Consider the following 72,089-nt stretch of genomic DNA (forward strand, 5'->3'; position numbering starts at 1 on the left):
TTATCAAACTAGAAGAATAGTAGGAAACTTCAATTTAGTAAATGGTATTCTACCAAAAAATAAAAATGGTAATGTTAATAAAACTAACATATACATATATATTTTGCTATAGTTGGAATATTTTGTCCTTCCAAATTCATATGTTGAAACCTAATGCCAATGTGATATATCAGGATATAGGGAATTTGGTAGGTGACTAGATCATGAGAGTGGAGCCCTTCTGAATTTTATTAATATTCTAATAAAAAAGACCACACAAAGCTCCCCAAACTCTAGCCCCTTCCTTCTGCCATTAAGATTACAGTTAGAAGGTTCAATCTATGAATTAGAAATATACTTTTCATCAGACACAAATCTGCTGGTGCCTTGATCTTAGACTTCTCAGCCTTCAGAAATGTAGGAAATATATTTCTATTACTTATAAGCCACCCAGTCTCTGGTATTTTGTTATAACAGCCAGAGTGAACTAAGACAGGTTAATGGTGAGAGACTATACATTGCCCCCCACATTTGGAATGTATCAGAGAAGCTTGTTTGTATTGTTTTTATTCAGTATTGTCCTTAAGGCCCTCAATGTTTCAATAGGACAGAAAAAGATTAAAAATGTATAAAGAAAGAAAATCATAAAATATCATTCTTTTTTTGCAGATTATGTGATTATCCATGTGGACAATCCCCCCAATAACTACAAAAAAATAAAAACTACCAAGCTAATGATACCGCAAATTTTATCTCAAAAATATTTCAATAAAAAAATGTAGTGTACTTTATTTATGGTAGCTTAAAATTGGAAATTAACCAAATTTTCATCACAAACATGGATGAATAAAATATGGTATAGCTTATTCTGGTTGTTATAACAAATTAGCAGAGTTTATATAACATAGCTTATGAGTAGTTTATACATAATAGAAATGTATTACTCACATAATTATTTGTTTTCCTAAACTTGCAACCTAATATGGATTATCTTTATTCTTATACACATTATATTAATTTATTTCCTTTTAATTTTAATCTTCAAGGGAACATAGGCCATTTTTATCTTATTCTTTACATATAAGGTATTCATGTAACACTGTTCGAGAAAAAATGACAACTTTTTTGCTTCATTGTTTTTAGAGCATTCACAATATGTTATGGAGTTTTCAGAGTGCAACATATTAAAGAAAGTATCTTTTGAGTCTTCTAGATATGGTTAAAGTATGTGTTTTCAAGAAATAGCTTTCAGTATAAGATGTCATGTTATGAGAGTTAGGAGGCCAGGATCTGGGATCAGATAATCTGGTTTTCAAAGGTGAATTTTCTATGTGTAGGTTGTGTGATCTTGGGAAAATTATGGCTAGTCTCTGTGCCTTTATTTCCCTATTCCTAAAATGGTTTTGATAGTATCTTCTCATAGTGAAGTTGTAAATATCGGGAATTTACAAAAATATATGCATATAAAATGCATAAATATCATATATACTATAATATAACATATTATGTAACAAATATAATATGTAACAAATATTACATATATGCACACGTACACTATATATAAAGTGTGTGTGTATGTGTGAATATATATAACATTTGAAACACTGCCTGATACATAATATGCCTTCTATTTACCTTTAACTTATTTTATTATTAATATTATTTTTCAAAAATATTAATGTTTATTAGAAATGAAGTAAGAAAAATTAAGTGATAGAATTTCAATGGTCAGGCAATATTAATTATGGTATCAATGTAAGACTTAATGAATTACATTAAATTATGAGGAATTGCACACTTACATCTAATTTCTCTTTTCCCTGAAATTCATTTAAAAGTACTTATCCCAGGGATGCAAGAATTCTTCAATATCCGCAAATCAATCAACATAATTCACCACATTAACAAATTGAAAAATAAAAGCCATATGATTATCGCAATAGATGCAGAGAAGGCCTTTGACAAAATTCAACATCCATTTATGATAAAAACTCTCCAGAAAGCAGGAATAGAAGGAACATACCTCAACATAATAAAAGCTATCTATGACAAACCCACAGCAAACATTATCCTCAATGGTGGAAAATTGAAAGCATTTCCCCTAAAATCAGGAACAAGACAAGGGTGCCCACTTTCACCGCTACTGTTCAACATAGTTCTGGAAGTTTTGGCCACAGCAATCAGAGCAGAAAAAGAAATAAAAGGAATCCAAATTGGAAAAGAAGAAGTGAAACTCTCACTGTTTGCAGATGACATGATCCTCTACATAGAAAACCCTAAAGACTCCACCAGAAAGTTACTAGAGTTAATCAATGAATATAGTAGAGTTGCAGGATATAAAATCAACACACAGAAGTCCCTTGCATTCATATACACTAATAATGAGAGAGTAGAAAAAGAAATTAAGGAAACAATTCCATTCACCATTGCAATGAAAATAATAAAATACTTGGGAATATATTTACCTAAAGAAACTAAAGACCTATATATCAGAAACTATAAAACAATAATGAAAGAAATCAAAGAGGACACTAATAGGTGGATAAATATACCATGTTCATTGATTGGAAGAATCAATATAGTGAATATGAGTATCCTACACAAAGCAATCTACAGATTCAATGCAATCCCTATCAAGCTACCAGTGGTATTTTTCACAGAGCTAGAACAAATAATTTCACAATTTGTATGGAAATACAGACAACCTCGAATAGCCAAAGCAATCTTGAGAAAGAAGAATGGAACTGGAAGAATCAACCTGCCTGACTTCAGGCTCTACTACAAAGCCATAGTCATTAAGACAGTATGGTACTGGCACAAAGACAGAAATATAGATCAATGGAACAAAATAGAAAGTCCAGAGATAAATCCACACACCTATGGACACCTTATCTTTGACAAAGGAGGCAAGAATATACAATGGATTAAAGACAATCTCTTTAGGACGTGGTGCTGGGAAAACTGGTCAACCACTTTCTAGAATGAAACTAGATCACTTTCTAACACCACTCACAAAAATAAACTCAAAATGAATTAAAGATCTAAACGTAAGACTAGAAACTATAAAACTCCTAAAGGAGAACATAGGCAAAACACTCTACGACATAAATCACAGCAGGATCCTCTATGACCCACCTCCCAGAATATTGGAAATAAAATCAAAAATAAACAAATGGGATCTAATTAAACTTAAAAGCTTCTGCACAACAAAGGAAACTATAAGCAAGGTGAAAAGACAGCCTTCAGAATGGGAGAAAATCATAGCAAATGAAGCAACTGACAAACAACTACTCTCAAAAATATACAAGCAACTTATGCAGCTCAATTCCAGAAAAATAAACGACCCAATCAAAAAATGGGCCAAAGAACTAAATAGACATTTCTCCAAAGAAGACATACAGATGGCTAACAAACACATGAAAAGATGCTGAACATCATCCATTATAAGAGAAATGCAAATCAAGACCACAATGAGGTACCATTTCACACCAGTCAGAATGGCTGTGATCCAAAAGTCTACAAGCAATAAATGCTGGAGAGGGTGTGGAGAAAAGGGTACCCTCTACACTGTTGGTGGGAATGCAAACTAGTACAGCTACTATGGACAACAGTGTGAAGATTCCTTAAAAATCTACAAATAGAACTGCCTAAAACAGGCAGGTCATGGTGGAGAGACCTGGAGAATGTGGTCCACTGGAGAAGGGAATGGGAAGCCATTTCAGTATTCCTGCCTTAAGAACCCCATGAACAGCATGAAAAGGCAAAATGATAGGATACTGAAAGAGGAACTCCCCAGGTCATTAGGTGCCCAATATGCTACTGGAGATCAGTGGATAAATAACTCCAGAAAGAATGAAGAGATGGAGCCAAAGCAGAAACAATACCCAGTTGTGGATGTGACTGGTGATAGAAGCAAGATCCAATGCTGTAAAGAGCAATATGTATAGGAACATGGAATGTCAGGTCCATGAATCAAGGCAAATTGGAAGTGGTCAAACAAGAGATGGCAAGGGTGAACGTTGACATTCTAGGAATCAGCAAACTAAAATGGGCTGAAATGGGTGAATTTAAATCAGATGACTGTTACATCTACTACTGCAGGCATGAATCCCTCAGAAAAATGGAGTAGCCATCATGGTCAACAAAAGAGTCTGAAATGCAATATGGATGCAGTCTCAAAAACAACAGAATGATCTCTCTTCATCTCCAAGGCAAAGCATTCAATATCACAGTTATCCAAGTATATGCCTCAACCAGTAACGCTGAAGAAGCTGAAGTTTAACGGTTTTATGAAGACCTACAAGACCTTTTAGAACTAATACCCAAAAAAGATGTCATTTTCATTATAGGGGACTGGAATGCAAAAGTAGGAAGTCAAGAAACACCTGGAGTAACAGGCAAATTTGGCCTTGGAATGCGGAATGAAGCAGGGCAAAGACTAATAGAGTTTTGCCAAGAAAATGCACTGGTCATAGCAAACACCCTCTTCGAACAACACAAGAGAAGACTCTACACATGGACATCACCAGATGGTCAACACCGAAATCAGATTGATTCTATTCTTTGTAGCCAAAGATGGAGAAGCTCTATACAGTCGACAAAAACAAGACCAGGAGCTGATTGTGGCTCAGATCATGAACTTACTGCCAGATTCAGACTTAAATTGAAGAAAGTAGGGAAAACTGCTCAACCATTCAGGTATGACCTAAGTCAAATCCCTTATGATTATACAATGGAAGTGAGAAATAGATTTAAGGGCCTAGATCTGATAGATAGAGTGCCTGATGAACTATGGAATGAGGTTCGTGACATTGTACAGGAGACAGGGATCAAGACCATCCCCATGGAAAAGAAATGCAAAAAAGCAAAATGGCTGTCGGGAGAGGCCTTACAAATAGCTGTGAAAAGAAGAGAGGCAAAAAGCAAAAGAGAAAAGGAAAGATATAAGCATCTGAATGTAGAGTTCCAAAGAATAGCAAGAAGAGATAAGAAAGCTTTCTTCAGCGATCAATGCAAAGAAATAGAGGAAAAGAACAGAATGGGAAAGACTAGAGATCTCTTCAAGAAAATTAGAAATACCAAGGGAACAATTCATGCCAAGATGGGCTCGATAAAGGACAGAAATGGTATGGACCTAACAGAAGTGGAAGATATTAAGAAGAGGTGGCAAGAATACACGGAAGAACTGTACAAAAAAGATCTTCATGACCCAGATAATCATGATGATGTGATCACTAATCTACAGCCAGACATCTTGGAATGTGAAGTCAAGCGGGCCTTAGAAAGCATCACTACGAACAAAGCTAGTGGAGGTGATGGAATTCCAGTTGAGCTGTTTCAAATCCTGAAAGATGATGCTGTGAAAGTGCTGCACTCAGTATGCCAGCAAGTTTGGAAAACTCAGCAGGGACTGGAAAAGGTCAGTTTTCATTCCAATTCCAAAGAAAGGCAATGCCAAAGAATGCTCAATCTACCCCACAATTGCAGTCATCTCACATGCTAGTAAAGTAATAATCAAAATTCTCCAAGCCAGGCTTCAGCAATACATGAACCGTGAACTCCCTGATGTTCAAGCTGGTTTTAGAAAAGGCAGAGGAACCAGAGATCAAATTGCCAACATCTGCTGATTCATGGAAAAAGCAAGAGAGTTCCAGAAAAACATCTATTTCTGCTTTATTGACTATGCCAAAGCCTTTGACTGTGTGGATCACAATAAACTGTGGAAAATTCTGAAAGAGATGGGAATACCAGACCACCAAACCAGCCTCTTGAGAAATCTGTATGCAGGTCAGGAAGCAACAGTTAGAACTGGACATGGAACAACAGACTGGTTCCAAATAGGAAAAGGAGTACGTCAAGGCTGTATATTGTCACCCTGCTTCTTTAACTTCTATGCAGAGTACATCATGAGAAACGCTGGGTTGGAAGAAACACAAGCTGGAATCAAGCTTGCTGGGAGAAATATCAATAACCTCAGATATGCATATGACACTACCCTTATGGTAGAAAGTGAAGAGGAGCTAAAAAGCCTCTTGATGAAAGTGAAAGAGGAGAGTGAACAAGTTGGCTTAAAGCTCAACATTCAGAAAACGAAGATCATGGCATCCGGTCCCATCACTTCATGGGAAGTAGATGGGGAAACCGGAGGAACAATGTCAGACTTTATTTTTCTGGGCTCCAAAATCACTGCAGATGGTGATTGCAGCCATGAAATTAAAAGACACTTACTCCTTGGAAGAAAAGTTATGACCAACCTAGACAGTATATTTAAAAGCAGAGACATTACTTTGCAACTAAGGTCCATCTTGTCAAGGCTATGGCTTTTCCTGTGGTCATGTATGGATGTGAGAGTTGCACTGTGAAGAAGACTGAGCACCAAAGAATTGATGCTTTTGAACTGTGGTGTTGGAGAAAATTCTTGAGAGTCCCTTAGACTGCAAGGAGATCCAACCAGTCCATTCTGAAGGAGATCAGCCCTGGGATTTCTTTGGAAGGAATGATGCTAAAGCTGAAGCTCCAGTACTTTGTCCACCTCATGCGAGAGTTGACTCATTGGAAAAGACTCTGACGCTGTGAGGGATTGGGGGCAGGAGGAGAAGGGGACGACCCAGGAGGCGATGGCTGGATGGCATTATGCACTCGATGGACATGAGTCTGAGTGATCTCAGGGAGATGGTGATGGACAGGGAGGCCTGGTGTGCTGCGATTCATGGGGTCGCAAAGAGTCAGACATGACTGAGCAACTAAACTGAACTGATCTGAAGTATGACCCAGCAGTGCCATCTCTGGGCATACACACTGAGGAAACCAGAATTGAAAGAGACATGTGTACCCCAAAGTTCATCGCAGCACTGTTTATAATAGCCAGGACATGGAAGCAACCTAGATGTCCATCAGCAGACGAATGGATAAGAAAGCTTGGTACATATACACTATGGAGTATTACTCAGCCATTAAAAAGAATACATTTGAATCAGTTCTAATGAGGTGTATGAAACTGGAGCCTATTATACAGAGTGAAGTAAATCAGAAAGAAAAACACCAATACAGTATACTAACACATATATATGGAATTTAGAAAGATAGTAATGATAACCCTATATGCGAGACAGCAAAAAAGACACAGATGTAAAGAACAGACTTTTGGACTCTGTGGGAGAGGGAAAGGGTTGGATGATTTGGGAGAATGGCATTGAAACACGTATAATATCATATAATAAACTAATCGCTAGTCCAGGTTTGATGCATGAACTTGGATTAGCCTGGCTTGGAGAATTTTGAGCTTTAATTTACTAGCATGTGAGATAAGTGCTATTGTGTGGTTGTTTGAGCATTCTTTGGCATTGCCTTTCTTTGGGATTGGAATGAAAAGTGACCTTTTGCATTCCTGGGGCCACTTCTGATTTTTCCAAATTTGTAGGCATATTGAATGCAGCACTTTCACAGCATCATCTTTCAGGACTTGAAAGAGCTCAACTGGAATTCCATCACCTCCACTAGCTTTGTTCGTAGTGATGCTTTCTAAGGCCCACTTGACTTCACATTACAGGATGTCTGGCTTTAGGTGAGTGATCACACCATCGTGATTATCTTGGTCATAAAGATCTTTTTTGTTCAGTTCTTCTGTGTATTCTCGCCACCTCTTCTTAATATCTTCCACTTCTGTTAGGTCCATACCATTTCTGTTCTTTATCAAGCCCGTCTTTGCATGAAATGTTCCCATGGTATCTCTAATTTTCTTGAAGAGACCTCTAGTCTTTCCCATCCTGTTGTTTGCCTCTATTTCTTTGCATTGATCACTGAGAAAGGCCTTCTTATCTCTTCTTGCTATTCTTTGGAACTCTGTATTCAGATGCTTATATCTTTTCTTTTCTCCTTCCTTTCGCTTCTCTTCTTTTCACAGCTTTTCACAGGTATGACCTAAATCAAGTCTCTTATGATTATACAGTGGAAGTGTGCAATAGATTTAAGGGACTAGATCTGATAGATAGAGTGCCTGATGAATTATGGACAGAGGTTCGTGACCTTGCTCAGGAGACAGGGAGTAAGACCATCTCCATGGAAAAGAAATGCAAAAAAAAAAGAAAGAAAAAAGCCACCAGGCTAGTCCCCAAAATTTTAACATTTGAATCCTGTATAATTTAATTAATAGCTTATAATATTAGATATACAATCTCACTTGAATTCTATCTTTTCTGACTAATGTGTAATGATATTTGCTTTTAAAAAAATATTATTTATTTTAATTGGAGGATACTAGGTTTACAATTGGGTAAGGCAATGGCAACCCACTTCAGTGTTCTTGCCTGGAGAATCCCAGGGACGGGGGAGCCTGGTGGGCTGCCGTCTGTGGGGTCGCACAGAGTCGGACACGACTGAAGCAACCTAGCAGCAGCAGCAGGTTTACAATATTGTGTTGGTTTCTGCCATAATCAACATGAATCAGCAATAGTCATGTACCCTCCTTCCGGAATCTCACTCTCACATCCCAACTCACTCTACCCCTCTAGGTTACCACAGAACACTAGGTTTGAGTCCCTTGCATCATACAGCAAATTACCATTGGCTATCTATTTTTACATATAGTAATGTATATATTTAAATGCTCCTCTCTCAATTCATCCCATTCCCTCCTTCCCCAGTACTATGAGGAACCAGGAGCCTATTATACAGAGTGAAGTAAGTCAGAAAGAGAAAAATAATAAAAATATATTAATGCATATATATGACATTTTCTTTTTAAATATAAAGACATGGAGCCTCTGGTTGTTCTTGCTGCCTTGCTATATAAAACTCCACTCTTCTTTCTCCATATACATAACTTTTTATGCTTTTTAAAAATATAACTGTACATTATTAATATAAGATTGTAAAAGAAGAAACAAGCAAACAAAAACCCAACTTAAGATGGTAGACATTATCATTTGAAAGAATAAGTAAACAGAGTAATGACATGAAATATCCATGGTCATTAATATTGAAAGATAAATATATCCCTCAAAATGCCATTTGTACCCAAACACATTAAGATTCAGATAGAAGTAGAAAAATGTCTTGGACCAACAATTTTAAGAATCTTCCTTGATGAATGTGTGGTCTCCAACAGCAGAGTCCCAAAAGGTCTTAATTCCTCACCATATAAAGCACTGTAGCTTAGAAACTGTCTTATTAATTATCTATCAATCTGTCAATCACTCTGTATTACTTAATTTGTGGCAGAAATGACTTGACCTTCATTTTCAGAAAAATTGTAACTGAGATTAAATAAGCGTCTCCATAGCATATGAAGTCATCTATTGACAGATAATCTTCCTTTTGCTCCTGCTGTCATTTTCCTCAATAATAATTGTCAATTAAGTAATCATTAGGGAAGAATATAGTTTATAGTCTAAAATAACCTGGGTCTAGCATTAAAGACCCTTCACATTCAACTGACTGTATAAAAATAAAAGTTAATTAGTTTTTAACATTTAACACAATTATATACATTGTTCAATGGTATAAAATATTCTAACTCAGAAAGCAACAGAAAATAGAACATTATATTGGTAAATTTCTTTTACCATATCTTTGCTGGCTTATTTAATCAAAAGATTATTGCTGTGACTTACATATCTTGAGAATTATGTCTTGGACAAAATCCTGCTGCAAAGAAAATGTCAGCCCAAAGATTTCATATTTGGGAATTATATTTAATAAGGCATTATCCCTGAGAGATCAAACTAAGAGTTTCATAATTTTACTAAGATGCACAAAATCCCTCATCTAAATGACAGGAAGGGATAGATATCAAGGTAAGCAAAAGTGGAGAGTTTAAAGTGTTTTTTCTTAGTATTTATCTTTGAACTGGCTTATTTACATAATTGTATCAGAGTTATTGTAATAAAAATATATATTAGAACTGTAAATTAATCATCATAAGCATAGTAATTAACAATGAGGAAACTAATGTGCTTTGCAATATATCTTTATTTTATAATAGAGTTAGAATTTTTTGCAAAAACTAACACACCATATTCTGAAAACTCAATTGAAAAAAATCATTACAAAGTAAAGAAAATTAGGGTGAATATATTCTATTCAGAAAACAGGAGAAAATGCTCTTTTTTTTTTTTTTTCTCCAAGAAGCTGTTTCCTATTTTTCTTGTCCTACTTCCTAAATTACCCTACCTTTGTGACTCCTGATTTCTTCAATTGCCACAGACTAATCCATTTAAGTTGTGATTGAAAATTTAAACAAAGCACAGATTATGAGATGACTGATTACAAAAGTGTGTTTTTACTAAGTGTAAATTAGTATTTAATTGAAAAATTATTATTATTTTTTTAATTTGGAAGAATCATGTCAGTGAAGTTCCTATCAAACATCAGATATATCGAGTTATTATTTTTTTAAAGTATGGAGTCTTTTAAAATGTATACTTGAGCCCTAGTTTCATAACTGGAATCATGGACTATTCATGTAAATAAGTGCCAGAGTCAGGTAGTGGTTCCATTACTCCAAGATGACAGCAGTAGGAAGTTGTTCCTGTTGGAAATTATTTTATTGAGTTCCACCAAAGGGGTACTCAATTTTGTTATTTACAGCCAGTCATCTATAATTCCAGTTGTCTACCAAATATTAGCATAATGTATGGTCCTAAAGTATCTCTTTGTTAGATAGCATCTGATGTGTCATCTATTGGCTATTCTTTTGGACCTCCTTGTATGTATTTTATCTTAACCCTCAGATTATTTTTCCTAGATTTTCTTTAAACACACCATGACTGTCTCTCTATCATAAACCTACTTGAAACTAGAGAGTTTCTTAATTCTATCACTGAGATAATGATGCTAATATCAAAGTCATTTATTTTCAATTTTAAGCTCTGTCTGTAAATGTTTATACATTAAAATATTATATTGCTATTTATATATAATTTCTCAAATAACTATTTCTTAAAACTCTGAATGTATTATGCTTATTTCTACATTGTAAGTAATGTATAATAGAGAAGACTCTAAGCTATTTGTTTTAGGAACAACCTAATGAGAAAAAAGAAATGAGGAAAATACAGTCTTAGATTAACAATGAATAATTTCATAGTGCTAGGCTTTCTTATAGTTTTAAGATATTGTTTGAAGTTGCTTGAAGCTACTATATTTTAACATATTTCTATTACTGGACGGAGTGTGACAGAGAAGCATAAAATTAGAAAATAATCAAATACATACAGGTGTGTATGTATCACAATCAAGAATATATACCCATAAAGCTTACATTATTATTGGTGCAATTTGTCATATTGTAGCTAGTATTTATAATTTCCTTCTTCCATTACTCATTTTATATTCTTTTGGTTTTTGGCCAATACCTTGTCTGGTCTTGGTTCCTTGCTTGGGTCTTGGTTCCAAAGGTATTCTCCTAATGTGAAAGTGAAAGTTGCTAAGTCATGTTTGACTCTTTGCGACTCCATGGACTGTAGCCTGCCAGGCTCCTCTGTTCATGGAATTCTCCAGGCCTGAATACTGGAATGAGTAGCCATCCCCTCTCCAGGGTATCTTCCCAATCCAGGGATCAAACCCAGGTATCCAGCATTGTACGTGAATTCTTTACTATCTGAGCCACCAGAGAGGCCAAAGAATATTGGAGTGGGTAGCCTATCCATTCTCCAGGGGATCTTCCCATCCCAGAAACTGAGCTGGGGTTTCCTGTATTTATAGGTGAATTCTTTATCAGCTGAGCTACGAGGGAAGCCATTCTCCTAAAGCATCTGTCTACAGCAGTCCTTTTCCTTTTCTGTATTGAGGGGTTCCAATTGCATATCAATTTTTATTACATGACCTGGTTGTATTAAGCAATGCTTCATGGGATTTCATTCATACTTTATATACTTCTCTCATAGTCCTATAAAGTGATAACAATCAAGATGAATCAGCTTAACAAGTGCAGAAATCTTATTTGCCCTAAGATATGTTGACTTGAGAAAATAATGCCTCCAGAATTCTAAAAGGATTGACTTATGATTTACCTCTAGGTACTCACAGAGAAAAAAATTAATGTGATGTGACTTAGTGATCTGTCATCATCTAAAATTGCTTATGATTGTAATACTAGATTATGTACAATGTAGTTAGTGTTCTGTTGTGCAAGCTATAGCATACTTAGAAAGCAAATAATACATACAAGTCAGTTTTTATCATTTTATTAAGGAGGTCAAGAGACTGTATTGTTAACAGCATCTTGAGTATATTTTAACATAAGTTATAAAAATTGATGTATTTGTAAAACTCAGAAACTCCTTTGGATTATGAAAATGTTTTTTTAATATAAATTTATTTATTTTAATTGGAGGTTAATTACTTTAAAATATTATATTGGTTTTGCCATACATCAACATCAATCCACCACAGGTATGCACCTGTTCCCCAACTTGAACCCCCCCTCCCTCCTTCCTCCCTGTACCATCCCTCTGGGTCATCTCAGTGCACTAGCCCCAAGCATCCATTATCATTCATTGAACCTGGACTGGCGATTAGTTTCTTATATGATATTATACATGTTTCAGTGCCATTCTCCCAAATCATCCCACCCTCTCTCTCTCCCTCAGTGTCCAAAAGACTGTTCTATACATCTGTGTCTCTTGCTGTCTCTCATACAGGGTTATTGTTACCATCTTTCTAAATTCCATATATATGCATTAGTATACTGTGTTGGTGTTTTTCTTTCTGGCTTACTTCACTCTGTATAATAGGCTCCAGTTTCATCTACCTCATTATAACTGATTCAAATGTATTCTTTTTAATGGCTGAGTAATACTCCATTGTGTTTATGTACAATAGCTATCTTATCCATTAATCTGCTGATGGACATCTATGTCATTTGAACCACCTTTGTTATGCTTTCTTTTGTAAGATTATGTTATGCAAATCTTAATGGTAATGCATCCAGAAAATTATCACTAAAGTAGAAAACAATATTTGCAGGTTAAAATAGGAGATACTTAAATTTCATTTTGGTACATTAGGTAAGGACAAACGTGTTTGAAGGTCTGTCATTCTCAAGTGTTAATATGTATTTCCACTTTCCATAATGTGATATATATGACAAGTTAACCCATGTATTTCTATAATAGCAGGATATTCTTGGTTTCATGCTGCTGCTAAGTCACTTCAGTCATGCCTGACTCTGTGCGACCCCATAGATGGCAGCCCACCAGCCTCCCCCGTCCCTGGGATTATCCAGGCAAGAACACTGGAGTGGGCTGCCATTTCCTTCTCCAACGCATGAAAGTGAAAAGTGAAAAGGAAATTGCTCAGTCATGTCTGACTCTTAGCGACCCCATGGACTGCAGCCTACCAGACTCCTCCATTCATGGGATTTTCCAGGCAAGAGTACTGGAGTGGGGTGCCATTGCCTCTCTTGATTTCATGCTGGGCTCTAATTCCTTAAAAACTATTGTTGCAAATCCATATGATGAAATGTGTTTAGATTTCATTAAGCGTTTTTCCCTGAAAGAAGAGAGACCGTACAATTTATCTTTTTTAAAATTAGAGGACATAGAACCAAAGACCCATTAAGGCCCATTATAAAGCAACTTAACCCGAAATGTGTGTCATATCATGTATATATATACATATGTATATATATACATGTGTGTGTGTATATATATATATATATATACATAAATACTTCCCTGGTGGCTCAGCAGTAAAGAATCCATTTGCCAATCAAGAGGGGTCAGTTAGATCCCTGGCATGGGAAGATCTCCTGGAGAAGGAAATGGCAACCCATTCCAGTATTCTTACCTGGAATGAAGTGAATGATAAGCTTTGTTCCAAAATATTTGAAAAGATACATAAAATGGTAAAGTTTATGAAAAACACAAATAGCTAAAATCACTCAATAGGAAGTAGAAATCTAAAAAAGAGGAGAAAGCCAATAATATTGAATCATTTGAGCACGTTTTTCTTATGTGAACATTTTTTCCAGATCAAAAGATGGCAAGATAACAAAATAATTATATTAACTATTAAATGTTAAAAAAGGAAGACATTTTTCAAAACAGTTTTACAAAATTAGCAATTCTTTTATGTATAATCATAAAATATTATGGTAAAATTATAGAATTTCCCCAAGAGAAAAAGTGAGTTTTAAAATTTAAAGTATTTTAACTCATTTAAAACAGAAAACAGCCTACACATTTTATCTTAATATATGTATAAAAATTCACTGAAATTTAACAGTCATTTACAAAATTTCTCTGAAAGAACTAATGGTAGGAAGAAATGCTGTTAAGCTGACAGGGTACACAAAAACCAAAGCCAAGCTGCATCCTTAAAATGGTGGTGATTTAAAAATATTTCTATTGAAGTCAGAAATAGCAGTTAATTTCTATCAGCATTTATTTCTATAACATTGTAAAAGAAGGGTAATGAAGAACTTCAAAACTCCAGTTACAAAATAATGAGTCATAGGAATGAAATGTGCAAAAAATATGTTGTAATAAAAGAAAATAAAGTTGCAGTTTTTTTGTAACATATATTTTTTGCATGTGATATCTGAGAAAAATTGCAGACAAACAAAATTAATGAGAGACTTTAGCAGGCATGCTTAAATCAAATCAGCATAAGAAGTTGAAGTTTTCTTGGGCTATGTCAGCCAGCAGCAATCCTATGGAAAAAGGATAGTTATGACAAAGATTATCCCTTTCAAAATGACAATGAAATACATTAAGTTCCTAAGAATATTTCCAACCTAGCTCAGCAAATCCTTTGCAGGGGAAAAAAAAAAAAAAAACTACTGAAAGATATAAAATGACTGAGTAAATATAAAAATGTACATTGTTCATAAAATTATATACATTCTTTTAATTAATTTCTAAATACTATGTCATTCTTGTTTTAATTCCAATATAGTTTTTGTGGTGGTAGTCAAAGTGTCCCTAATATTTATTTGAAATAACTAAGGCAATTATGAATATGAAGAGGAAACTGGCTCCTACCAAGCTTATTATAAAGTAATAACTAGAATACTGTAGTATTGGTGTGACTGTGAGAGAATAGATGTCTGAACTGCAATATGGGTCTCAGAAGCAGATTTTTGACTCTGCTAGAAAGCTACAGATATCACAAAGCATTAAAATTAGATAATAAGTGACATTTATTGAGTTTTGCCTTATTGCTGAAAACATATTTACTGTTATATTTAGTAAGTGCGTCAGAAGGTCTTTAAACCAGTTAATGAATGAAGAATATATGCCAAGTAGATCAACATATTAACTGTATACCAAATAATAATTGAGTGAATACACTGAAATCTCTACTGTGTTGGTGGAATTAATTTTTCCCTGTAGTTAAAATTTTCATTATTCCCATTAAGGCTTTGTTGGTTACATTTAAACTTCAGTGTCCTGATAAATTAACCTTTCATTATTGCATAGCATATCTTTATCCATACTCTCTAATGTAAATAATTTATTTGATAAATATAGAGATTGTGGTTTATTATGCATGCCTGCGTGCTCAGTTGTATCCAACTCTTCATGAACCCCTAGACTCTAGCCCAGAAGGCCCCTCTATTCATGAGATTTTCCAGGCAAGAATACTGGAGTGGGTTGCCATTTCCTTCTTCAGGGGATCTTCCTGACCCAAACTGAACCCACATCTCTTGCATCTCCTGCATTGGCAGTTGGGTTTTTCCACTCTGCTCCCTGGGAAGCCAAGGCTTATATGAACGTGAAAGTTGCTTAGTTGTGTCCAGCTGTTTGTGACCCCATGGACCATATAGTCCATGGAATTCTCCAGGCCAGAATACTGGAGTCCATAGCCTTTCCCGTCTCCAGGGGATTTTCCCAGCCTAGGGATTGAACCCAGGTCTCCCACATTGCAGGTGGATTATTTACTAGCTGACCCACAAGGGGAACCCAAGAATACTGGATTGGGTAGCCTATCCCTTTTTCAGCAGATCTTCCTGACTCAGGAATCCACTGGGGTCTCCTGCATTGCAGGTGGATTCTTTAGCTACCAACTGAGCTATCAAGAAAGGCTCATGTAAAAATCTGTTAATAATAGTACTAAAAAAACATCTACTAAGCTCTCACTGATTGCTGAGATATAGAAATAGTCCTACAACATTGTATGATTTAAGGTAATCATAGAATGATTTCCCACATACACTGCAAGTCAGATGTTATAATGACCTAAATCAAATCCCTTATGAGTATACAGTGGAAATGACAGATTCAAAATATTAGATCTGCTAGATAGAGTGCCTGAAGAACTATGGATGGAGGTGCATAACATTGTATAAAAGGAGGTGATCTAAACCAGGAAAAAGAAATGCAAAAAGGAAAAATGGTTGTCTGAGGAGGCATTACAAATAGCTGAGCAAAGAAGCGAAGGGAAAGGCAAAGGAGATAAGAGAACATATGTCTATCTGAATGCAAGGTTCCAAAGAATATCAAGGAGACATAAAAAAGTCTTATGTGATCTATGGAAAGAAATAGAGGAAAACAATAGAATGGGAAAGACTAGAGATCTCTTCAAGAAAATTAGAGATACCAAGGGAACATTTCATGCAAAGATGGACACAATAAAAGACAGAAGTGGTATGAATGTAACAGAAGCAGAAGATATTTTAAGAAAAGGTGGCATAAGATCTTAATGACTGAGATAACCACGATGGTGTGATCACCCACCTAGGGCCAGACATCTTGGAATGTGAAGTTAAGTGGGCCTTGGGAAGCATCACTATGAACAAGGCTAGTGGAAGTGATGAAATTCCAGCTGAGTTGTTTCAAATCCTAAAAGATGGTGCTATTAAAGTGCTGCACTCAATATGCCAGTAAATCTGGAAAACTCAGCAGTGGCCACAAGACTGGAAAAAGTCAGTTTTCATTCCAATACCAAAAAAAAAAAAGAAATGCCAAGATTATTTAGACTACTGCACACTTGCAATCACATCACACGCTTGCAAACTCATGCTGAAAATTCTACAAGCAACACTTCAGCACTGTGTGAACCAAGAACTTCCAGATATTCAAGCTGGATTTAGAAAAGGTAGAGAAACCAGAGATCTAATTGCCAGTATCTTCTGGATCAAAGAGAAAGCAAAAGAATTAAAAAAAAAAAAAACATATCTACTTCTGCTTTGTTGACTACGCTAAAACCTTTGACTGTGTGGATCACAACAAACTGTGGAAACTTCTTAGAGATGTGATTATCAGGCTACCTTAACTGCCTCCTGAGGAATCTGTATGCAAGTCAAGAAGCAACAGTTAGAAATGGACATGGAACAACACACAGGTTCTAAATTGGGAAAGGAGTACATCAAGGCTGTATATTGTCACCTTGCTTATTTAACTTATATGCACAGTACAGCATTTAAAATGCCAGACTAGATGAAGCACAAGCTGGAATCATGATTGCTGTGAGAAATATCAATAACCTCAGATATGCTGATGATAGCACTCTTACGGCAGAAAGTGAAGATGAACTAAAGAGCCTCTTGAAGAAAGTGAAAGACTAGGGTGAGAAAGCTGGCTTAAAACTCAACAATCAAAAAACAAAGATCATGGCATCCAGTCCCATCACTTCATGGCAAATAGATGGGAAAAAAAGTGGAAACAGTGACAGATGTTATTTTCTTGGGCTCCAAAATCACTTCAGATGGTGACTGCAGCCATGAAATTAAAAGACACTCGCTCCTTGGAAGAAAAGCTGCTTACCAACCTAGACAACATAGTTCAGTTCACTCACTCAGTCACGTCTGAATCTTTCAACCCCATGGATTAAAGCATGCCAGGCTTCCCCGTCCATCAGCAACTCCCAGAGCTTACTCAAACTCATGTTCATCGAGTTGGTGATGCTATCCTCTGTCATCTCCTCCTCCCACCTTCAATCATTCCCAGAATCAGGGTCTTTTCCAATGAGTCAGTTCTTTGCATCAGGTGGCCAAAGTATTGCAGTTTCAGGAAACTTCAGCTTCAGTCCTTCCAATGAATATTCAGCACTGATTTCCTTTAAGATGGACTGGTTTGATCTCCTTGGAGTCCAAAGGACTCTCAAGAGTCTTCCCCAGCACCACAGTTCAAAAGCATCAATTCTTTGGTGCTCAGCTTTCTTTATAGTCCAACTCACATCCATACATGACTATGAAAAAACGACTAGAATGACCTTTGTTGACAAAGTGATGTCTCTGCTTTTGAATATGGTGTCTAGACTGGTTATATCTTTTCTTCCAAGGAGTAAGCATCTTTTAATTTCATGGCTGTAGTCACCATCTGCAGTAATTTTGGAGCCCCCCAAAATAAAGTCTCTCACTGTTTCCAGTGTATCTGAAAGTGATCCTGGAAGAGATTGGCATTTTAATTAGTAGACCTAATAAAGCAGATTGTCTTCCTCAATGTAGGTGAGCCTTATGGTATTAATTCAGTTAGTGTCTGAATAGAACCCAAAAGTGGAGGAAGGCTGAATTTGCCCTCTATTTGGGCCTGACTGCAAGAACTGGAACATAGATGTCTTCCTCTTCTTATCCTTCCTTGTTCTCAGGTCGGTAGACTCAGACTGGAATTTATAGAATTGACACTCTGCTCTCAGGCATTTCAAATACACCACTAGCTTTCCTGTGTTTCCATCTTGCAGATGGCAGACTATGGAACTTCTCAGACTTGATAATCATGCGATCCAATATCTTTAATAAAATTTTTTTATAGACAACCAGACACAAACCCCAAGCCAGGCTTTAGCAATACGTGAACCGTGAACTCCCAGATGTTCAAACTGGTTTTAGAAAAGGCAGAGGAACCAGAGATTAAATTGCCAACATCTGCTAAATCATGGAAAAAGCAAGAGAGTTCCAGAAAAACATCTATTTCTGCTTTATTGACTATGCCAAAGCCTTTGACTGTGTGGATCACAATAAACTGTGGAAAATTCTGAAAGAGATGGGAATACCAGACCACTTGACCTGCCTCTTGAGAAATCTGTATGCAGATCAGGAAGCAACAGTTAGAACTGGACATGGAACAATAGACTGGTTCCAAATAGGAAAAGGAGTCCATAAAGGCTGTATATTGTCACCCTGCTTATTTAACTTATATGCAGAGTACATTATGAGAAACGCTGGGCTGAAGGAAGCACAAGTTGGAATCAAGATTGCTGAGAGAAATATCAATAACCTCAGATATGCAGATGAGACCACCCTTATGGCAGAAAGTGAAGAAGAACTACAGAGCCTCTTTTGAAAGTGAAAGAGGAGAGTGAAAAAGTTGGCTTAAAGCTCAACATTCAGAAAACGAAGATCATGGCATCTGGCCCCATCACTTCATGGGAAATAGATGGGGAAACAGTGGAAACAGTGTCAGACTTTATTTTGGGGGGGCTCCAAAATCACTGCAGATGGTGACTGCAGCCATGAAATTAAAAGACGTTTACTCCTTGGAAGAAAAGTTATGACCAACCTAGATAGCATATTCAAAAGCAGAGACATTACTTTGCCAAGAAAGGTCCGTCTAGTCAAGGCTATGGTTTTTCCAGTGGTCATGTATGGATGTGAGAGTTGGACTGTGAAGAAAACTGAGCGCCGAAGAATTGATGCTTTTGAACTGTGGTGTTGGAGAAGACTCTTGAGAGTCCCTTGGACTGCAAGGAGATCCAACCAGTCCATTCTGAAGGAGATCAGCCCTGCTATTTCTTTGGAAGGAATGATGCTAAAGTTGAAACTCCAGTACTTTGGCCACCTCATGTGAAGAGTTGATTCAGTGGAAAAGACTCTGACGCTGGGAGGGATTGGGGGCAGGAGGAGAAGGGGACGACCGAGGATGAGATGGCTGGATGGCATCACTGACTCTATGGACGTGAATCTTAGTGAACTCTGGGAGTTAGTGATGGACAGGGAGGCCTGGCGTGCTGCGATTCATGGCGTCGCAAAGAGTCGGAAATGTCTGAGCGACTGAACTGAACTGACTGACACACAAACTATTGGTACTATTTTTCTGGAGAACCCTAATACAAGTTCCTTTGTAATTTAATCTACTGTAAAGCATAAACTCATAAATTGTAACATGGGAAAAATTTATTGATGCAAAACATTCATTATCTTTGCTTCTCAGTATCACTTCCTGCCAAAACTAACATACACACACACACAGATAAATATGCGTTTTATTTGCTGAGTTATCTATTTTATCTTGTGGAAAAAAGAACTAGATAATGGCTAATTTTTGAGAGAAAATAAATGCAACTGGGAGACCAGTCTGTAGTACCCAAGAAGCAATATGCGTGTTTGTGTGTTTGTTCTGCTTGAAAGAAAAATGAGAGAAAAGAATACTAGTCAAAGGCATAAAAGAAAGATAAAGGCAAGATATACAGAAGAGACATATATGTTGAATTTAATGAAAACTTGAAAGAGAAGTACAAAAAATTTTCAGGAGCAGCTGCTGGAAGGAAAGGAACTACTCTATATGTGTCAGAGCTGTTTAAATTTATTTTAAAATATTTTTCTGTACAATTATTCTAACCTCATTTCCTAGGTCAAATGATTGTAATTTGACATTTCAGTTATTATTAGGGTTATATTCTTCTATATAACACTGCTTAAACATTGGATCTCAAAGGCCCCCATTATATTGCAGCTATATAATTATAATGAGATGTAATTCTGAGAGGTACAGTCAATTTGTGAAGAATCCCAAAGGAGAAAATGATGGTGGAGGAATGCCAATAAATTTGGCACAAAGCCTGTGCACAGTTTATTCTGCTGATTTGAAATTCCAAGAACCCTGCTTCTCCAGAGAAAACCTCTCTTTGGGTTGAAATTGTGAATTTTCCCAGTATTTCAACTTTCTCTTTTTGTATGTTAATATTACTACATAAACTTTTCATTTTAACCTGTCAGATTTATCTACCTTTTCCTATTTTTAAAAAATTTTCCATTGGAATTTTTCCTTCAGCTGGCCAACATTCTTACCGAAGTGTTGCTTATATTTGTGTTGGGACAACCCCATGGACTACATGTAGCCCACCAGGCTCCTCTGTCCATGGAATTCTCTAGCAAGAAGTTTTGAATGGATTTCCATTTTCCAGGGGATCTTCCAAACCCAGGGATTGAACCCTGGTCTCCTACACTGAAGGCAGATTCTTTACTGTATGGGCCAGGAAAGCCTTTATTAAATATACAGATAAAGGTAAAATGAACTGATATTTTATAAAACTTTAACTCCAAGACCATGATATTGCTTTTAATTGTTCAAGCATTTTTATTTCTCTTGAGAATGTAATAAAGCTCCTTTCATAAAAACAGACCATCCATATTACTTCATAAAGTTATTTCTAATTTTTTTTTCATTTTTGAAGATAGATTTTAAAATATATTTCTGTCAGAATTGTATAGGATTATTTGTAAATGAGAAAGATTGGAAGTCATAAACTAGTAAGATGTTTTCTAAAATGATTCAAGACAGAAACAGAATTAATAAAAAGGTTGATTCAGGTAAAAGACTTGAAAATTAAGTTACAAGTTGTTGTTAGATCAAATTGTTGGTAAATAATTTGTCTTGCAAACTGTAGTGAATGCTCAAGGATGGCTCAAGAATTACACTATGGCATGGTTTTGGACCCTTATCCTTGCAGCTAATTCTTCAGCATCTCTGTTGTTTCCATTACATATGCAAAATAATTCTTTTCCTGATCATAATAATGAGTCACCCTCTATTGTTTACAAGTAGGAACGCTGACAAATATTCACAAAAATGAAGGGAAAATAGGGTTGGGGTGGGATTTAGGACTGACTACATGGGGCTATGCTGTGCTAAGTTGCTTCTTTTGTGTCTGACTTTCAAACGCTATGGACTGTAGCCTGCCAGGCTTCTCTGTCCATGGGATTCTCCAGGCAGTAACACTAGAGTGACTTGCCATGCCTTCCTCCAGGGATCAAACTCTCATCTCTTAAGTCTCCTGAATTGGCAGGCAGGTTATTTACCACTAGCACCACCTACGAAACCCGAATACATGGTAAAGAGACAAAATTCTGAAAGAAATTGTCTCATACATTCTCAACTTTTGAAACTATCTGATTTCACCTTCATGTATGTCAAGATCAAGAAATACAAATATAATTCAAAACCTTCTCTTTCAAACTTGCTCCTTATTAATGTTACCATTATATATCAATATATTCTTATGGCACTGCCTAGTTAAACTGTCACTAAGACTATTAAAATAACATTGTATATCATCTTTATGCATCAAGTTTTTATATCTCAAATCTTTCTCCTACACCACCTAAGAGCTAAATTACTTAAAAAGGCAAATTTGATAATGACTTCTCTCTTCTGAGATATCTTCAGTAGCTTGCTATCATCTCTTCAGGATGATGATTCTTCTCTTTGGTAGAGTATAAAGCCCTATCGTGTCTCAACATAATCTTCAGTGACCTCTATGCTCTATCTTTTGGTTTTTAGATCCCCAGTCTGGTTGTGGTTTGCTGTAAATACTTCTTCATTTTATACATTTGAAATTTTATTCATGCTATCTTGCTATTCTTTTAAAAAAAACTTTCCATATATATATTATTTCATGTGTAACATATTGATTTCTTTGATTCTCCCAGAATTTGAATGTTTCTGAAGACAAGAACTTATTCATATTTGGTCCCTAATGTCTATTAACATTAGCATTATGTGGCATTAAAATGCTTAATAAATAATGATTCTGTAATTGTATATGTTGTAGAAGACTGATTGGAATACAAATCTGAAATTAAATAATGTGTCTGAAAGCACATGACAAAGTCAAAAGTGTCATCTATATCTTAAATCTCATTGTGGCCATCTTTAGAGCACTTTTGACAAAAGGAAGAGGAAATACTAATATACATCTATTTTTAGGGATTAATTAACTGTATTCTACAATGTGGAAATAAATTTAGTGATTTTATTTACAAAATAAGGTATAGAATATTTTGATGAAATTTTGGCAAGTTAATCAAGTTACACAATACAATATTGCATTAAAATATGAATTTTTCTTATCCTTAATTTTGGGGGGGTTCAGAAAGAAACACTAATGCAGGATGAATTATTTCTTGCTTTTGTAAGTGTCCTGTGACATTGCCATTCAAATATAATGTTGGAGATTTTTATCAGAATTCCAGATGAAATAAGCATGATGTGTAAAATATTGAACTTAACAGAATTATAATAGATTTTAGAAATACATAATTTATTATGAGTCTGACCCCAAAATATAACCATATCATTAAGTTCATATTATATTACCCCTGTTTTAGGCGTTATAAATGACTTTTTGACCCATTTTATTAACTGAAGGAAATGAGTTATAATATTGCTTGTGGTATTTTTATACTCATACTTTTATAAGTTCATATTTGAATCCCCTAGACACAAAACACCAATAATTATTTTCCAATACAAAATGTTAAAAGATACAAACTGCTTCTCAAATAGTTTAAAGAAAACTACAAATTAAGCCTATTTCTTCTCTAAAATCAGTTGTGTTCTGATTTTCTCTGACCTTGGATTGTACGAGTCTTCCTATTGCTTTACACTTAGTTTCCACTTCTTTTTATTCTTTCAATTTTCTTTTAAACTAAGGTCAGCATTGCTATATCAGTTCCCTACAGAGTAAGAAATGGCTTATGAGAAAGTGCAGAATCTATTTGGGGTTAGGGATATAGCTTAAAGGGAAACATCTAAAGACAAAAAAAGTTGGAAAGGCCTAAAGGTTTCATGTGCAACCCTTAAAGTAAAAGAAAATAGAGGTCATACAGATACTAAAACTATATATGAGTTGATTTTGAGAGAAAGTTCTTTCAGAGTTTGAGTAAAAGAATTATAAGTAAATATAATTATAAGAGTTTTACTTATTGTTAACATCAGACCTCTGTTATATACTTTACAATATGCAATATTTTCACAATAATATTCCTCACTGATTTAGTTGTTCAAGTGTGCACAATCTGTTTCAACATCTGTTATAGAATCAATGATAACAGTTCAATTTACAAACATTTATTGTTCTTACATATGAATGAACAGATGATTCGAAATAAATCACAGTACTCATTAACTCTTAATGACTAATCTAAAATAAAATATGTTAGAAACACAGACACACATGTATTTTATATGTCATAGTTTCATAGTTGTACAGTTTTCAGAGGTGAAATTAATGATATAAATGTAGGAATCAAATATGGATGTCACATGCTATAGGAAAAAATGTTTAACCTGATATAACAGTTTCTTAAGACTTTCTTAATAAAATATCACAAAATGGGTGACTTGAAACAATGGGCATTTTTTCTCACACAATTCTGGAGGATAGAAGTCTGAAATCAAGCTGTCAGCAGGACCATATTCTCTCTGCAGGCACTAAGAAAGAAGACTTCTTTGCCTCTTTCTCTCTCTGTCTTGCTGACATGTGCATTTCTTGGCTAGTTATTCCATCACTCCAATCTATGTCTCTGTCCTCATGTGGTGGTCTTCCCTGTGTTGGTGTATCTGTGTAGAAACTTCTCTCATTGTATAAAGATTGCAGTCACTGGATTTAACTCCTGATAGTTCAGTATAGTATCATCTTAACTTGGTTACATTTGCAAAGATCCTATGTCCATATAAGGTCATATTAACAGATACTGAGGATTAGGACTATAATATCTTGCGGAAGGACACAATTCAACCCAATACAATGAAACTTATAAATAGATCTTTGAAATTTGGTTTGTCTTAGCCTATTTGACAAATGAGTTTCACTTGTCTCCAGATTTGTTGAATTCTCATTCAAAGTGATCTCAAGAACTTAATAATAAGACTTATTAAGTCTTACGTTAACTTTTCCATAGGAAAGGTATATATTGATAAGGTAAACTTATGGCCTTTAGAAATGGGCACACAATAAAGAATTCATTTCAATAAAATAGCTTTCTCTTCAGACTGGATTTTTTTTTTTTTTAATGAACCAGATTTTGCCCAGAGTCACAAGAATACAATTTTTATATCATGACTTTTTCATCCCATCTACCATCCTCCATTCTCCTCCTTCCCTCTGTAAAAATATTTGTCTATTATTACACAGACTAATAGTTGTGTGAAGGTGATGACATAATAAAATAGTGCTTTTTCTCATTAAAGACAGTGCAGACTAATGGCAAACAATGGGGAGAGGAGATACATTAAAACACAAGTATAGTAATAGTAAGATTTGTGATAGAAAATAACAACTTAACACCATGAGAATACTAAAGAAGTTCTTTGTGATGTTTTCTTTAGCTCTTCTTGATTGTGACAGTTTCTCAGACTTTCCTTGCTTTTGATGATTTTGACAGCTTTGAAAGTAAGTACTCATCAAGTTTTCTGCAGAATGTTCCTTAACTAGAATTTATCTGAATTTTTGAATCATATTTATCAGGTTGAGACTAGAGTTATCTATTTGTTTTTCTTTTTTGGTAAGGTAGACTAAAGAAGTAAAATGACATTTTAAATTATATTTTATCAGTGTTCAGTTCAGTTCAGTCACTCAGTCATGTCCAACTCTTTGCGACCCTGTGAATCGCAGCACACCAGGGCTCCCTGTCCATCACCAACTCCCGGAGTTCACTCAGACTCACGTCCATTGAGTCCGTGATGCCATCCAGCCATCTCATCCTCTGTCGTCTCCTTCTTCTCCTGCCCCCAATCCCTCCCAGCATCAAGGTCTTTTGCAATGACTCAGCTCTTCGCATGAGGTGGCCAAAGTACTGGTGTTTCAACTTTAGCATCATTCCTTCCAAAGAAATCCCAGGGCTGATCTCCTTTAGAATGGACTAGTTGGATATCCCTGCAGTCCAAGGGACTCTCAAGAGTCTTCTCCAACACCACAGTTCAAAAGCATCAATTCTTCGGTGCTCAGCCTTCTTCACAGTCCAACTCTCACATGGATACATGACTACTGGAAAAACCATAGCCTTGACTAGACGGACCTTAGTTGGCAAAGTAATGTCTTTGCTTTTGAATATGCTATCTAGGTTGGTCATAACTTTTCTTCCAAGGAGTAAGCGTCTTTTAATTTCATGGCTGCAGTCACCATCTGCAGTGATTTTGGAGTTCAGAAAAATAAAGTCTGACACTGTTCCTCCTGTTTCCCCATCTATTTCCCATGAAGTGATGGGACCGGATGCCATGATCTTCGTTTTCTGAATGTTGAGCTTTAAGCCAACTTGTTCACTCTCCTCTTTCACTTTCGTCAAGAGGCTTTTTAGTTCCTCTTCACTTTTTGCCGTAAGGGTGGTGTCATCTGCATATCTGAGGTTATTGATATTTCTCCCAGCAATCTTGATTCCAGCTTGTGTTTCTTCCAGTCCAGCATTTCTCATGATGTACTCTGCATAAACAGGGTGACAATATACAGCCTTGACGTACTCCTTTTCCTATTTGGAACCAGTCTGTTGTTCCATGTCCAATTCTAACTGTTGCTTCCTGACCTTCATACAGATTTTTCAAGAGGGAGGTCAGGTGGTCTGGTATTCCCATCTCTTTCAGAATTTTCCACTGTTGATTGTGATCCACACAGTCAAAGGCTTTGGCATAGTCAATAAAGCAGAAATAGATGTTTTTCTGGAACTCTCTTGCTTTTTCCATGATCCAGCGGATGTTGGCAATTTGATCTCTGGTTCCTCTGCCTTTTCTAAAACCAGCTTGAACATCAGGGAGTTCACAGTTCACATATTGCTGAAGCCTGGCTTGGAGAATTTTGAGCATTACTTTACTAGCATGTGAGATGAGTACAATTGTGCAGTAGTTTGAGAATTCTTTGGCATAGCCTTTCTTTGGGATTGGAATGAACACTTACCTTTTCCAGTCCTGTGGCCACTGCTGAGTTTTCCAAATTTGCTGGCATATTGAGTGCAGCACTTTCACAGCATCATCTTTCAGGATTTGAAATAGCTCAACTGGAATGCCATCATCTCCACTAGCTTTGTTCATAGTGATGCTTTCTAAGGCCCACTTGACTTCACATTCCAGGATGTCTGGCTCTAGATGCGCTGCCAATATGCTGTCAGTTTTTTTTATGTTAACCATGATAACCTGTAAGACACTGGTTGTCAATTGAAACTACTCTAAAGATTTTTTTTCGCCTTTTTGGCATTTATATTCACTGAACAAAAAGTCATACTTTTTGTAAGCACTTACAGTACTTACAATTAAACAGAAGGAAATTATGCTCTATCTTTTTGAAGGTAAAGATCTACAAAAATTATGTGGAAGCTTTGATTTATAATCCTCTACTACTTTATACTTTATTTTGTTAAATAAATTATTCCATCTTTGGCCATTGAGAAATTCAGTTGGCTTTTGTGTCCCTTTAACATACTTTTTGGAGAAGGCAATGGCACCCCACTCCAGTACTCTTGCCTTGATAATCCCATTGGTGGAGGAGCCTGGTAGGCTGCAGTCCATGGGGTCATGAAGAGTCAGACAAGAATGAGCGACTTCACTTTTTACTTTCATGCATTGGAGAAGGAAATGGCAACCAACTCCAGTACTCTTGCCTGGAGAATCCCAGGGACATGGTGGCCTGGTGGGCTGCCCTCTACGGGGTCACACAAAGTTGGACATGACTGAAGCGACTTAGCAGCAACATACTCTTATCAATTTACATTTTAGCTATTTTTGAGTAACTAATCTTGTATATTACCTTCCCCAGTACTAAAATCAGACATTTCTCCTAGATTGGAGAATGGTATTGTAAACAAGCTTTAGGTAGCTACACCTGATTGTTATGTCAAGATGTCAATTTTTATATGCCCTCACAGCTGACAAAATCAGTGTATATATGTATATACTAACTTGTTTACATATGTATTACTACAAATATTTTCTATGTGTAACCAATCTGTATCTATATTCAGATAAGTATGAACTCATAATAATATCTCCATCTCTGACTCATTACCACATGGATTAATATAATTTCCTTAGATTACTTTTCCCATAAACTCATACTACAACAGAGAGAAACATGGTTTCCATCATCCACTATGGATGTTCAAGTCTAGTATACATGTACAATAGTATTAGAATTATAGGCACATACCCCCATGGAAAACAACTTTATTGACTAGATCACACTGTTTATGCATTATTTTTTAGCATTTACTCATATGAATCTACTTATTTCCAAAGTTACTTAGATCATCATACTTTTTCTCTATCCCATCTAATGAGGTTGTTTAATATATATTAATAACTCAGCTTGATTGATTGTTTCATATTCTTCATTCCATTGTAGGATCATAAAAACTCAAATTATTTAACCTTAATTGGGCTTACTTGATGGCTCAGTGATAAAGAACCCACCTGCCAATGCAGGAGGTAAAAGTTTGATCCCTGTATCAGGAAGATCACCCTGGAGAAGGAAAAGGCAACCCGCTCCAGTATTCTTGCCTGGAAAATCCCATGGACAGAGGAGCTGGGTGGACTGCAGTCCATGGGGTTGCAAAAGAGTTGGACATAACTTACTAACAACAGTGTGTGTACATTAGAGTTTACCTTTTGGTCTGTAAAATTTGAATTTTAACAAATGCATAAAATTATATATCCACCACACCGGTATCATACAAAGTAGGTATCATACAAAGTAGGTTTATCGCCCCAAAATTCCACCCTAAACCTTCTTGTGCTTCACCTATTCAAAGGCTACACCAAAATCAAACCCATGACAATCACTGATTCTTTAACTACCTGTAGTTGCTTTTCTATAAGTTTACCTTTTCCAGAATGTCATGTAATTGTAATGATATAGTATGTAATCTTTTCAGACTGACTTGTTTCACATATATATATATATATATAAAACTGATCTCTCTGTTTTTTATTTGATTGAGAGATTGTTCTGTTTTATAAATGGATAGTATCTCACGGTTTCAATGTACAATAGCATGTATACCCATTCATATAGTGAAGGATATTTTTTTCTTTCAGTTTTGTCAATCATCAAAAAAGCAAGAGAGTTCCAGAAAGCAAACAAACAAACAAACAAACAAACATCTATTTCTGCTTTATTGACTATGCCAAATCCTTTGACTGTGTGGATCACAATAAACTGTGGAAAATTCTGAAACAGATGGGAATACCAGACCACCTCACCTGGTTCTTAAGAAGCCTGTATGCAGGTCAGGAAGCAACAGTTAGAAATGGACATGGAACAACAGACTAGTTCCAAATAGGAAAGGAGTACATCAAGGCTGTATATTGTTACCCTGCTTATTTAACTTATATGCAGAGTACATCATGAGAAATGCTGGGCTAAAGGAAACACAAGCTAGAATCAAGATTGCCGGGAGAAATATCAATAACCTCAGATATGCAGATGACACCACCCTCATGGCAGAAAGTGAAGAAGAACTGAAGAGCCTCTTGATGAAAGTGAAAGAGGAGAGTGAAAAGTTTGGCTTAAAGCTCAACATTCAGAAAACGAAGATCATGGCATCCAGTCCCATCACTTCATGGCAAATAGATGAGGAAACAGTGGAAACAGTGTCAGACTTTATTTTTATGGCATCCAAAATCACTGCAGCCATGAAATTCAAAGACACTTACTCCTTGGAAGAAAAGTTATGACCAACCTAGATAGCATATTGAAAAGCAGAGACATTACTTTGTCAACAAAGGTGCTTCTGGTCAAGACTATGGTTTTTCCAGTGGTCATGTATGGATGTGAGATTTGGACTGTGAAGAAAGCTGAGCGCCGAAGAATTGATGCTTTTGAACTGTGGTGTTGGAGAAGACTCTTGAGCGTCTCTTGGACTGCAAGGAGATCCAACCAGTCCATCCTTAAGGAGATCAGTCCTGGGTCTTCATTGGAAGGACTGATATTGAAGCTGAAATTCCAATATTTTGGTCACTTGATGCAGAAGATGACTTATTTGAAAAGACCCTGATGTTGGGAAAGATTGAAGGCAGGAGGAGAAGGGGATGGCAGAGAAGGAGAGGGTTGAATGCCATCACTGACTCAATGGACATGAGCTTGAGCAAACTCCATGAGTTGTTGATGGACAGGGAGGCCTGGTGTGCTGCAGTTCATGGGGTCGCAAAGAGTCAGGCATGACTGAGCGACTGAACTGAACTGAACTTTATCAATCAACTGTGAATAAAGGTTCTACAAACATTCATGTGCAGATTTTCATGAGGACATTAGTTTTCAAGTTATTAGGGTAAATATCAATATTTTGTAGTAGAAAATGTGAAAAGTGGGGTGAACTTAATGGTTCTTATTCTAAGATTATGTTCAGATTTGCAAGAAATGTCCAAATTGTCTTTTAACATGACTACCATTTTTGCATCCCCAGCAGCAATGAATGAGTACTCTATTGATCCCCAAACTTGCCAGCCATTAGTATTGTCAGTTGTTGGTTTTTTTTTTTTTTTCCCTTCAGTTTTTTTGTCATTCCCATAGGCATGTAGTAGTATTTCCTTGCCCTTCATAACTAACAGCATTGTTTTGGCAAAGTGACGTGTGTAACTCAAGGAAGCTATGAGCCATGCTGTGCAGAGCTGCTCAAGGGGGATCATAGAGAAGATTTATGACAAAATGTGTCCATTAGAGTAGAAAATGGCAACCCACTCCAGTATTCTTGCCTGAAAAACCCCATGCACAGTGTGAAACTCAAAAAGATATGACAGAAGAAGATGAGGCCCCTTGGTCAGAAGGTGTTCAATATGCTATTGTGGATAAGCAAAGGGCAATTACTAATAGCTCCAGTAAGAATGAAGTAACTGGGCCAAAGCGGAAATGGCACTCAGTTGTGGATGCATCTGCTGGTAAAAATAAAGGCTGATGATGTGAAGAACGATATGGCACAGGAACGTGGAAAGTTAGGTTCATGAATCAAAGTAAATTGGACGTGGTCAACAGGAAATGGCAAGATTGAGCATCAACATCTTAGGAATCAGTGAACTAAAATGGACGGGAATAGGTGACTTTAATTCAGATAACCATTATATCTACTACTGTGGGCAAGAATCCCTTGAAAGAAATGGAGTAGCCCTCAAAGTCAACAAAATAATCTGAAATGCAATAATTGGATGCAACCTCAAAAATAGCAGAATGATCTCCATTCATATCCAAGGCAAACCATTCAAAATCACAGTAATCCCAACCACTGATAATGAAAAAGCTGAAGTTGACAGATTCTATGACAACATACAACAGATACTAGAACTAGCACCAAAAAAGATGCCCATAGGGGATTGGAATGGAAAAGTAGGATGTCAAGAAATACCCAGAACAGGAATATTTGGCCTTGGAGTACAAAATGAAGAGGGAAAAGACTAACAGAGTTTTATAAAGAGAATATTCTGAACAGTAAAATCCTTTTCCAGCAACCCAAGATATGACTCTACACATGGACATCGCCAGAGGGTCAGATTGATTTTGTTCTTTGCAGCCAAAGACGGAAAAGCTCCATACAGTCAGTAAAAACAAGACCTGGAGCTCACTGTGGCTCAGTTCATGAGCTCCTTATTGCAATCGATATTTTAACATATTAAGACTTTCAACTCATGAGGACAGAATACCTCTATTTAAATCCTCATTGAGTCTTCTCATTATTAATTCTTTATCAGATAAATATTTTCTCCCATTCTGTACATTGTCTTTTCATTCTCTTGGTAGATCCTTTTAATACTCAGAAAAGTGTGATTTTGGTCAAGACCCATGTGTGTGTTTAAAATTTGTTCCCTATCAAGCTACCAGTGGTATTTTTCACAAAGCTAGAACAAATAATTTCACAATTTGTATGGAAATACAAAAAATCTCAAATAGCCAAAGCAATCTTGAGAAAGAAGAATGAAACTGGAGGAATGAACCTGCCTGACTTCAGGCTCTACTACAAAGCCACAGTCATCAACACAGTATGGTACTGGCACAAAGACAGAAATATAGATCAATGGAACAAAATAGAAAGCCCAGAGATAAATCCACACACCTATGGGCACCTTATCTTTGACAAAGGAGGCAAGAATACACAATGGAGTAAAGACAATCTCTTTAACAAGTGGTGTTGGGAAAACTGGTCAACCACTTGTAAAAGAATGAAACTAGATCACTTTCTAACACCATTCACAAAAATAAACTCAAAATGGATTGAAGATCTAAATGTAAGAACAGAAACTATAAAACTCCTAGAGGAGAACATAGGCAAAACACTCTCCAACATAAACCACAGCAGGATCCTCTATGATCCACCTCCCAGAATACTGGAAATAAAAGCAAAAATAAACAAATGGGATCTAATTAAAATTAAAAGCTTCTGCACAACAAAGGAAACTATAAGCAAGGTGAAAAGACAGCTTTCTGAATGGGAGAAAATAATAGCAAATGAAGCAACTGACAAACAACTACTCTCAAAAATATACAAGTAACTTATGCAGCTCAATTCCAGAAAAATAAACGACCCAATCAAAAAATGGGTCAAAGAACTAAATAGACATTTCTCCAAAGAAGACATACAGATAGCTAACAAACACATGAAAAGATGCTCAACATCACTCATTATCACAGAAATGCAAATCAAGACCACAATGAGGTACCATTTCACGCCAGTCACAATGGCTGTGATCCAAAAGTCTACAAGCAATAAATGCTGGAGAGGGTGTGGAGAAAAGGGAATCCCCTTACACTGTTGGTGGGAATGCAAACTAGAACAGCCACTATGGAGAACAGTGTGGATATTCCTTAAAAAATTGCAAATAGAACTGCCATATGACCCAGCAATCCCACTGCTGGGCATACACACTGAGGAAACCAGAACTGAAAGAGACACATGTACCCCAATGTTCATCACAGCACTGTTTATAATAGCCAGGACATGGAAACAACCTAGATGTCCATCAGCAGATGAATGGATAAGAAAGCAGTGGTACATATACACAATGGAGTATTACTCAGCCATTAAAAAGAATACATTTGAATCAGTTCTAATGAGATGGATGAAACTGGAGCCTATTCTATAGAGTGAAGTAAGTCAGAAAGAAAAACACCAATACAGTATACTAATACATATATATGGAATTTAGAAAGATGGTAATGATAACCCTGTATGCGAGACAGCAAAAGAGACACAGATGTTTAGAATGGACTTCTGGACTCTGAGGGAGAGGGAGAGGGTGGAATGATTTGAGAGAATGGCATTGAAACATGTATACTATCATGTAAGAAGTGAATCACCAGTCTATGTTTGATACAGGATACAGGATGCTTGCGGCTGGTGCACGGGGATGATCCAGAGAGATGATACGGGGTGGGAGGTAGGAGGGGGGTTCAGGATTGGAAACTCATGTACACCCGTGGCAGATTCATGTTAATGTATGGCAAAACCAATACAGTATTGTAAAGTAAAATTAAAAAAAAATAATAAGATAAATAAATAAAAATTTTAAAAAGGCAACATTCAGAAAAGTAAGATCATGGCATCCTTTTCCATAACATCATGGCAAATAGATGGGGCAACAATGAAAACAATGACAGACTTTATTTTCTTGGGCTCCAAAATCACTGCCAATGGTGACTGTAGCCATGAAATTAAAAGACGCTTGCTCCTTAGAAGAAAAGCTAAGACCACCCTAGACAGCATATTGAAAAGCAGAGACATTACTTTGCCAACAAAGGTCTGTCTAGTCAAAGCTATGTTTTTACAGTAGTCTTATATAGATGTGAGTTGCACTATAAAGAAAGCTAAGTGCTGAAGAATTGATGCTTTTGAACTGTGGTGTTGGAGAAGACTCTTGAGAGTCCCTTGGACTGCAAGGAGGTCCAACCAGGCCATCCTAAAGGAAATTAGTCCTGAATATTCATTGGAAGGACTGATGTTGAAGCTGTAACTACAGTATTTTGGCCACCTAATCTGAAGAACTGTCTCATTTCAAAATATCCTAATGCTGGGAAAGTTTGAAGGTGGGAGGAGAAGGGGACAACAGAGGACCAAATGGTTGGATGGCATCACCGACTCAATGGATGTGAGTTTGAATCAACTCCATGAGTTGGTGATGGACAGGGACGCATGGCGTGCTGCGGTCCATGTGTTCACAAAGTGTCAGACATGACTTAGCAACTGAAATGAACTGAACATGTGACTCAGTGGGTAAAAAATCCACCTGCAATGCAAGACACAGAAAATATTGGTTTGAATTATGATTCAGAAACATTCCTTGGAAAAGGGCATAACAACCCACTCCAGTATTCTTACCTGGAGAATCTCATGGACAGACTAGCCTGGTGTGCTACAGTCCATAGTGTCATGAGTTGGACATGACTGAGGGGACTGAGGACACACACACACAAGATGCTCATTCTACCTAGAGTGATGTTCTCAATGAAATTCCTATCAATATTCCTATGGTATGTTTTTTTAACAAATAGAAAAAATGCTAACATTTATACAGAAACTCAAATAACCAAAACAATTTTGAAAGAGAACAAAGTTTGAGGAATCATATTCCTGATTTCAAAATTTAACACAAAACTCTCATAATCAAAATGCTGTGTACTTCATGGAGGCAGATATATAGGTCAGTGGAATAGAATTCAAAAATGAAAGTTGCTCAGTCATATCTGACTCTTTGCAACCCCATGGACTATATAGTACATGGAATTCTCCAGGCCAGAATACTGGAGTGGGTAGCCTTTCCCTTCTCCAGGGGATCTTAGCAACCTAGGGATCAATCTCAAGTCTCCCGCATTGCAGATGGATTCTTTACCAGCTGAGCTACCAGGGAAGCCATAAAATTCAATGCCCAGTTGTAAACCTTCATGTGTGTGTGTGCTTACTTGCTCAATTTTTCTGACTCTTTGTGACACTTCGGATTGTAGCCCACTGCTATACTGGAGTGGCTTGTCAGTTACTTCTTCAGGGAATCTTCCTGACCCAAGGATCAAGCCCACTTTCCTGTGTCTCCTGCATTGCAGACAGATTCTTTACCCACTGAGCCATCAGTGAAGCTTTGTTGTTGATGTTCAGTCTCTTAGTCATGTCCAACTCTTTGTGAACCCATGGACTGCAGCACACCAGGCTTCCCTGTCTTTCTATATGGTCAAATTGTTTTAGAGAAGGGTGCAAAGATCATTTAGTGGAGTTCAATGGGAAAAGGACAGTTTTCAACAAATAGTGCTGGAAAAACTGGATATTTACATGCAAAAGAATGAATTTGGAGCCTTATTTTATACTATATGTAAAAATTAACTCAAAATAAGCCAAAGACCTAAACATGAGAGTTAAAACCACTAAACTCAATAAGAAAAGTAGGGGGAAAACTCCACAATGTTGGACTTCATGATTTCTTCAGTTCAGTTCAGTTCAGTCGCTCAGTTGTGTCCGACTCTGCGACCAGCACGCCAGGCCTCCCTGTCCATCACAAACTCCCAGAGTTCACTCAGACTCAAGTCCACCAAGTCGGTGATGCCATCAGCCATCTCATCCTCTGTCATCCCCTTCTCCTGTCCACAATCCCTCATAGCATCAGAGTCTTTTCCAATGAGTCAACTGTTTGCATGAGGTGGCCAAAGTATTGGAGTTTCCGCTTTAGCATCATTCCTTCCAAAGAACACCCAGGACTGATCTCCTTTAGAATGGACTGGTTGGATCTCTTTGCAGTCCAAGGGACTCTCAAGAGTCTTCTCCAACACCACAGTTCAAAAGCATCAATTCTTCAGTGCTCAGCTTTCTTCACAGTCCAACTTTCACATACATACACGACTACTGGAAAAACCATAGCCATGACTAGACAGACCTTTGTTGGCAAAGTAATGTCTCTGATTTTCAATATGCTATCTAGGTTAGTCATAACTTAGATAAACATTAAAATCATATGGAATGAATTTTATTTTATTTATTTTTTTACTTAAGAAACTGATTGTTTATTAAAGAATTTTTTAAATTTTGCTATAATGTACATATATTTTAAGTATTTTTACTTTAGAGAAAAATCTTCAGTAGAACTATTTGTGATCTACTGTACAATAAAATCAAATTTGGCTGACGTGTATATGTTTCAAAATATCCTCTAAAATTACCTAATTCAAATGACCTTTATTTTTCTATTTTTATTCTTTTTATTTTTATGTTTACTTTATTTGCTTTACAATACTGCATTGGTTTTGCCATACATTAACATGAATCCGTCACGGGTGTACATGAGTTCCCAATCCTGAACCCCCCTCCTACCTCCCACCCCGTATCATCTCTCTGGATCATCCCCGTGCACCAGCCGCAAGCATCCTGTATCCTGTATCAAACATAGACTGGTGATTCACTTCTTACATGATAGTATACATGTTTCAATGCCATTCTCTCAAATCATTCCACCCTCTCCCTCTCCCTCAGAGTCCAGAAGTCCATTCTAAACATCTGTGTCTCTTTTGCTGTCTCGCATACAGGGTTATCATTACCATCTTTCTAAATTCCATATATATGTATTAGTATACTGTATTGGTGTTTTTCTTTCTGACTTACTTCACTCTGTAGAATAGGCTCCAGTTTCATCCATCTCATTAGAACTGATTCAAATGTATTCTTTTTAATGGCTGAGTAATACTCCATTGTGTATATGTACCACTGCTTTCTTATCCATTCATCTGCTGATGGACATCTAGGTTGTTTCCATGTCCTGGCTATTATAAACAGTGCTGTGATGAACACTGGGGTACATGTGTCTCTTTCAGTTCTGGTTTCCTCAGTGTGTATGCCCAGCAGTGGGATTGCTGGGTCATATGGCAGTTCTATTTGCAATTTTTTAAGGAATATCCACACTGTTCTCCATAGTGGCTGTTCTAGTTTGCATTCCCACCAACAGTGTAAGAGGATTCCCTTTTCTCCACACCCTCTCCAGCATTTATTGCTTGTAGACTTTTGGATCACAGCCATTCTGACTGGTGTGAAATGGTACCTCATTGTGGTCTTGATTTGCATTTCTGTGATAATGAGTGATGTTGAGCATCTTTTCATGTGTTTGTTAGCTATCTGTATGTCTTCTTTGGAGAAATGTCTATTTAGTTCTTTGACCCATTTTTTGATTGGGTCGTTTATTTTTCTGGAATTGAGCTGCATAAGTTACTTGTATATTTTTGAGAGTAGTTGTTTGTCAGTTGCTTCATTTGCTATTATTTTCTCCCATTCAGAAAGCTGTCTTTTCACCTTGCTTATAGTTTCCTTTGTTGTGCAGAAGCTTTTAATTTTAATTAGATCCCATTTGTTTATTTTTGCTTTTATTTCCAGTATTCTGGGAGGTGGATCATAGAGGATCCTGCTGTGGTTTATGTCGGAGAGTGTTTTGCCTATGAATGTTGCATTTTAAGCCGACTTTTTCACTCTCCTCTTTCACTTTCATCAAGACGCTCTTTAGTTCTTTTTTGCTTTCTGCCATAAGTTTGGTGTTATCAGCATATTTTTCCTGGCAATCTTGTTTCCAGCTTGTGCTTCATCCAGTCAGTAATCTCACATGATGTACTCTGCATATAAATTAAATAAGCAGGCTGACAATATATAGCCTTGACATACTCCTTTCCCAGTTTGGAACCAGTCTATTGTTCCATGTCCAGCTCTAACTATTGCTTCTTGACTTGCACACAGATTTCTCAGGAGACAAGTCAGGTGGTCTGGTATTCCCATCTGTTGAAGAATTTTCCACAGCTTGTTGTGATCCACACAGTCAAAGGCTTTGTCACAGTCAATAAAGTAGAAGTAGATATTTTCCTGGAATTCTCTTGCTTTTCTTGTGATTCAAAGTATGTTGCCAATTGGATCTCCAGTTCCTGTGCCTTTTTGAAATCCAGCTTGAACATCTGGAAGTTCACAGTTCACATACTGTTGAAACTTGGCTTGGAGTATTTTGAGCATCACTTTGCTAGCGTGTGAGATGAGTGCAATTGTGTGGTAGTTTGAGCATTCTTTGGCATTGCCTTTCTTGGGATTGGAATGAACTCTGACCTTTTCCAGTCCTATGGCCATTGATGAGATTTCCAAAAGTGCTGGTATATTGAGTGCAGAAATTTCACAGCATCATCTTTTAGGATTTGAAATAGCTCAACTGGAATTCCATTACCTCCACTAGCTTTGCTCAAAGTGAAGCTTCCTAGGGCCCACTTGACTTCACATTCCAGGATGTATGGCTTTAGGTGAGTGATAACACCATCATGGTTTTCTGGGTCCTGAAGATGTTTTTGTATAGTTCTTCTATGTATTCTTACCACCTTTTCTTAATATATTCTGCTTTTGTTAGGTCCACACCATTTCTGTCCTTTACTATGCCCATCTTTGCATGAAAATTTCCCTTGGTATCTCTAATTTTCTTGAAGAGATCTCTAGTCTTTCCCATTCTATTGTTTTCTTCTATTTCTTTGCATTGATCACTGAACAAAGCTTTCTTATCTCTCCTTGCTATTCTTTGGAACTCTGCATTCAAATGAGTATATCTTTCCTTTTCTCCTTTGCCTTTCACTCCTCTCTTTTCTCAGCTGTTTGTAAGGCTTCCTCAGACAACCATTTTGCCTTTTTGCATTTCTTTTTCTTGGGGATAGTCTTGATCACTGCCTCCTGTACAATGCCATGTTACTACATCCATGTTTCTTCAGGCATTCTGTCAGATATAATCCCTTGAATCTATTTGTCACTTCCATTGTATAATCATAAGGAATTTGATGTATGTCATACCTGTATGGTCTAGTGGTTTTCCCTGCTTTAATTCTGAATTTGGCAATAAAGAGTTCATTATCTGAGCCACAGTCAGCTCCCAGTCTTCTCTCTCTCTCTCTCATTTTTTTGCTGACTGTATAGAGCTTCTTCATCTTTGGCCAGAAAGAATATAACCAATCTGATTTTGATATTGACCACCTGGGATGTCCATATGTGGAGTCTTCTCTTGTGTTGTTGGAAGAGGGTGTTCACTATGACCAGTGCGTTCTCTTGGCAAAACTCTACTAGCCTTTACCCTGCTTCATTCTGGACTCCAAAGCCAAATTTTCCTGTTACTCCAGGTGTTTCTTGACTTCCTACTTTTGCATTCCAGTCCCCTATAATGAAAGGACATCTTTTTGTGTGTGTTATTTCTAGAAGGTCTTGTAAGTTTTCATAGAACTGTTCAACTTCAGTTTCTTCGGCATTACTAGTTTGGTCATAGATTTGGATTACTGTGATACTGAATGGTTTGCCTTGGAAATGAACAGAGATCATTCTGCCAATTTTCAGATTGCATCCAAGTACTACATTTCAGACTCTTTTGTTGACCATGATGGCTACTCCATTTCTTCTAAGGGATTCTTGCCCCCAGGAGTAGATAGATAGATTGTTCATCAGAGTTAAATTTACCTATTCCAGTCCATTTTAGTTTGCTGATTCCTAAACTTTCAATGTTCATTCTTGCCATCTCCTGTTTAACCACATCCAGTTTGCCTTGATTCATGGACCTAACATTCCAGGTTTGCAATATTGCTCTTTACCACATTGGACTTTACTTCCATCACCAGTCACATCACTAACTGGGTGTTATTTTTGCTTTGGCTCCATCTCCTCATTCTTTCTTGAGTTATTTCTCCACTGATCTCCAGTAGCATATTGGGTACCTATCGACGTGGGGAGTTCATCTTTCAGTGTCCTATCTTTTTGCCTTTTCATACTGTTCATGTAATTCTCAAGGCATGAATACTTACATAGTTTGCCATTCCTTTCTCCAGTGGACCACATTGTGTCAGACCTCTCCACCATGTCCACCCATCTTGGGTGGCCCTACAGGACATGGCTCATAGTTTCATTTAGTTAGGCAAGGCTGTGGTCCATGTGATCATATTGTTTAGTTTTCTGTGATTGTGGTTTTCAGTGTGTCTGCCATCTGATGGAGAAGTATAAGAGGCCTATGGAAGCTTCCTGAGTCACTTGGAATGCCTCTTAATCATTTGAGTACTGAATACAGGATTTTTTTCTATTTGTTTATCTTTAGTTTCTTTTATCTATGTTTTATACTTTCGTAGTATTTGCCTTGGTGCAGTTTATTCTTAAATATTTTCATCTTTTTTGATGTTTTTATAGATGGAATGCTATTCTTAATTTTCCATTCAGATTTTTCATTGCTATTGTATAGAATTGCAAGTTATTTTTGTGTGTTGATTTTTTATCCTGTAACCTTGATGAACTTGTCTATCAGTTCAAATATTTTGTGAATATGTATACATTTTTTTAAATTTAAATTTATTTATTTTAATTGGAGGCTAATTACTTTACAATATTGTATTGGTTGTGCCATATTTCAACATGAATCCACCACAGGTGTACACGTGTTCCCCAACCTGAACCCTCCTCCCACCTCCCTTCCCTTACCATCCCTCTGGGTCATCCCAGTGCACCAGCCCCAAGCAAGTTTTCTCTATAGTCTGTGAACAGAAGTAATTTTACATCTTCCTTTCCAGCTTGAATGACTGTTATTCTTCACTCCCCCCACCCACCATAATTTCTCTGGCTAAGACTTCTAGCATTACATTGAATAGAAATGGTAGGAGTGGGCATCCTGCCTTGTTATGAACTTACAGAAAACACTTTCATTTTATACCATTAATTATAATATTGGCTGTGGGCTTTTCATAAATGGCTTCTATTCAGCTGAAGTAATTTCTTTCCAGTTCTTATTTGTTAAGTGTTGTTTTTTTTTTTTTTTTTTTGTGTGTGTGTGTGTAAATAACTGAATTTTGTGAAATGCTTTTCTTTTTTGTGCCAATTGTGTTGATCATATAGTTTTGGTTCTTCATTCTGTTAGTGTGGTGTATGCAATTGATTTTCATATATTGAAATATCCTTGCATTGCAGAAATAAATCCCCTTCAGCTACGATGTATAATCTAACCAATTAACTGTTGAGTTAGTTTGCTAGTATTTTGTTAAGACTTTTTGCATCAGTATTTATCAGGGATATTAGTCTGTAACTTCCTTTTAATATAGTATCTTTGTCTTGCTTTGGTATTAAGGTAATGCTGATTTATTAATGAGTTTGAAAGTATTCCCTTGTGTTAAAGTTTTTGGGCAACTTTGAGAATAACTGGCATTAATTTTTCTGTATATGTTTGGCAGAATTCTCTTGTAAAGCAGTCTGGTTCTGGGTATTACCTTTTGGGACATTTTGGTTATTGTCTGAATCTCCTTACTTGTATATGTTTCTTTGGTTTCTTTATATCTTAATGATTCAAGTTTGGGTAGTTTGCATGTTTTTATGAATTTATTCATTTCTTCTAAGTAACTCATTTTTTAGGCATTAAAAAGTCCACAGTGGTGTCTTATCTTTTCTTATTTCTGTACTATCAGGTATAATGTCTCACCTTTATCTCAGATTTTCATTTTTTGTTTCCTTTGTTTTTGCCTTACTATAGTTAAGAATTTGTCAACTTTGTTGATCCTTTTATAAGAACTGTTTTATTGATTTCTCCTCTTCTCAATTTCATTAATTTCAGCTCTATATTATTTCCTTCCCTCTGTTAACTTTGGTTAAGGTTTATTCTCCAATTTTAGTTTTATTAGATGTAAAATTATGTTGTTTTGAGATCATCTTTTTTTCAGTGTAGACATTTACCACCATAAACTTCTCTCTTAGTACTGTTTCTGCTTAATCCTAAATTTGATATGTTATGTTTTTGTTTTCATTTAGCTCAAGATACTTTCTAATCTCCATTGTAATTTCTACTTTGACCAATTCATTGTTCAAAAGTATATTGTTTAGTTTTCACATATGTGAATTTTACAGTTTTCCTCTTGCTATAGATTTTTTCATTGAGCTTAACATGATTATTTTCAACTCTCTCAGTTAAATCACATATCCCTATTTATTTTTTGGTGTTTTCTGGAGATGTCTTCCCCCCTAATTTCTCTGTTTCTTCTCATACCTTTTTTTTTTTTTTTTTCTGGGATTAAGCACTAGGAAAAAGAAAAACAGCCACCCATCCCCAGTCTTTACAGAATGGCTTCATATAGGATAAGATCTTTACCCATAAGCATGGGTAGAACTTCTCAGGGACTCTCAAACCTTTCCTAATCTGGGGATGTGTTTTTGCTTGTTTTTGTTCAGTTGCTCAGTCATGTCCTAGTGACTGAAGAAAAACAAGAGAAAACACATGCCCAGATTTTGTTCAACTCTTTGTGACTCCATAGACTGCCGCACTCCAGGGTTCTCTGTCCTTCACCGTCTCTTGGAGATTACTCAAACTCATGTCCATAGAGTCAGTGGTTCCATCCAACTATCTCATCCTCTCTCATCCCCTTCTCCCCCTGTCTTCAATTTTTCCCAGCATCAGGGTCTTTTTCCAGTGAGTCAGCTCTTTGCATCAGGTGGCCAAATTATTGGACCTTCAGCATCAGTCCTTCCAATGAACGTTCAGGACCGATTTCCTTTAGGATTGACTGGTTGGATCTCCTTGAAGTCCAAGGGACTTTCTAGAATCTTCTCCAACACTGCAGTTCAAAAGCATCAATTCTTCAGCATTCAGCCTTTTTTAATGGTCCAACTCTCACATCCATATATGACTACTGGAAAAGCCATAGCTTTGGACATTTGTTGGCAAAGTATTGTCTCTGTTTTTAATATGCTGTCTAGGTTTGTCATAGCTTTTCTTCCAAGGAGAAAGCATCTTTTAATTTCCTGTTTTCTCTAGGCTTATGCTTGTAGCTTCCCAGTTTGAGTAATTTACTTTTTTTTTTTCTTTTGCAGGAGCCCATATTTTCTTCCTCCTGCTGGTGTCTGTCTGAGGTACTGCAATAGTTTGGTGCTAAGCAAGTCACTGAGTTCTCATTGGCTGCCAACACTCAAAGTGCCAGATTACCCTTCAGCACTCAAGTCAAGTGAGTCAGCCTCTGGAAAACCGGAACGTTGGCATACATTCTGCTCTTCTCCTTCCCTTCTTGGGAAGATTCCACAAGCTGAAAGCTTTCTCCAAGCAAGCAGACCTGCCCCACCATCAGGTAAGGGCTCTTTTGGATAAGATTCAACAGATTTTTTTCAATCCTTTTCAATGAAGTAATGATTTTAGCTTCTTGGCTTTGTGCTTGCCTGAGGCACTGAGACTTCTTAACTAGTTTCTGGAATACTCATAAAGCCTTGTTTACACCGTTTTTAAGTTAGTTTCTCTGCTGATGAAGGAATCCGGGCTGTATTCTGCTGTATTGCTGACTTCACTCAGGTTTTGTTTCTCCTGAAGCCTTTTTCTTTGGCTTGCAGATTCTGGCTTTCTACTTGTGCCCTTGTATGGCCCTCTGTGGGCCTGTGTTATTTATGTCATGTTCTCTTCTTATAAGCACATTGGTCATATTGAACTGGGGTAAACACATATGCCTTACCTTTACTTATTTAAAAGACTTGTTCCAAATAGTAACATTGAGAGATACTGGAAGAAATGTTGAGAATGCAATTCAGGCTACAAGAAAGTGGGCTTGGAGTATGCATTTTATAAATGTGTAAATAATGAAATTAATCCATTTAAATCTAGTGATTGTCAGTAATGAAATAGATGTGTAAAAATAAAAATAAAGGGTAGATATTTAATGTTAAATATATGTAAATAACACATTTTAATGCATTATATATTTCTGAGCTATATAATTGCCCACAGTACTGAAAAATATCAAGAACACAAATAAATTAATGATAGAAATGAAAATGCAAGGCTTGCAATTTTTTGTTTTAGACATTTGATTTTAGAGCATATATTTGTTTTTGATAGCAACTTTACATTTATAAGTGATAGAGTCTGAACTTTGAACAACTAATGCAATAAGAACCTTTCATTATTATTTTTAAGAGAAGTTCTTCTTAAATATTTAGAAATAATGGCAGTGAGAATAAAGAATGTAAACATTTTATGCAACTAATAACTTGATTTTTATAACATTCTTTTTTTTTTAAAAAACAAAATGTTCATAGACTTTACAATGGATAATACAAGAATATTTCAGGGTTAAAATATAAGCCAAAATTGAGAGTCAGTATTTTTTGAGAAACTAAAAATGACATAGATTATCTCTAATAGTAATGTTGTAGGACTTTTGATAAAGTTTATAGTTCTATGAATGGCCTATTTCTATCTGGGTACAGTTTTATTGCTGTGTTAGTTTGTGAAAGTTATTTATGTTGTATGTACATTTAGGATACATGAGCTTTTATGTCTTGCAAATATAAAATGTATATAAAAATTTTGTAGAATCTAAAATATTTTCATAGCACTTACATGTATACCCATTTTTGAAAGATTGAAATAAATAATAGGAAAAGAACTAATGAATTTATCAGGCCTTTCCCTTAAACATCTGCATTGTAATATGTCTATGGAGCTCCCATTTTTCCCATTTAGCTTTTCACTTAGTCTACCCTAGGATAATCAATAATAATATAAACCTAGAGAAAAACTATATCTATTTGTAAAATATATTGCTTACAACATTAGTTCCTAATTCTTAACTAAAACCAAATTCATTATTATTTTCCTTTGCTTTTTTGCTTTTCCTTTACGGTCTTGATCTAAACTCTGAAAAGTAGTATATAAAGGACTACAGATATAAAGAGAAAAAATGGAAATATTTTTCCTTCTATTGTCTTATGATGTAGCATGTGAAACAGGAGTGAGGTTTCAGCTTAAACTTCAACATTTTATTTTATTTTTTCTTGAAAAATATATTGTTTTACTGGACTTTTTCATTACTGTCACTTTAAAGGTCTAGATATTTGGTTTCACTGAATATATTGAAATTGATGCACATTAGTTAAAGATGTCAGAAACTTTTGAGAACTGAATTCTACCACATTAGTTTGTTTTTTTTTCCTCCAGTATTAAAAGAAAAAAAAAAAAAACCACAGAGCTAATTTAAGAATTAGTTGTGTGAATTTTAGAGTCGAGGCATTTCACATAAGTGTGTAGATTTGTTTTTTATAAAATATCTGAACTGACATTGACACAATTTCAAAATTTGTTTAACAGGAGTCATATATATTTTCCCCAAGTTGTATTGATAGTTTTGGTCTCTAATCCATATTGTCCTTACTCCATGCATCAGTACTTATTTTGATTAGCCCAATATTTCCCTTTGCTCATCTATATTGCCTTCCTGCCTCCAAGTATCCATTTGTAATATCATAGACTACACTGCTATATTCTTCTGCTAGGGCTTCCATAACAAAATAGCACAGACTAAGTGACTTAACAGAAATTTATTTTCTTAAAGTTCTAGAGGCCTGAAGTCCATAATCATGGTACCATCAAAGTCAGTTTTCAGTCTTCCTATCTCACTGGAGTTTGCCTTCGTACAGTCTCCACACATAACCTTTCCACTGTGCACGAGGAGAAAGATGCCTGGTGACTCTTCCCTTAATAAGGACACCAGTTTTATTGGCTCAATGGCTCCCTCTTATGGTCTCATTTATCCTTAATTACCTTGGTAAAATCTCCATCTATAAATAAAGTCATATTGGGGATTGGTGCTTCAAGATAAAAATTTTGGTAGGGGGAATTCAATCTATAATGATAATGTCTTTAACATTCTCTTATATAGAATAACAAAACTGATCTCAATGACAGTCCTTTTAGAATAGTTTTCCCACTAATCTCTCTGTTTAATATATTCAGTGTTCACTAGTGTTCCTTTTTTACCCTAACTTTTCTAGGCATTTCAGTTCAACCAATATTATTTCATTAGTCTATGTTCAAATACTAGTCTATGAGTTGTAAAATCTCACAAATAGAAAGAAAAGTAAGAGAAAAAAGGCCTCCTTTCAGAAACCTTCCATTTTACTGAGGAGATGAAACTCAATGAATAAAATACATTTTAAAAAACATATGTTAAAAGATGATAAATACTATGGAAAAATAAAGATGAGAAATATGATAAAGAATAATGATGGTGGGAGCGCCAGTGTGCAGTTTGAAATAAAGTAGCTAATTAGATGTTTCCACCCATCTTTGGAAAGGTGACATTAAAGGGAATTGGAAGAAATGAGGGAATGAGTCAAGTGGGTTTTTGGAGGAATAATACTCTAGACAGAGGAGACTACAACTGCAAAGAGTGTGCTGCAGGAACATTTCTGGCATGTTCAAAATGCTGCATAGAGGCTAGTGTGCCTAGAGTTGAAGGAATGGCTGAGAAGTTAGAGAGATGTTATGAAGTGTCACAAGGGCCTTCCAAGTCTTGTAGTTTGTTGAAGTTTATTCTTTGCTAGATTGCCTCAGAAAGACCTAGGAAAAGTGGTCAATGATTTTTGTATGGTCAAAACTGTGTTTGACTTGATAATTTTATTGAACAAATAATGTGTCTAGGTATAAAATAATTTGGTCACATTTTGAAGAATATATGTAGATGTTCTTCTGTTCTTAACATCTTTCAAAAAGTAAAGATGGTCCATATTTCATTTATGAATTGTTCCTGTTGTTAAAAAAGAAGAGTGTTCATAAGAACTCAATAATGTATTTATCAGGAAGATCATGTCTTTACTCAGGGGTTCTTATTTTCTCATTTGTATCAAGAGAGAAAGCAGGGTGATATATTCTGTTAACAAATAACATCAAGGACTTGAATATGTGAAAAATGTTAGCTTCTAGAAACAAAACTTAACAAAGTTTTGAAAACTAATCTTTTGATTTCTATAATGCTTAAAACATTTCATTTGTATCAGGAAAAATAAATAGATGAAATAAGAAAAGAGAAAATGTTTTTTTTTATCTCTTTTAGCTATAAATATCTAGAGTCAAAATAGTCAAATAATAATAGAATAGCAAATATGAATACAACATTGTCTTCTTTGAAGGGCACCAATTCAAACAGATCATCATATTATTTACACAACCAACCCCCCAACAAAAATTTCTGAAAAGATAATTTACATAAATTTTAAAACACATTCATTGTAGGACTGTGGAAGTTTTGCATGAAATAAGTGTTGATTTAAAAACATGTATTGTACATGTTTTTAAATGCACGATACATGATCCAGGCCAGTTTTAATGCATGATACATGATGCTTGGGGCTGGTGCACTGGGATGACCCAGAGGGATGGTAAGGGAAGGGAGGTGGGAGGGAGGTTCAGGATGGGGAACAAATGTATAACCGTGGCAGATTCATGTTGATGTAAAACCAATACAATATTGGAAAGTAATTAGCCTCTAATTAAAATAAATAAATTTATAATAAAAAATTTTTTAAAGAAAAAAAACTGACAGATAAAGCAGCTGCTTTTCTTTTTTGTTTGCTGTTTACTACTAAATATATCATACTAGAGAGTACTAGGAGTTTTATATGTATTTTATCCTTTAATTTTTTACAGTAAGAGGAGCATATTTTATTTTGTTTTTTCAGTAATTTTAAAAATATCTTTTATAATAATGTATAGACTCATGTCTTGAGGACAACATATATAGATATAGATGTATAGAACATGAACGATGCATTTCAGTATTAGAAACCTCAGTATTTTTCCTTCTACTTAAAGATAGTCTTATTATTTTGTATCAAATCCAGTTACTCAACATTGTTCATAATTCTAAAAAATGTCAGGTTCTACTTAGTTATGTTTGTTCTTCTCTTATATAAGCATCAAAATGCAGAGTTCCAGAGAACAGCAAGAAGAGATAAGAAAGCCTTCTTCAGCGATCAATGCAAAGAAATCCAGGAAAACAACAGAATGGTAAAGACTAGAGATCTCTTCAGGAAAATTAAAGATATCAAGGGAACATTTCATGCAAAGATGGGCTTGAAAAACGACAGAAATGGTATGGACCTAACAGAAGCAGAAGATATTAAGAGGTGGCAAGAATACACAGAAGAACTGTACAAAAAAGATCTTCATGACCCAGATAATCATGATGATGTGATCACTAATCTAGAGCCAGACATCCTGGAATGTGAAGTCAAGTGGGCCTTAGAAAGCATCACTACGAACAAAGCCAATGGAGGTGATGGAATTCGAGTTGAGCTGTTTCAAATCCGGAAAGATGATGCTGTGAAAGTGCTGCACTCAATATGCCAGCAAATTTGGAAAACTCAGCAGTGGCCACAGGACTGCAAAAGGTCAGTTTTCATTCCAATCCCAAAGAAAGGCAATGCCAAAAAATGCTCAAACTACCACACAATAGCACCCAACTCACATGCTAGTAAAGTAATGCTCAAAATTCTCCAAGCCAGGCTTCAGCAATATGGGAACCGTGAATTCCTGATGATCAAGCTGAATTTAGAAAAGGCAGAGGAACCAGAGATCAAATTCCCAACATCCGCTGGATCATGGAAAAAGCAAGAGAGTTCCAGAAAAACATCTATTTCTGCTTTCTTGACTATGCCAATTCCTTTGACTATGTGGATCACAATCAACTGTGGAAAATTCTGAAAGAGATGGGAATACCAGACCACCTGACCTGCCTCTTCAGAAATCTGTATGCAGGTCAGGAAGCAACAGTTAGAACTGGACATGGAACAACAGACTGGTTCCAAATAGGAAAAGGAGAACGTCAAGGCTGTATATTGTCACCCTGCTTATTAAACTTATATGCAGAGTACATCATGAGAAATGCTGGACTGGAAGAAACACAAGCTGGAATCAAGATTGCCGGGATAAATATCAATAACCTCAGATATGCAGATGACACCACCCTTATGGCAGAAAGTGAAGAGGAACTAAAAAGCCTCTTGATGAAAGTGAAAGAGGAGAGTGAAAAAGTTGGCTTAAAGCTCAACATTCAGAAAATGAAGATCATGGCATCCGGTCCCATCACTTCATGGGAAATAGATGGGGAAACAGTGGAAAGAGTGTCAGACTTTATTTTTTGGCTCCAAAATCACTGCAGATGGTGATTGCAGCCATGAAATTAAAAGGCTCTTACTCCTTGGAAGAAAAGTTATGATCAACCTTGATAGCATATTCAAAAGCAGAGACATTACTTTGCCGACTAAGGTCCATCTAGTCAAGGCTATGGTTTTTCCTGTGGTCATGTATAGATGTGAGAGTTGGACTGTGAAGAAGGCTGAGTGCCAAAGAATTGATGCTTTTGAACTGTGGTGTTGGAGAAGACTTGAGAGTCCCTTGGACTGCAAGGAGATCCAACCAGTCCATTCTGAAGGAGATCAGCCCTTGGGTTTCTTTGGAAGGAATGATGCTAAAGCTGAAACTCCAGTACTTTGGCCACCTCATGTGAAGAGTTGACTCATTGGAACAGACTCTGATGCTGGGAGGGATTGGGGGCAGGAGGAGAAGGGGACGACAGAGGATGAGATGGCTGGATGGCATCTGACTCATGCATTGCAGGCTGACTCATGCATTGCTGGTGGATTCTTTACCAATTGAGCATCAAGGGAAGCAAATTATTGGTTGATTAATAAATTCCAAGCAAAACAAACGTTTTTCATGGAATTCTGAAATTTGTGATTTTTCCAATCTTCTTCCTCTTTATCATCAGATAGATACACAGTATATAAGGTAATATCAAAAGTCAAGCGTGTTATGTCAAACAGCATGTTTTTCAATTCAGTAGGCATGAACTATTTAAACAGGAGCAATTCTAAGATCCAAACACTAAGATTAGGCAGCTAGAAACAATAATTAATAGATTTTTAACAAATCAAAGTTTATATCTACCCATGTTTAATATATATTTCAGTCCAAACTTCAGTAAGAAAGTTTCTGTTTTTATCAGAGTGTATGAAATATAGCATTTATCACTGGTGAAACAGTATAGAGCAGAAAAGCTTTAAATCCATTTTAGAACATCAAGACAGGCCAGGAATGAAATACCTACTCTGCACATATCTACAGAGCAGAACCTAATTTCTAAGATGAAGAAATTTTACAAAACATGATGAAAAAAGAAGCAAAACCAATTTCATTAAATATAGATAGTGCTTATATATAAGCAATCACAGAAATGCATAAATTTCTCTAATTTTCATAACACAAGAATGAGTTTGTGGGAGACATAAACATAGGTTTAAAAATCTCATAGAATATATAATAAAAGATGATTAAAATTTGGCCAATGCATAGAAAAGAGAATTTTCAACTTAAAAAAGGCCTAATATTATTGTGATTGAGTTTTTCATTGCTTCTTTAGTAAGAAGTAATCACATAAAATTAAATATATCTGTAAAACTTTTGCAGTATATTTTAATCAAATTTACCTGTACATAATTCTAATTCTGTGATACAAGTTTAATCATACACAAATAAATTCTTAATATTTCATAAAAATCCATTAATGCATTATTAAATCATGTATTATTTATTTATTTATTTTAATTTTTAATAAAAAATATTTATTTTAATTGGAGGTTAATTACTTTACAATATTGTATTGGTTTTGCCATACATCAAAATGAATCTGCCACAGGTATACACGTGTTCCCCATCCTGAACCCCTCTCCCTCTTCCCTCCCTGTACCATCCCTCTGGGTTGTCCCAGTGCACCAGACCCAAGCATTCAGTGTCACGCATCCAACCTAGACTGGCGATTTGTTTCATATATGATATTATACATGTTTCAATGCCATTCTCCCAAATCATCCTACCCTTTCCCTCTCCCACAGAGTCCAAAAGACTGTTCTGTACATCTGTGTCTCTTTTGCTGTCTTTCATACGGGGTTATCATTACCATCTTTCTAAATTCCATATATATGCGTTAATATACTGTGTTGGTGTTTTTCTTTCTGGCTTACTTCACTCTGTATAATCGGCTCCAGTTTCATCCACCTCATTAGAACTGATTCAAATGCATTCTTTTTAATGGCTGAGTAATACTCCATTGTGTATATGTACCACTGCTTTCTTATCCATTCATCTGCTGATGGACATCTAGGTTGCTTCCATGTTCTGGCTATTATAAACAGTGCTGTGATGAACATTGGGGTACATGTGTCTCTTTCAATTTTTGTTTCCTCAGTGTTTATGCCCAGCAGTGGGATTGCTGGGTCGTAAGGCAGTTCTATTTCCAGTTTTTTAAGGAATCTCCACACTGTTCTCCATAGTGGCTGTACTAGTTTGCATTCCCACCAACAGTGTAAGAGGGTTCCCTTTTCTCCACACCCTCTCCAGCATTTATTGCTTGTAGACTTTTGGATCACAGCCATTCTGACTGGTGTGAAATGGTACCTCATTGTGGTCTTGATTTGCATTTCTGTGATAATGAGTGATGTTGAGCATCTTTTCATGTGTTTGTTAGCTATCTGTATGTCTTCTTTGGAGAAATGTCTTTTAGTTCTTTGGCCCATTTTTGATTGGGTTGTTTATTTTTCTGGAATTGAGCTGCATAAGTTGCTTGTATATTTTTGAGATTAGTTGTTTGTCAGTTGCTTCATTTGCTATTATTTTCTCCCATTCTGAAGACTGTCTTTTCACCTTGCTTATAGTTTCCTTTGTTGTGCAGAAGTTTTTAAGTTTCATTAGGTCCCATGTGTTTATTTTGCTTTTATTTCTAATATTCTGGGAGGTGGGTCATAGAGGATCCTGCTGTGGTTTATGCTGGAGAGTGTTTTGCCTATGTTCTCCTCTAGGAGTTTTATAGTTTCTGGTCTTATGTTTAGATCTTTAATCCATTTTGAGTTTATTTTTGTGTATGGTGTTAGAAAGTGTTCTGGTTTCATTCTTTTATAAGTGATTGACCAGTTTTCCCAACACCACTTGTTAAAGAGATTGTCTTTAATCCTTTGTATATTCTTGTCTCCTTTGTCAAAGACAAGATGTTCATAGGTGCGTGGATTTATCTCTGGGCTTTCTATTTTGTTCCATTGATCTATATTTCTGTCTTTGTGCCAGTACCATACTGTTTTGATGACTGTGGCTTTGTAGTAGATCCTAAAGTCAGGCAGGTTGATTCCTCCAGCTCCATTCTTCTTTCTCAAGATTGCTTTGGCTATTCAAGATTTTTTGTATTTCCATACAAATTGTGAAATTATTTGTTCTAGCTCTGTGAAAAATACTGCTGGTAGCTTGATAGGGATTGCATTGAATCTATAGATTGTTTTGGGTAGTATACTCATTTTCACTATGATCTTGTATTATTTAAATTAATGATGATCATGGATTCAAGAATGGAAAAACAAATTAGATAAGAGGAGCCTTTCACAGAATGTTTCTTTTATAAGACCTATTTTGGGGTGGTTTGATATATCACAAATAATTTTGGTGAATCAAAATGTTTAACTTTTTACCTTTTATACATATATACATAAGAGGAATACATTCTATATATTCATTTTATAATAGTGGAAAAATGTAAAGCCATGTAAACAATGTGAACTCAAAATATAAACTGTTGGAAAACTAGCATACACATAGAAGTATATGGCAAGAGTTTTGTATTAATAATTATAAAATGTTTTTTTTAAAACATCAAATAAATCTATTTCATCATGTGGTTAAAAGAATTTGTATTTGAATATTCTTTTCCAAATTTTTTCCTTAAAATTTGATGCATAGACCACTATTTCACTATTTCACTTAAAAGATCAAATTAAAGGCAAGAATACAAGCCTCTTATCCACCAGAGAGCAGACAGGATGAAAGTCACAATCACAGAAAATTAATCAACTGATAACATGGATCACAGCCTGTCTAACTCAGTGAAACTATTAGCCATGCTGTGTAGGACCACCCAAGACAGACAGGTCATGGTGGAGAGTTTTCACAACTCTATTAGTGGTCCACTGGAGAAAGGAATGGCAAACCACTTCAGTATTCTTACCTTGAGAACCATATGAATAGTATGAAAAGGCAAAAACATATGATACTGAAAGATGATGAACACCCCAGGTCAGTAGTTGCTCAATATGCTGCTGAAGAAGAGTGGAGAAAATTTTCCAGAAGAATGAAGAGACAGAGACAAAGCGAAAACAACTCCCACTGTGGATGTGACTGTTGATGGAAGTAAAGTCCAATGATGTAAAGAACAATATAGCATAGGAACCTGGAATGTTAGGTCCATGAATCAAGGTAAATTGGAAGTGGCCAAACAGGAGATGGCAAGAGTGAACATCAGGATTTTAGGAAACAGTGAATTAAATGGACTAGAATGACTGAATTTAACTCAGATGATCATTATATCTACTACTATGGGCAGGAATCCCTTAGAAGAAATGGACTAGACCTCACAGTGAACAAAAGAGTGAAACGCAGTGGTGGTGGTTGTTTAGTCACTAAGTCATGTCCAAATCTTGCAACCCCATGGACTGTAGCCTGCCAGGCTCCACTGCCCAGGGAATTCTCCAGGCAAGAATACTGGAGAGGGTTGACATTTCCTTCTCCAGGGGATCTTCCCAACCCAGGGATTGAGCCCTGGTCTCCTATATTGCAAAAGTAGGAAGTCAAGAAACACCTGGAGTAACAGACAAATTTGGCCCTGGAATGCGGAATGAAGCAGGGCAAAGACTAATAGAGTTTTGCCAAGAAAATGCACTGGTCATAGCAAATACACTCTTCCAACAAGAGAAGACTCTACACATGGACATCACCAGATGGTCAACACCGAAATCAGATTGATTATATTCTTTGCAGCCAAAGATGGAGAAGCTCTATACAGTCAACAAAACCAAGACCAGGAGCTGACTGTGGCTCACATCATGAACTCTTTATTACCAGATACAGACTCAAATTGAAGAAAATAGGGAAAACTGCTATACAATTCAGGTATGACCTCAATGAAATCCCTTATGATTATACAGTGGAAGTGAGAAATAGATTTAAGGGCCTAGATCTGATAGACAATGTGCCTGATGAACTATGGAGTGAGGTTCATGACACTACAGGAGACAGGGATCAAGACCATTTCCATGGAAAAGAAATGCAAAAAAGCAAAATGGCTGTCTGGGGAGGCCTTACAAGTAGCTGTGAGAAGAATAGAAGTGACAAGCAAAGGAGAATAGGAAAGACATAAGCATCGGAATGCAGACTTCCAAAGAATAGCAAGAAGAGATAAGGAAGCCTTCTTCAGTGATCAATGCAAAGAAATAGAGGAAAGCAAAAGAATGGGAAAGACTAGAGATCTCTTCAAGAAAATTAGAGATACCAAGGGAACATTTCATGCAAAGATGGGCTTGAAAAACGACAGAAATGGTATGGACCTAAGAGAAGCAGAAGATATTAAGAAGAGGTGGCAAGAATACACAGAAGAACTGTACAAAAAAGATCTTCACGACCAAGATAATCATGATGATGTGATCACTCATCTAGAGCCAGATATCCTGGAATGTGAAGTCAAGTGGGCTTTAGAAAGCATCACTACAAAAAAGGCTAGTGGAGGTGATGGAATTCGTGTTGGGCTGTTTCAAATCCGGAAAGATGATGCTGTGAAAGTGCTGCACTCAATATGCCAGCAAATTTGGAAAACTCAGCAGTGGCCACAGGACTGCAAAAGGTCAGTTTTCATTCCAATTCCAAAGAAAGGCAATGCCAAAGAATGCTCAAACTAATGCACAATTGCACTCATCTCACATGCTAGTAAAGTAATGCTCAAAATTCTCCAAGCCAGGCTTCAGCAATACATGAACCGTGAATTCCCTGATGTTCAAGCTGGTTTTAAAAAAGGCAGAGGAACCAGAGATCAAATTGCCAACATCTGCTGGATCATGGAAAAAGCAAGAGAGTTCCAGAAAAACATCTATTTCTGCTTTCTTGACTATGCCAAAGCCTTTGACTGTGTGGATCACAATCAACTGTGGAAAATTCTGAAAGAGATGGGAATACCAGACCACCTGACCTGCCTCTTGAGAAATCTGTATGCAGGTCAGGAAGTAACAGTCAGAACTGGACATGGAACAACAGACTGGTTCCAAATAGGAAAAGGAGTACGTCAAGGTTGTATATTGTCACCCTGCTTATTTAACTTCTATGCAGAGTACATCATGAGAAACCCTGGACTGGAAGAAAGACAAGCTGGAATCAAGATTGCTGGGAGAAATATCAATAACCTCAGATATGCAGATGACACCACCCTTATGGCCGAAAGTGTAGAGGAACTAAAAAGCCTCTTGATGAATGTGAAAGTGGAGAGTGAAAAAGTTGGCTTAAAGCTCAACATTCAGAAAACGAAGATCATGCATCTGGTCCCATCACTTCATGGGAAATAGATGGGGAAACAGTGGAAACAGTGTCAGACTTTATTTTGGGGAGGGCTCCAAAATCACTGCAGATGGTGACTGCAGCCATGAAATTAAAAGACGCTTACTCCTTGGAAGAAAAGTTATGACCAACCTAGACAGCATATTCAAAAGTAGAGACATTACTTTGCTAACTAAGATCGATCCAGTCAAGGCTATGGTTTTTCCAGTAGTCATGTATGGATGTGAGAGTTGGACTGTGAAGAAGGCTGAGCGCCAAAGAATTGATGCTTTTGAACTGTGGTGTTGGAGAAGACTCTTGAGAGTCCCGTGGACTGCAAGGAAATCCAACCAGTCCATTCTGAAGGAGATCACCCCTGGGATTTCTTTGGAAGGAATGATGCTAAAGATGGATCTCCAGTACTTTGGCCACTTCATGCGAAGAGTTGACTGATTGGAAAAGACCTTGATGTTGCGAGGGATTGGATGCAGGAGAAGAAGGGGACGACAGAGGATGAAATGGCTGGATGGCATCACTGACTCAATGGATGTGAGTCTGAATGAACTCTGGGAGTTGGTGATGGACAGGGAGGCCTGGCGTGCTGTGATTCATGGGGTCGCAAAGAGTCGGACACGACTGAGAATTCTTTACCTAATGAGCTATGAAGGAAGTCCAGTACTTGGGTGCAATCTCAAAAACGACAGAATGATCTGTTTGTTTCCAAGTCAAGCCATTTACTATCACAGTAATTCAAGTCTATGCTCCAACCACTAAGAAGTTGAAGTTAAACAGTTCTATAATGACCTATAAGACCTTCTAGAACTAACACCAAAAAATGATGTCCTCTTTATCACAGGGGACTATAGTGCAAAAGTAGGAAGTTGAGAGATACCCAGAGTAACAGACAAGTTTGTCTTGGAGTACAAAATAAAATAGGACAAAGGCTAACAGAGTTTTACAAAGAGAACACACTTGTCATAGCAAACACCCTCTTCCAACAGCACAAGAGAAAACTCTACACATGGACATCACTAGGTGGTCAATACTGAAATCAGACCGATTGTATTCTTTGAGGCTGAAGATGGAGAAGCTCCGTACAGTCAGCAAAAACAAGACTGAGAGCTGAGTGTGACTGAGATCATGAACTCCTTAAGCCAAATTTATACTTAAATTCGAGAAAGTAGGGAAAACCACTGGACCATTCAGGTTATGACCTAAATCAAACCCCTTGTGATTGTACAGTGGAAGTGAAAAATAGATTCAAGGGAATACATCTGATAGAGTACATGAAGAACTATGGATGGAAATTTGTGACATTGTACAGGAGGCAAAGATCAAGATTATCCACAAGAAAGAGATGCAAAAAGGTAAAGTGGTTTTCTGAGAATGCCTCACAAATATTGAGAAAAGAAGAGTAACTAAAGACAGAGGAGAAAATGAAAGATATAACAATCTGACTGCAGAGATACAAAGAATAGCAAGGAGATATAAGAAAACCTTCCTCTGTGATCAATACAAAGAAATAGAAGAAAACAATACAATGGGAAAAACTAGAGATCTCTTCAAGAAAATTAGATATACCAAAGGAATATTTCATGCAAAGATGTGCTCAATAAAGGATAAAAATGGTATGGACCTAACAGAAGCAGAAAAAAGAGGTGACAAGAATACACAAAAGAACTATACCAAAAAAAAAAAATCTTAATAATCCAGATAACCACAATGGTGTGATCACTCACCTAGAGCCAGACATCCTGGAATGTGAAGTCAACTGGGCCTTAGGAAGCATTACTCTGAGCAAAGCTAGTGGATTGATGGAATTCCAGTTGAGCTATTTCACATTCTACAGACGATGCTGTTAAAGTGCTCCACTCGATACGACAGGAAATCCGGAAAACTTAGTAGGGGCCACAGACTGGAAAAGGTCAGTTTTCACTCCATTCCAAAAGAAAGGCAATGCCAAAGAATGCTCAAACTACTGCACAATTACACTAATCTCACATGCTAGTAAAGTAATGTTCAAAATTATTCAAGCCAGGCTTCAACAGTACATGAACCAAGAACTTGCAGATGTTCAAGCTGGATTTAGAAAAGGCAGAGGAATCAGAGGTCAAATTGCCAACATCTGTTGGATCATAGAAAAAGCAAGAGATTTACAGAAAAACATCTATTTCTGCTTTATTGACTATGTGAAAGTCTATGACTGCATGAATCATAACAAACTGTTGAAAATTCTGAAAGAGATGGGAATACCAGACCACCTTACCTGACCCCTGAAATCTGTATGCAGGTTAACAAGCAACAGTTAAAATGGTACATAGAACAATGGAATGGTTCCAAATTGGAAAATGAGTACAAGAAGGCTGTATATTGTCACCCTGCTTATTTAACTTCTATGCAGAGTACATCATGAGAAACGCTGGGCTGGAAGAAACACAAGCTGGACTCAAGATTGCCGGGAGAAATATCAATAACCTCAGATATGCAGATTACAGCACCCTTATGGCAGAAAGTGAAGAAGAACTAAAGAGCCTCTTGATGAAAGTGAAAGAGGAGAGTGAAGAAGTTGACTTAAAGCTCGCCATTCAGAAAACTAAGATCATGGCATCTTGTCCCATCATTTGATGCAAATAAATGGGGTAACAATGGAAGCAGTGAGAGATTTTGTTTTTTGGGCTCCAAAATCACTGGAAATGGCGACTGCAACCATAAAACTAAAAGACACTTATTCCTTGGAAGAAAAGCTATGAGAAGACTAGACAGCATATTAAAAAGCAGAGACATTACTTTGACAACAAAAGTCCATCTTGTCAGAACTATTGTTTTTTCAGTAGTCATGTATGGATGTGAGAGTTGGACTATAAGGAAAGCTGAGTGCCAAAGAATTGATCCTTTTGAACTGTGGTGTTGGTGAGGACTCTTGAAACTCCCTTGGACTGCAAGGAGATCCAATCAGTCCATCCTAAAGGAAATCAGTCCTGAATATTCATTGGAAGGACTGATGCTGAAGCAGAAACTCCAATACTTTGGCCACCTGATGTGAAGAACTGACTCATTTGAAAAGACCCTGTTGCTGGGAAAGATTGAGGGCAGAACGAGAAGGGGACGACAGAGGATGAGATGGTTGGATGGCATCACCAACTTGATGGACATGTGTTTGAGTACACTCCAGGAGTTGGTGGTGGACAGGGAAGTCTGATGTGCTGCAGTCCAAGGGGTCTTAATGAGTCAGACACGACTGAGCAACTGAACTGAACTGAACTGATCTTCTCTATTCCATTGTTTGCATCCTTAGGAAGTTATATTGATCACATTTTCTAGTTGTGTTTTCCCTCCAGTCATCTTTTTTATAAAAGTTTCTGAAACTTCTTAATTGAAATGCCTGAATTTACATTACATCAAGTGGTTCTATGCATATTTCAATATAAGCCCGCTTAACAATTTAAAAAGATAAGTTGGAAAGTCGGGATGACTTATTCCAAGATTAAGTGTTTACAGAGGAGCATATTTACACTTTACTGACAGTGTTGGCACATTCAAAATTTATTCATTTCATAGCCTTCTTTTTTTCATTTTGAGCAAAATTTCAAAATGAAGTATAAAGACAGAGGGTCAGTTTAAAATTTTACTATGAGAATGACTACTTTGTGGACAAGAATATTTACATTAATATGACTAGTACATTTTTGGCCTCTGGAAAGATTTAGGTAGAATGTCACAAATTAATGTACAGGTTGCTCCATTAAGAAATAACCTGATGAATACATTGTTGATTGCTGTACAACATAGTACCTATGGTTAACAAAATGGTATTGTGTAGTTCAAAACTTCAGGGTAAACCTCATGTTAAGTGTCCTTGTGCCCCTATTCTCACACATGATACAAAGGAAAACTGTGCGGGGGGGTGCTGAATATATCTATTACATTGATTATGGTGATAATACAATGGATGCATATTCTCACAAATTATATTAATTTATAGGAATAAAAGACTGTTCATAAACATGTATTATTTATTTGCCTGATTTTATTTTAATCACTTGTTTTTTCATTGACTGAAATATCTTTCTAATTTCTGATATTAGTTATTTGTGTTTCTCACTATTATGATCAATTTTTCAATTCTTTTTTACTTTAAAAACTCTGATTCTAGTTTTCTTAATCTTGCACAATGTATTTTTCCTCATTTTTTTTATTAGTTTTGTTTTAATTATTCAGTTCAGTTCAGTTCAGTCGCTCAGTTGTGTCCAACTCTTTGCGACCCCATGAATCGGAGCACGCCAGGCCTCCCTGTCCATCACCATCTCCCAGAGTTCACTCAGACTCATGTCCATCGAGTCCGTGATACCATCCAGCCATCTCAACCTCGGTCATCCCTTTCTCCTCCTGCCCCCAATCCCTCCCAGCATCAGAGTCTTTTCCAATGAGTCAACTCTTCGCATGAGGTGGCCAAAGTACTGGAGATCCATCTTTAGCATCATTCCTTCCAAAGAAATCCCAGGGGTGATCTCCTTCAGAATGGACTGGTTGGATTTCCTCGCAGTTCACGGGACTCTCAAGAGTCTTCTCCAACACCACAGTTGAAAAGCATCAATTCTTCAGCGCTCAGCCTTCTTCATAGTCCAACTCTCACATCCATACATGACCACAGGAAAAACCATAGCCTTGACTAGACGGAACTTAGTTGGCAAAGTAATGTCTCTGCTTTTGAATATGCTATCTAGGTTGGTCATAACTTTTCTTCCAAGGAGTAAGCGTCTTTTAATTTCATGGCTGCAGTCACCATCTGCAGTGATTTTGGAGCCCTCCCCAAAATAAAGTCTGACACTGTTTCCACTGTTTCCCCATCTATTTCCCATGAAGTGATGGGACCAGATGCCATGATCTTCATTTTCTGAATGTTGAGCTTTAAGCCAACTTTTTCGCTCTCCTCTTTCACTTTCAAAAGAGGCTTTTTAGCTCCCCTTCACTTTCGGCCATAAGGGTGGTGTCATCTGCATATCTGAGGTTATTGATATTTCTCCCAGCAATCTTGATTCCAGCTTGTCTTTCTTCCAGTCCAGGGTTTCTCATGATGTACTCTGCATAGAAGTTAAATAAGCAGGGTGACAATATACAGCCTTGACGTACTCCTTTTCCTATTTGGAACCAGTCTGTTGTTCCATGTCCAGTTCTAACTGTTGCTTCCTGACCTGCATATAGATTTCTCAAGAGGCAGGTCAGGTGGTCTGGTATTTCCATCTCTTTAACAATTTTCCACAGTTGATTGTGATCCACACAGTCAAAGGCTTTGGCATAGTCAAGAAAGCAGAAATAGATGTTTTTCTGGAACTCTCTTGCTTTTTCCATGATCCAGCAGATGTTGGCAATTTGATCTCTGGTTCCTCTGCCTTTTCTAAAACCAGCTTGAACATCAGGGAGTTCACGGTTCACGTATTGCTGAAGCCTGGCTTGGAGAATTTTGAGCATTACTTTACTAGCATGTGAGATGAGTGCAATTGTGCATTAGTTTGAGCATTCTTTGGCATTGCCTTTCTTTGGAATTGGAATGAAAACTGACCTTTTGCAGTCCTGTGGCCACTGCTGAGTTTTCCAAATTTGCTGGCATATTGAGTGCAGCACTTTCACAGTGTCATCTTTCAGGATTTGAAACAGCTCAACTCGAATTCCATCACCTCCGCTAGCCTTTTTTGTAGTGATGCTTTCTAAGGCCCACTTGACTTCACATTCCAGGATATCTGGCTCTAGATGAGTGATCACATCATCATGATTATCTTGGTCGTGAAGATCTTTTTTGTACAGTTCTTCTGTGTATTCTTGCCACCTCTTCTTAATATCTTCTGCTTCTCTTAGGTCCATACCATTTCTGTCGTTTTTCAAGCCCATCTTTGCATGAAATGTTCCCTTGGTATCTCTAATTTTCTTGAAGAGATCTCTAGTCTTTCCCATTCTTTTGCTTTCCTCTATTTCTTTGCATTGATCGCTGAAGAAGGCTTTCTTATCTCTTCTTGCTATTCTTTGGAATTCTGCATTCATATGCTTATATCTTTCCATTTCTCCTTTGCTTCTTGCCTCTCTCCTTTACAGCTATTTGTAAGGCCTCCCCAGACAGCCATTTTGCTTTTTTGCATTTCTTTTCCATGGGGATGGTCTTGATCCCCTGTCTCCTGTACAATGTCACAAACCTCACTCCATAGTTCATCAGGCACTATATCTACCAGATCTAGGCCCTTAAATCTATTTCTCACTTCCACTGCATAATCATAAGGGATTTGATTGAGGTCATACCTGAATGGTCTAGCGGTTTTCCCTACTTTCTTCAAGTTGAGTCTGAATTTGGTAATAAGGAGTTCATGATGTGAGCCACAGTCAGCTCCTGGTCTTGTTTGTGTTGACTGTATAGAGCTTCTCCATCTTTGGCTGCAAAGAATATAATCAATCTGATTTTGGTGTTGACCATCTGGTGATGTCCATGTGTAGTCTTCTCTTGTGTTGTTGGAAGAGGGGGTTTGCTATGACCAGTGCGTTTTCTTGGCAAAACTCTATTATCTTTGCCCTGCTTCATTCTGCATTCCAAGGCCAAATTATTGCAAGTTCTTTAATTTTTCAATTCTCCTTTTACTGGTGTTTTTTTGATCTTTGGTTAAAAACTTCATCATTTTTATAAATACTTCATTGAGTTCAACATATTATAATATGTTTGTATAATACCATTATTTTATATACTGTGCTATTATTCAAAGAGTCAGATATGCCTGAGCGACTGAACTGAACTGATGCTATTATTAGTAAAAATATTCTAGTTTCTACTATTGTTTATTAATATATATATTATATAAAATAATTTCTTAATTTCTGAAATCATGAGATATTTCTAGTTATTATTTTGTTGTTGATATTTATTTTATTTACATCTGCATTAGAGAATTTCTTTATGGTCAGTTCTTTCAAAAGTTGAGAGAATTAAGTTAAATATTCTTAAGGTAAATATTACATTGTTTGCTAATAAATAATAATTAATTTTCCAGTGAGATTAGTGTTATTTACATGGTCATTAAGCCATTCTTTTCATAATATTCTTAAAATCTTTTCTTTCCTTACACAGCTCAGATATTTCTGTCTCTTTTTCTCTCTTGTCTCTTTTCCTTCCTCTGTCCTTTTTCATGATGAAGGAACAATTTACAATATTTTATTTGATAATAGCATAGCTTTCTCAACTTTTTTTGTTTTTGTTGAAATTGAACATTAAGCTTTTAAAGTTTATTTTTCCTTATAATATTATTATATTGTGTTTTTACAATGAATTATAATTCCATTCTTACTCAGTTAAGTTTCACAATTCTTATCTTGCAATTAGATCATGTACTCCAATGGCACTTATCTTAGGAATTCAATTTATCACTCAATTTTTTATATTCTATTTTTTCTGCCCATTCTTTGAAATGTTTTTCTTACTCTTTATGCCTTATTCTTCATTTATTATTCCAATCCTTGTTTTCCTATTACTATTTTAAAAATTACACTCACTTTTAATTATTTTATGGCTTTGAATTAAATCATTTTTTAATTATAACCTCCAAATCTAATATTAATAAAACATTAGCACCCCATATGAATATAAGTATGTCAGTGCAGTTTGGCAGTTTGCTTAGTTTCCTTTTCTAACCTGTACATGTTAATTTTTTATACATTAGTATTATTTTGTGTTTACTATTCTCTACTTTTTAAAAAGGTCTTGATTCTGAGTTTATATATTTGAGAAAATTTTAATTTTAAAATACTTCAGATAGGAGTGCTTTAATAAATGCATATTCATAATCAACTCTGAATTTTATTTTCTTTCTGTCTTCTTCCTTTTCCATCTGCTCTCCTCCTCCTTCTTTCTTATGCTTATTCTCTTTTAATTTCTTCTATTTGAACTGAATTTGTCTTTTTAACAAAAATATTCTGTCTGGATATAGTGATCAGTTTTCATTTTGAAATTAGTGTCATTCTATACCTTCCTGTCATTGTTATCAGTAATAATTTAGCTGTACACATAATTTTCAGTCTTTTTAATGTAATCTGCCTTTTTTCCACATATGAGTACTTAAAATTTTTCCTTCTGTTCCTTGTTTTTCTGCAGTTTCACTGTAATATTTTCAAGTTACTTTATTTTATATTAATTTTTTAAAAATTTAAACATATCTTTCATCATATAAAAATGTCACCCAGTATATATATTGCTGCTCACTCATTAATATCTTGTTTCATCTTGTAATTTAACTAGTCTTATAGAAAATATAATTTTATGTCTTTTATATTTCTTGCACCTTCTTATTACATTCCAGGATATATTTAATCACCTGTTTCACTAATACTTCCTATAGCTGTCTCTAATCTGCTGTTAAACATGTAAACTAAGTTTAAAATTGTTATTTGCGTTTATTGCTACAGATAGTCCAAATATTTTGTGTCATAATTGATATTTTCTTATTCTTCAAATCATATATTTCAAACAGACTTTAGTGTTTTAAGCATTGTCAGTATTTTTTATTGTTTTTGATGAATGGTATAAAAAATGTTGCAGTATTATGTTGTTTGTTTTTGTGATGGTTCATTTTTAACTTACACTCTTATATGTAAGGTTACCTTTGAAAATGTATTGGTTATTATGCTTTTGAAGAAATAATATGAAATCTAGCATGTAAATATTTTCATTCAGAGGATATTTGCTTTTGCTCCTCTTAGAAACTTTGGACTACCTGAGACTAAGTTCAAATTTTAATGTAGCATGGGTCATCCTGCCAATGGGTAATTTGTGGGAAAATTTCCTCAAAACAACTGTTTTGCATGTGGTCTATCTGTTGCTTAGTTTATAGGACTTAGTGTTCTCATTTCAGTTTTGAAGGAGGGTGCTTTATTATAGTTCCATACCTTGAAAGGTTTTATATTTTGTTTTCTAATCTCCTTGTATTGATGAGACTTTCAAAATGAATTTAAAGTTGACAGTAATGGCAAATGGATTGAAAGCAAAAGCTGTAAATACTTTATTCAACTCTGGGTTTATTTTCTTTAATTATTGGCTAAATGGGATTGCAGCCATGAAATTAAAAGATGGTTACTCTTTGGAAGGAAAGTTATGAGCAACCTAGATAGCATATTCAAAAGCAGAGACATTACTTTGCCAACAAAGGTCTGTCTAGTCAAGGCTGTAGTTTTTCCAGTAGTTATGTGTGGATGTGAGAGTTGGACTGTGAAGAAAGCTGAGCACCGAAGAATTGATGCTTTTGAACTGTGGTGTTGGAGAAGACTCTTGAGAGTCCCTTGGTCTGCAAGGAGATCCAACCAGTCCATTCTAAAGGAGATCATTCCTGGGTATTCTTTGGAAGGACTGATGCTAAAGCTGAAACTCCAATACTTTGGCCACCTCATGCAAAGAGTTGACTCATTGGAAAAGACTCTGATGCTGGGAGGGATTGGGGGCGGGAGGAGAAGGGGACGACAGAGGATGAGATGGCTGGATGGCATCACTGACTTGATGGACATGAGTCTGAGTGAACTCTGAGAGCTGGTGATGGACAGGGAGGCCTGGCGTGCTGTGATTTATGGGGTCGCAAAGAGTTGGACACGACTGAACGACTGAACTGAACTGAAATATTCCCTTATTATCTTTTTTTTTAACATGTCCAAAATTTTTAAAATACATTTTAAAGCATTTTTAAATTTAATTAGAGTGGTTTTTCTTTTTTCTGAATAATTTAGCTCATTATTACTGGAAAAGAGAAATTTCATTACTTCTTTATCCTGACCTTTCCCCCTCTTATATTTAATGTTTTCTCTGATCTTATTAAGAATAAATATTTCATTTTAAGTATCTCAGTTTTGAGGAGAATTAATTTATGTGCCCATATAGAAGGACTTCTTTGATTTTTCAGATTGAACATCTAATATATACATATATACATTAGGGCTATATTTGGTTTCTTAAGTTTGAAACTCCCAAATTTCAGTGTTGAAACCCACATAAAGATTTATAGTATATTAAAGTATTAAAAATCTCTGTGTATTGGTAGAAATGTGATGACGCTGGGCTATTAAAACATGGGCTTTTTCCTTTTTGATACTGTAAATAATAATACCACATAAGATTTATTCATTTTAGGATATGAAGTTTCTGGAGTTCCTGCCATCATGTGGATTCATTAAAAATAAAACATAAGAAACACGGGAATAGAAAAATGGCAATAGTAATCTCTGTTCTCATATCTTTCATTCTATAAACACTGGCTTGAACACCTTGTCACATGCCTGTGACAACTTATGAGAGATATTACAAAACAATTTTTTACAGGGTTCAGTGTAACCCACGATAAAACAAGACTTCTGTTAGCAAAGAGGAAAGGAAGACTGAAGCTTGGAGAGATGACTGGTCATCTCTGCTACCAATTGTCTGATGAAATTCCCTAAACTGATCTCAGGTAGGGTGAATAAACTTCACCACTTTATAATATATTCATTATTAACACTTTTAAACAAAATATTGAAAACTATTGTCTACAGAAAGGTTTTTGTGACTTGTTAGATATATGTATTAATCAGTGTTGTCGGTGAGTTACTAAAATTCCCACTAATGAGTGTATTCATGCACTAACAATTACAGATTAAAGAATTACAGCATTGGAAAGTGATATTTAAGACTGGAATCTTATAATTATTCTAGTTCCCAACCATATGCTCCAATTTGATATGTCTTGCCTGGACAGGTGATGAGTTAAATTTCATTAGAAACAAATCAAATGCTTCACCTCTCCATTATTCTGATCTGAACTCTCTCTTTTATATTAATAATAATATTTTCAAAATGCATTATGGAGTCCTAACAATTTAAAAGGTATTATGTGAAAAAACATTATTCTGCAACTGAAAAAACATAATTGTTGTCTTGACTGTGATGACACTCTCAACAATGAGGTAATGGTCTGAGTCACCAAATAAGCTGTTCTTTCCTGTTTGCATCATTTATGCTCACTTTAAAAAGAAAATCAATGAGACTCAGAAACATCTTAGAAGTAATATCTGTCTCTTCAACTCCTCTATATTTGTCTTTGATCTAGTAGTGCAGTTTGATTGAACATTAAGTGAAGTACAAAAAATAAATACGCTCAGTAGTTGCAACTCAGAGAAAATAATAAAGCATTCTGGCAGAACTGATCTAACATTTTGAAGTAATTTAAAAAAATCTTTCATGTCTTTGTTTTTCCTCTCAGTTTTACTGAGATATAATTGACATATTACATGTTATAAGTTTAAGGTATATGCTGTGCTATGCTGTGCTGTTCTTAATCGCTTGGTTACGTTTGCCTCTTGCAACCCCATGGACTGTAGCCCACCAGGCTCTTCTGTCCATGGGGATTCTCCAGGCAACTATACTGGAGTGGGTTGCCATGCCCTCCTCCAGGAGAGCTTCCCAATCCAGGGATTGAATCCAGCATTGCAGGCAAATTCTTTGCCATCTGAGCCACCAGAGAAATCCAAGTTTAAGGTATATAATGTAATAATTGCTATATGTATTTATTGTAAAACATAACCATGATTTGCTTAGTTAACATCACCACCTCAAGTAGTTAAAATTATCTTCTCTGGTGATAAGAACTAGTATCGTAGCAACTGTCAAATGTACAGTATTATTATTATTAACTATAGTCTCAATATATATATATATCCACACAACTTATTTATCTTATACCTGGAAGTTTCTAACTTTTGAACACCTTTGCCCATTTTCCCTACTCTCCATTCCTTGCCTCTAGAAAACACCTATCTGTTCTCTTTCTAAGAAATTCTACTATAAGTGAGGTCATATGGTATTTGTCTTTTTCTGACTTATTTCACTTCACTTAATGCCCTTAGGGCTTATCCATATTGTGACCAATGGCAGGTCTTTCTGTTTTTCTATGGCTGAATAATGTTCAACAGTGTGTGTTCATGTGTCTGTATATGTCACATTTTGTATATTCATCCATGATGAGCACCTACATTGTTTCCATATCTTGACTATTGTAAATAATGCTTTATCCTGCATCAACCTAGACTGGCGATTCATTTCTTATATGATATTATACATCTTTCAATGCCACTTGGGGCTGGTGCACTGGGATGACCCAGAGGGATGGTATGGGGAGGGTAGTGGGAGGGGGGTTCAGGATTGGGAACACGTGTACACCCATGGTGGATTCATGTTGAAGTATGGCAAAACCAATATAATATTGTAAACTAAAAATAAATAAATAAATAATAAAAATTTTAAAAAAAGAAAAAAATAATGCTGTAGTGAACATGGAAGTACAGTCTGGTCTCCAACATAGAGATTTTATTTCCTTTAGATATATACCTAAAATTAGAATTTTGGGATAATATGGTAGTTCTACTTTTAATTTTTTGAGGAACCTCTTTAGAGTTCTCCATAATGGCTACATTAATTAACTCATATGCCCACCAACATTGTTCAGGGGTTCCCTTTTCTCCACATTCTCACCAACACTTGTTATCACTTGACTTTTTGATAGTAACCATTCTAAAATGTGTGAGGTAATAACTCATTGTGGTTTTGATTTGCATTTTCCTAATGATTAGTGATGTTGACAAACCTTTATGTTCTTGTTGCCCATTTAATATCTTCTTTAACAAATCTTTTTGAGATTTTTGCCCATTTAAAAATTGGATTATTTGTTTGCTTGCTTGTTTTTGCTGTGAATTGTTTGATTTTCTTATATGTTTTGAATATTAATCCTTTATAAGATATGTGTTATGCAAATATTTTTTCCCATGCCATATGTTGCCTTTTCATTTTTTGGACCATTTCTTTTCCTGTGCTAAGAATTCATGTTTTCTCTATGAGATGTATTAAAACATTGAAACATGTTAAAATTCCCTTGCAATAAAATGGTAATCCAAGTTTGGTGATTGCCATTTCTGAGCTTCACAAACTGGAAGATGCTATCAGATATTGACATGACATTGAAAATAATAAGATGAAGTAATTTAATAACAGAAGATATTAAAAAATATCCAAACTTGAATAAATAAGACTAAGCCAGTACTAGTAGTACTGCTGGAGGTAGTAATGCTACTTTTGTGGGGAGTCTCAAATGAGAACTATAGGTGTGCGTTAAAGAAGCCATAAGAGATGAGAAAGCAATGAGATATCTCTAAACCCTTTTGACTGTTATATTAACTTTGAATTGACAGTCTGTAAATGTGTACCTAGCTTGGTGTTTGTGATCTTCAAGGAAATAACAGAAGATAGCAAATATTTGGTTCAATGTACCTGGACTATTTTTTTCAAAAAACATGTTCATTTCTTTGAATTTAATAAGCCCAAAGTGGGGTCTATTTATTCTGATAATTGATATATCAGTTTGGCTTTATTTTCTTTTTCAAATAAACTTTCAAAAAAGAACAATCTAAGATATTTAAAAATTAGAAAATAAAATTTAAAAAAAAACTGTGCAACTTTAGTTTTTCTCTTGAGTAAAGGGTTGATTTCCAGTGATAATTCCTATGTAAATGTGAATCTTACCTGGAAAGCACATGTTCTCTGTATCTAACCTCAGTGGGGCTAAGTCATTCTAAGACTGTGTAAGTTGACAAGGCATAGTGAACTCTGCTGATATTCAGTCCTTGCAGTGTCTCTATGTGTAATATCCCAGTCTAGTGAATCAAGAAAGTGATCATCAAAAATATTAAGTAGCTTAATCATTGTCACATGACTGATAATTGTCAGAATCTGAACTCAAACATAATCTGAATGTGTCTAGAGTTAATATTTTTATTCTAGATTAAAAAATAAAAAGTCATGTAGTAGCCAAATATAATTTGCTTTAATTATCATTATCATGGTTATGGTCAAAATCCATTTATGTATTAAAACACAGAGAGAGGGAGAAGGAGAAGAGATGGGAGGAAGAGAGAGAGTCCATTATAATTAAACACGATTTTATTGTTTGACCTAGTCCTCATAACACCTGAATCGATAAATTTCTTACCTTATGTATAAGACTTGGCATCGAGTGATAGCTTTAAAGGACAAAAAGGTTAAACATGTGGGAAATTATTCTGTAGGCATATATAATAATTTCAAAAAGTCTGAAAACCATTGTAATAATAGTTTCTTGATGCTTTGAACTATGCCACACTTCACCACATATTACTGAAAGATTAAGCACTGTTTTGAATCTTTTTCAGACACATTTTAATTATCATTTTTTTATGATTTAAAAAAATTTTTTTTTACATTACAATATTGTATTGCTTTTGCCATACTTCAATATGAATCTACCAATACTTAGATCTGCTCTGTATTTTAGTTGAATACACACATACACTATATGAAACTTACTATATAGGTATACAATCTATGGGCTTCCTTGGTGTCTCAGTGGTAAAGAATTTGCTTGCCAATGCAGGAGCCACAAGTGATACAAGCTTTATCTCTGGTTCAGGAAGATCTCTTGGAGAAGGAAATGGCAACCCATTCTAGTATTTTGCTGGTAAATCCCCAGGACAGAGGAACCTGCTGGGCTATAGTCCATAGGGTTGCAAAAGAGCTGGACACAACGTAGCAACAACAACAGCAATACAATTTATATGTGTATATTTCTCACTCTTTACCTTTAAAATGGATCTTGTAATACTTAACACAGAGCTTACAATGATGCAAAACTGAAAAAAAAATATGAAAAACATATGAAAAAAAATAAACCCAAAGCAAAGCACATAGAGAACTTACATTAGTGGATCAGTTCAATTCAGTCACTCAGTCAAAAGATAGTATCATTGTAATGATGATGATAGTGTTATGATTGCATGTGTATTAGCAGCAACCTACAAAGGTCCGTCTAGTCAAGGCTATGGTTTTTCCAGTGGTCATGTATGGATGTGAGAGTTGGACTGTGAAGAAATCTGAGCACTGAAGAATTGATGCTTTTGAACTGTGGTGTTGGAGAAGACTCTTGAGAGTCCCTTGGACTGCACGGAGATCCAATTGGTCCATTCTGAAGGCGATCAGCCCTGGGATTCCTTTGGAAGGAATGATGTGAAACCTGAAACTTCAGTACTTCAGCCACCTCATGTGAAGAGTTGACTCATTGGAAAAGACTCTGATGCTGGGAGCGGTTGGAGGCAGGAGGAGAATGGGACAACAGAGGATGAGATGGCTGGATGGCATCACTGACTCAATGGACGTGAGTCTGAGTGAACTCCGGGAGTTGGTGGTGGACAGGGAGGCGTGGTGTGCTGTGATTCATGGGGTCACAAAGAGTCAGACACGACTGAGCGACTGAACTGAACTGAACTGAATGTGGAGAATAGTTTGAAATGGGTAAATATGGAATCAAGGAGAAAACGTAGGAAGTACTGCAGTAATCTACATAATATATATTGTCCAAATAAAATTAGGAACTTCTGGGAAGAAGTGGATGCCAGAGGTGATATCAAGAGAGACCACAGAGACTGAATTGTGGTGGAAAGGACACAGAATTATCTGTGAGACACTTAGGATAGAGGATTATTAATAGATGAGCTAGGAGAGAGAAGCTGTGCTACTATCTGGTATGCTGTAGTTCGTGGTCTACAGTTTTAGTGAGATCTGGAGAAGAAACTGGGCTTCCCAGGTGGCTCAGGGGTAAAGAACGTCTGCCAGTACAGGGGAAACAGGAGAACAAGTTTGATCCCTGAGTCAGGAAGACCCCATGAAGAATGAAATGGCAACCCACGCCAGTGTTCTTGCCTGGAAAATCCTATGGACAGAGGAGCCTGGTGGGTGGAGTCACAAAAGTGTTAGATATAACTTCGTGGCTGAGCATGCACATATGGAGTAGAAACTACTAATCCCAGCCATGTAGACGGGCTGCATGTGATAAAGTTTGATTAAAAAAAAAAAAAAAGTTGTATTTCCTTTGATCAATTCGGTCTCTATGGCACTCAATTTCATGTTGTATTATAAGTTTTAAGACCTGAAGTCACCCTATACTGGTGAAGAGAAAAGTCTAATATCTGTTTAATCTATTGTCTTTTATGTGCTCTGGAAAGATTGAATTAATTTTATAGTTATTATACCAAAGGAGATCCAGTCTTGATGCAAAAACAAAATGAAGTCTCAGTCACAACATTTTGTTCCTCACAACCTTTTGCTTTCCAAAATAATCTTTTAATCAACTTGCTGTTCAGTGGTCCAATTTACAACACGATGCTCTCTCCTTGCACATTGACTTTTGCACAGTGTATTCAGTTATACTTGACTGCCTTTGCTCATTTATAACTGTTTTTCTCAAGAATTATGACATGCAGCTTTGTCCTATTTGCTACATGGTTTTATTTGCATACTTCTTTTTCTTTGCTGTTGAAATTATGCAAGCTGTTTGATATATAGAATAGTATAAAGAGGCAGGTATAGATTAAAAAAAAAAACTCAAAACTTCTCAATCAACTGTTTAAATATAAGATATAGAACATTTAATCTCCATGTATGCAGTTCATGCTTTTCTTATCTTAAAGGATACTTAAGACAATCTGACTAAAGTCTTATTAATACCTATGTTTCTGCATTCCTAGCATAGAAATTTATTCATGAATGAAATTTGCTGTATACATTTGAGTTAAACGTAAGAATATTCATGTAAAGGAGGATAGTAATAAAAAAAATGCACTGTATTTTCAGTTCAGTTCAGTTCAGTTGCTCAGTCGTGTCCGACTCTTTGCAACCCCAGGAACCGCAGCATGCCAGGCCTCCTTGTCCATCACCAACTCCTGGAGTTTACCCAAACTCATATCCATTGAGTTGGTGATGCCATCCAATATTTTTTAATATAAATTTATTTATTTTAATTGGAGGTGTATTACTTTACAATACTGTATTAAAATAAAGTATGTGTAGTTTTGATTTTGAAATTTGAGTACTTTGTACAAAATGTTATATGTGTTGCATGTTCCATTGCTCACTTGTGTCTGACTCTTAACAGCCCCATGGACTTTAGCTTGCCAGGTTCCTCTGCCCATGGGATTTTACAGAGA

At 36.1% G+C, this 72,089-nt stretch overlaps 1 long non-coding RNA gene across 1 annotated transcript; it reads right to left on the reverse strand.

The window, feature by feature from the left end:
- Positions 1-17,105: 17,105 nt before the first annotated feature.
- LOC120869067 lies at positions 17,106-30,844 on the reverse strand. The gene is made up of 3 exons (XR_005722420.1): positions 30,709-30,844; positions 21,754-21,759; positions 17,106-17,117 (listed from the first exon to the last, which is right to left on the reverse strand). It is a non-coding gene; the product is annotated as an uncharacterized LOC120869067 (long non-coding RNA).
- Positions 30,845-72,089: the final 41,245 nt, after the last annotated feature.

Source organism: Oryx dammah, unplaced genomic scaffold (assembly GCF_014754425.2).
Source record: "Oryx dammah isolate SB20612 unplaced genomic scaffold, SCBI_Odam_1.1 HiC_scaffold_2, whole genome shotgun sequence".
NCBI lineage: Eukaryota > Metazoa > Chordata > Mammalia > Artiodactyla > Bovidae > Oryx > Oryx dammah.